The 72089-nt window shown below is 41.9% G+C and overlaps 6 protein-coding genes and 1 pseudogene across 7 annotated transcripts; 3 read left to right on the top strand and 4 right to left on the bottom strand.

The window, feature by feature from the left end:
- Positions 1 to 3312: 3312 nt before the first annotated feature.
- On the bottom strand, positions 3313 to 4257 carry LOC309401247 (olfactory receptor 6E1-like; the record flags this gene model as incomplete). The annotated part of the gene is made up of 1 exon (XM_081970315.1): positions 3313 to 4257. One exon carries the CDS (start codon positions 4255 to 4257, stop codon positions 3313 to 3315), a length of 945 nt encoding a protein of 314 aa, XP_081826441.1.
- Positions 4258 to 14102: 9845 nt separating this feature from the next.
- Positions 14103 to 15047, bottom strand: LOC309401246 (olfactory receptor 6E1-like; the record flags this gene model as incomplete). Its single annotated transcript, XM_081970314.1, has 1 exon — positions 14103 to 15047. The coding sequence occupies one exon, from the start codon at positions 15045 to 15047 to the stop codon at positions 14103 to 14105; it is 945 nt and encodes a 314-aa protein (XP_081826440.1).
- Positions 15048 to 27772: 12725 nt separating this feature from the next.
- LOC309401245 (olfactory receptor 6M1-like) lies at positions 27773 to 28720 on the bottom strand (the record flags this gene model as incomplete). The annotated part of the gene is made up of 1 exon (XM_081970313.1): positions 27773 to 28720. One exon carries the CDS (start codon positions 28718 to 28720, stop codon positions 27773 to 27775), a length of 948 nt encoding a protein of 315 aa, XP_081826439.1.
- A 5580-nt stretch (positions 28721 to 34300) lies between these two features.
- Positions 34301 to 35257, top strand: LOC309401244 (olfactory receptor 6M1-like; the record flags this gene model as incomplete). Its single annotated transcript, XM_081970312.1, has 1 exon — positions 34301 to 35257. The coding sequence occupies one exon, from the start codon at positions 34301 to 34303 to the stop codon at positions 35255 to 35257; it is 957 nt and encodes a 318-aa protein (XP_081826438.1).
- Positions 35258 to 47546: 12289 nt separating this feature from the next.
- LOC309401243 (olfactory receptor 6E1-like) lies at positions 47547 to 48493 on the top strand (annotated as a pseudogene). Its single transcript has one exon. The product of its transcript is annotated as an olfactory receptor 6E1-like (transcript).
- Positions 48494 to 54079: 5586 nt separating this feature from the next.
- Positions 54080 to 55275, top strand: LOC309401242 (olfactory receptor 6J1-like; the record flags this gene model as incomplete). Its single annotated transcript, XM_081970311.1, has 2 exons — positions 54080 to 54967; positions 55249 to 55275. 2 exons carry the CDS (start codon positions 54080 to 54082, stop codon positions 55273 to 55275), a joined length of 915 nt encoding a protein of 304 aa, XP_081826437.1.
- Positions 55276 to 62125: 6850 nt separating this feature from the next.
- On the bottom strand, positions 62126 to 63058 carry LOC309401241 (olfactory receptor 6E1-like; the record flags this gene model as incomplete). The annotated part of the gene is made up of 1 exon (XM_081970310.1): positions 62126 to 63058. One exon carries the CDS (start codon positions 63056 to 63058, stop codon positions 62126 to 62128), a length of 933 nt encoding a protein of 310 aa, XP_081826436.1.
- Between the last annotated feature and the right edge of the window lie 9031 nt (positions 63059 to 72089).

Genomic DNA, 72089 nt, shown 5'->3' with positions numbered 1-72089 from the left:
GCAATTCCTCAGGGACTTAGGGAAAAAAAAGTATTATACTAATTTGTCAATACTAATGTCAGATGGTTTTAAATTATTATTATCCTTTGTATTTATTTGAGAGCTATGTTTCCTGGGATTTCCTTATCACACAGTTTAATGCAACCCATCAAAATCCTAATCCACCCAAGGCATTTTGCAGTTATTTCCAAGGGATGTGCAAATCTGTCTCCACTTCAGATGAAGATTGTTTTGATTATCCGTTCGATTCAGATCAAATAATACAAATCAGTCCACTCTCAATCATTTTGGGGTAGAAAAGTAGAAATACAATTTTTGCAAAACCATGGAAAATGGTGGAAATCAGGTGGAGTGGCCAGTGTCTACTTCCACTGGCCAATGTTAATAAAACCAAACCTCTCAGTGGGACAGCGGATTCCGACAGAAGATGCCTGGGGAAGAATTGCAGAGCATCAGAGAACCTAATCAGAACTTGGAAGGCGATGTCCATTTTTGCTCTGGACTCATATTTCTTTTATCTAAGTTTAGTTTGGCTTGAATTCTGAGTCATTCAAGAACATGGTCACTGGCCAATGTTAATAAAACCAAACCTCCCAGTGAGACAGCGGATTCCAACAGAAGATACCTGAGAAAGAATTGCAGAGCATCAGAGAACCTAATCAGAACTTGGAAGGGGATGTCCATTTTTGCTCTGGACTCATATTTCTTTTATCTAAGTGTAGTTTGGCTTGAATTCTGAGTCATTGAAGAACATTCCCCCTTCTTTCAATCCCTCCTTGAGATTTTGATACCAAAAGGGGGATAAAAATGAGGACTATAAGTCACAGTGAGCAAGGGAATGAGAGGGAGGTCTTCTGAGGTGGGCTGCACAGATTTTAAAAGCCAGTTCGCGGAAATTGTAAGCGTGTGTGCCTTTCACATTTGAGTGCAACAACTCAAACAAGGCTTTTCTGATGGGGGGGAGGCTTCTTGCACACCTGCTAGGTCTGTGATGGTGAACCTATGGCATCCGTGGTGGCCATAGGTGGCACGTGGGGCCATATTTGCTCACACACCAGCCGTCAGCTATAGTGTGCATGTGTTCGCAGGCCAGCTGATTTCTCACCTTTCTGGAGGGCTGAGGGAGCCCGTTTTTGCCCTCCGCAGGCTTCAGGAAAACCTCCGGAGGCTGGGGAGGGTGAAAAATAGTCCCCATAGATCGACCGGATGTTTGGGAATGCACCTTTGGAACAATATAAGAAAAAGATTCTCTATTACTGTGCTAGTAGGTTCAAAGGACCTACTAATAAAACATACTTGGACACAATTAGCAGAGGGTAGCTGGTAGAAGATGGTGAAAGCTTTGAGGAAGCCTTAGGCGAAGCTTTCACGTCTCCTATGTCAAACAATGTCCAACCAGATGTGATTTGTAAATTCCCAACCAAGAGAGTGAATGTGAGCAAAACCGATGTAAATAGATAACGATGATTGTGTGTGTGCTTGTGTGTGATTCTAGCCGGCCATAGATGGCACATGGAGCCATATTTGCCAGCATGCAAGCTGTCAGCTCTGGCATGCTTGGACAAGCATGCCAGCTGATTTTTCAACCTTTCTAAGGGTTGAGGGAGTCTGTTTCAGCCCTCACTATGCTTCAGGAAAGCCTCTGGAAGCTGGGAAGGTGGAAGAACGGTCCCAACAGGCCAACCGGAAGTTCAGGAACACAATTTCTTGCACGGTGTAAGAAAAAGGTTCGCCATTGCTATGCTAGGTCAACCACAATTAGCAGAATGGGTGAGGTGCACTAACCACCTGGACAGTGGTGCAGGACGAGTAAGCCGGAAAGTTAGATATCTAGGACTGGATAATATTGGAGTGGGTGGGTGTGGCTAGCTGGTGCTCAGAACTATCAGTCCAGGGAAACTAGTCCGAACCAGCAGCATACCACCACTGGAGGTCTAGCCTACCAGCTTCCCACAACATGCCAAAGCAACTTTGCCTGAATTTTTGGTAGGTTTTGAGAAATGAGATGCTATAACTATGAACCTGTATGTTGGTTTCAATTAATAAGCAAAATCGCTACGTTAGGAACTTCTTTGACTCATTTTATTTATGAAGCCTGTTTGCAATCCACCTCATATTGAGGTTAATGTGGGCAGCTTACAAACATGAATTTCTACATTCTCTAGCCCCAGATCTCACGTTTCATGCCTTCCCTATGCATTTTCTGTTATGTTCCGGTTTATTCAGGATTATGGGATTATGATATTCCACAATCACAGACCAATATTCCCCACTTCTGTTTTTCCGGTTGGGATAAAACTTCAGGATAAATAGTCACATTCACTAATATTGACTCCATACATGAACCAAGACTGAATCTTTTATTGTATTGCATACGATCCCCGCAAAAGGTGTATTAGTAAAATACATTTAGACACAATAAACAATTAGCAGAGGGTAGCGGTATGTCATGGAACTAAAAATTATTGTGAGCAAGAGAAAGGAAGGGAGATCTTTCCTTCCATCTTCCCACAATATGCCTAAGCAACTTTGGGTCATTTCCTGGTAGGTCTTGAGAAATGAGATGCTGTAATTTCAAAAGTTCATAAGCTTGTGGGTTGGTTTGAATTAACCAACAAATACTACTTTCTTAGAAATTTGTTTTATTCATTTTATTTATTAAACCAATTCGTTGCCTACCTCATATTGAAGTCACTATAGGAAGCTTACGAACAAAAATTTCTACGTTCTCTATCACCGGAAGACATGTTTCATGCCTTCCCTGTGGATTTTCTGTTCTATTCAGATTTATTCCGAATCATTGGTGATATTCCATAATCACACACCTCCATTCCCCACTTCCGTTTTTCTCTTTGGGATATTAACTTCAAGAGGAATCGCCACATTCAGCAATATTGACTCCATACATCAACCAAGACTGAATCTTTTATTGTAATTCCACCCAAGTGACCTACTAATAAAACATACTTGGACACAGTTAGCAGAGGGTAGCTGTATGTTCTGCTTCAGAAGATGGTGAGAGCTTTGGGGAAGACTTAGGCGATGTGTTTTGTAAATTCACAACTAGGAGAGGATGGCAGTTGTCTTTTTCCATTGTTCTTCCCTAGCAACCAACTGTTCAGGGATTCTGCCTTTGATGTCAATCAGATGTTTCCATCCCTGATTACCTCATCCTCTATGCATTCTCAAGTCCCCTTGTAAGAGCAACTCAGTGGGTAATTACTACATCTGAAGGCCACATATATTATAGCTTAACAATGCATTCTAAGACATTAAATCTGAAAATCTACTTAGAGCCAAAGCAATAGCAAATCATCTCAATTTCTTGAAAAACCCAACCCATTGTCTTAATTCAGCCTTCAAAGCATCTTGCACTTGTCTGTTCCTCAAACAGTATATGATTGGGATGAGAAGAGGATCCATAACAGTATTAAAAAGAGCCACCATTTTGTTGTAATTCAACCCAATGGTGCCTTTCGGTTTGATGTACATGAAAATGCAACTGCTGTAAGCAATGGTGACCACGGTCATGTGGGAAGCACAAGTGGAGAAGGTCTTCTTCCTCCCTGTGGTGGATGGGATGTGCAGAACCGTGGAAACGATTTTGACGTAAGAGACAACGTTGACACTTAGGGTCCCAAGGAGAGAGAATACGGCAATCAGAAAGTTAATCATTTCTAGGAAACTGGTGTCAACACATACCAGTTTCATTAAGGGTCCACTGTCACAAAAGAAATGATCCATGATGTTAGGACCACAAAACGACATCAGAAATAAATGAATGGATGGAGGTAGAATTAGTGATATTCCCCCAGCCAAGCAACAAATGACCAACAACGAGCACATTCGGGTATTCATGATGGTTGGGTAGTGAAGTGGGTTACAGATGGCTATGTATCGATCAACAGACATTGTGGCCCCTAAAAGGAACGCAGCAGTACCAAAGGCCAAATACAGAAATGTCTGTATGAAGCAACCAGCTAAAGAGATGCTCTTACTCCCTGTAGCTATGTTGACCAGTGCTTTGGGAATTACAGTACTCACATACCCAATATCTACCCATGCCAAATATCGGAGGAAGAAATACATTGGGCTACGGAGCTGAACATTCACCTGTGTGATAATAATAATCAACATGTTTCCTATTAAAGTCAAAAGATAAATTGCAGACAGCAGGAAAAAAAGGCTAACCTCAAGCAGAAAGTTGTCAGTCAGCCCCAACAATATGAATTCCCTAACTGTGGTCCTATTTGTCATCAGTCCATTCCTAAGAACAGTGTGAAATTTTTAATTTTCCAATCTGCCTTCTTCTTTTCATTGCATGTTTCAAATGAGCATTAGCTTCTCCGTTTCCATCCTTTGCATTACAAACAAAGAGAAGTTAAAACCTGATGCTTGCAATCAAAGCCATATTCTTCTAAAATGTTATTCTAAGAACTCCATATCCTTATGATCTAATTCCAGGTGTGGTTAACCCAAGGTGGAGTTAGGTGGGATCCCTCCATGTTTAAATCTGTCAAAAACAATCCATCCTTGTGGACATGCAAAGATCTGTCTCGGGATATTGATTTTTATTTTTGTGATTTCACCTTTGTTCGGTTTCCTCCGGTCTGTTTTTCTGAGATGCGTCCAAATTATCTTTTGAGTCCTTTACCTAAAACCAATGTGAATAGATGAATGTGAGCAAAACTGATGTGAATAGACAAAGATGTGTGTGTGTGTGTGTGTGTGTGTGTGTGTGTGTGTGTGATATCCTGGCCGGCGCAAGGTTGACTCAGCCTTCCATCCTTCCAAGGTCAGCAAAATAAGGACCAGATTGTTGGGGGCATTATCCTGACTCTCTAAACTGCTTAAAGAGGTCTGCAAAAATTACTATGAAACCCTTTGTAAATCGAAGTGGCATGGCTGTTGAGATTCCCCTAACTTTGATGACCTAATTCTCCACTTCTGAATTTTCGCTAGTTATCAAGCAGGAAAAGAATTTTGATGTTTTCATTGACACAATGTCAGCTCCTTAAAGTCATCTAGCAAAAAATGTTTCCTATGGGGAAAATCCTGATCATTCCAATTAATGGAATGAAAGGACTGGAAACGATTGGGAGGCCTTCTAGTGCAACCTCCTGCTCAAGCAGAAAAATCTATATCATTTCAGACAAGTGGTTGTCCAATCTCCTCTGAAAAACCTCCGATGTTGGAGCGCTCACAACTTCTGGAGGCCAGCTGTTCCACTGATTAATTGTTCTAACTGTCAGGAAATTTCTCCTTAGTTGATTCTCCCCTTGATCAGTTTCCACCCATTGCCTCTTGTCCTGTGTCGCTGCAAGGTTCGCGACATACTTGAGTCCGGATTCGCCTGTCTGGGCCTTCAGGGTTCTCCCTTGGGTGGGAGAACGAGCCCCGGTCCTCACCGGGAATTTGGAGGGTCCACACGTGGACGAAGGCCGCAAATTAAGACACCACACAAAGAGTTAGTTCGAGGTAGGCAAGCACAGTGCTTGGAGGATGTATGGCTACATTCCTCCTGACATGTTCTGTACAGACCCTTTTATTAAGCAGTTTCCTTAGGGCGGGGGAGTGGACACATACAAAGAAGTACATTCAGCAATTTTCCACAAGAAAATAATTAATAGGTATGTAGCAGTTAAGGGGTTTTCAAAAACATCCCTAATAATGCATCGTATACACAGTTAGATATTTGCAGTTAACCAACAACCTATACAAACGCTATGCTAAGCTAGATAAACGGTTAGTTAAATATTGTGGTCAGCAAACATCCTATACACAGTTAGATATTTGCAGTTAACCATCAACCTATGCAAGCACTATGTATGTTAAAGGTCACATTCTCATGGCCTACTTTCGTTTCAGCTTCAACAAGGCCTGAACCAAACTACTGTCATGCATTCACATCTCCTCTGTTTTTGTTTTAAAAGGAGGTCAATATCCCTCCAAGGCTATGCGTTCCTCTAACAGCCCACCCTCCGGCAGGCAGTGAGAAGAACCATTCACCTTATCCGGGAATTGAAACTCACTTTCTGTATCGGAGTCTGAATCCGAAAATGTTAACAATGGTTGTTTGCAGGTGTCATGCGAGGAGGGTAACAAGTGTTGCAGTAGGTTTAAATCTTTGCGAGTAGCATCAACTTCTTTATCTATGTCACCCAGGCGAGTACGCAAAAACCTGAGCAGTTTTCCCATAACACAAGGACCAATGATACAAGCAATCAAAATCAAAATCAAAGGACCTATAAGGACTGAAAGCAAAGTTGTAAGCCATGGAGAAAAGTTAAACATTCCTTGATACCATGTGTGAAACTTGGAGCGTTCTGACTCTCTATCTTTCAATCGGGTATTTAATTCTGCCATAGAATCAAGCACAATGCCTGAACTATCAGTATAAAAACAGCATTCTTCTTTTAAAGCTACACATAAGCCGCCCTGTTTCAAAAATAACAAATCCAATCCTCTTCTATTCTGTAAAACAACTTCAGATAGTGAGGTAAGAGAATTCTGGAGAGCAACCATAGATTGAAAAGGTACGGCAGAACCTATGGCCTCATAAAATGGTGGTTGGAAAAAAAAGGAAAGGCACATCCAACACTCCGGATCAGCATTAGGAAAGGCATGACTGTTATTAAGAGCAAAATAGGAGGAAGAAATAAGAGACAATAAGGCTTATTACTTAAAAATATACAGTTAACTACTTTAACACATGTTACATTTTTAGGAACTGCTACTATCAATATATACAAAGCAATTGCATCAGAGGGAGGATCATAAGCAATTAATCCTCAATGAAAGATAGTCTTATAATTCGAACCAATGAAGTGTTGAATTACTGCAGGCAAAATTCAAACAGGATCCAAGCATATAAAAAGCAAATGTTTCATGTACAGTTCAAGTCACTGTGTGTAATGTTAGTTGCACCCATAGATGTTTATTGCAGTCACTGTTCAAATGAGTTTTTTGGTGAGATGACAAAACAAGTAAACATAAACAAATGATGACTAATGATGACTAAAAACTTGGCAAAAATGGCAGCACATAAGTTGTCGTGTCGTTGTTTCAGCACTGCTTTGGTAGTTTTTTCATATCACTGGACAGCTGTTTTGGCAAGATCGTATTGGCCACTGCTGTCTGTAAAGTCATCTTGGTCATCTCTGGAACTGGATTTGGGAACTGGTACGACAATATTCTTGTCTAGACAAACATCACGTACTAGAATCCATAAAATTCTGTAAAAACAAGCACAGCATATCCTCGTCCCCCTTGCGGGGGAGGCAAACAAACTTTTTAAATCTATTGTGTTACCTATGCCAAATTAGCCAAATTGGGGTACACCAAATTACTAGGTACCCAAAATCCCTCCTTTTTTATATGTTTGAAAAAACAGTCCCTGAAGGACCAATTAACACGTTCCACAATGGCTTAACCTGTGGAATTATAAGGAAAAAACCCCAAAAATTAAAACTGGTGCAATTAGTACAAAATTACAAAAAGGCCAATGAAAAATAGGCCAGGCCATTGTCAGTTTTGTTTAAAAAAGTTTGCCCAAGGCAATAAAGGCTGGAAAAAAAAATGTGGCCAAAAATGAAAAATAGATAATACAATAATAATACAATAGTAGAGTTGGAAAAAACGTTGGAGGTCTTCTAGTCCAACCCCCTAACTAAATAAATGAATTTATTTCTAAGGAGCCAAAAAAAAGAAAACATAGGTGACATCCATTTGCCATAGTGATTAGAGGCCAAATCATAAAAATTAACTTCTTTGTCCCCAGCGGGGGATGCCCCAAAACACTGGGAACAAAATAAAACAATTTGCTTGGCCTGGTTGAGTGGCATATGGCAAAATTGTGCCAGTCCCCAGGCATTGTGATGAGAAAAAAAATAATCAAAAATAAATCTAAAGAAAAAAAAAAACATAGTTTCTAAAAAATTAAAAATAAATTGACACACATAATAAAAGTCAGAAATATAGTTAAAAAGCTTATTAAAAAAAGATGTGAAAAAATAAAATAGCAAAAAAACAATTTGTAGTGTTACAAAAACAACAATATTGCAAGGTAGGAAACTTTCATAAGAGTCCTTATAAACAATTTCATCTTCCATCCAAAAAAAAAAACAGTCTTATGAAAGCAAAGAATTGAGAACAATAGGCAAGCAAAAAAGTCATACAGACCACATAGTCAATTAAAAGACACTGAAAAAAAATTATTTTGAAAAAAAATAATAATCAAATTTTGGAATAGAAAAAATAATGTTAATAAAATCAGTCCAATTTCTACAAAAAACCCAAGGTTATTAATTTAACTGCCTAAAAAAATGGCAAAACATTTTAAAACGGAGTCTGTTGTCTTTAAAAAAAAAAAAAACATCAAAAGAATTAGCTGACAAGTTACGCAAACCACAAATGGAATGCTCAAAATCTCATTAATCTTTTGAACTGTGGCAAGGGCACAAAAAAAAAAGAAAAAATAAATCAAATAAAAAACTTTAGATAGCGGCAGACAAAAATGGACAAATCCAAACAAAGATTCCCCAATAGCTGCCATAAATTAATTAGCAAAATAACTCCTTTCAAACAAAAAAGGTTGGAACAAAAAAGACTATAACATTTTATGCAGTCATGCTTTATTAAAACTATCTACAATTCATACAATACAATACAATAACAGAGTTGGAAGGGACCCTAGAGGTCCTTCAATCCAACCCCCTGCCTAGGCAGGAAACCTATACCATCTCAAACAAATAACCATTCAACATCCTCTCAAAGACCTCCAGTGTTGGGCCATTCACAACCCCTGGAGGCAAGCCGTTCCATTGACCAACTGCTCTTAGAGGCATTCACAGGTATCACTGGGGCGTTTCATACACACACTCATGGTAAAAATGAGCAAACACTCATTCTCCCTGCTCCTCCTGCTTCCTTCCAAAGAATGACCCAGAAGGAAGAGTGGGTGGGGCGAGAGGGAAATTCACACAGGCAATCACGTGGACTTCTGAAGCCATTAACTTATCACTCCCTGGGACATGGGAGACACATATTCACATTCATACTGCAATCAAACCTTCATGCTTGCTCATGCCAAACAATTTGGAAATGATAACACACATGCATACACACACATACCATTCTTTATATAAAAGGGAATCAAACTACATTCATACCAACTTTTACCATTAACCTACTCACATTTGCACTACAATCATTAATTTCACATATAAAAATCCCATTTCATTCTTTCTTCATGCAAGGCAGTTATTACAATTACTTCAAGGAGCTGTACATAAGCCAATGAGCTCCATTTTCTATTATTAAAGGATCTCAACTTCCCTCCATGTCTGGAGATGATCACACACTAGATTGTTAATGCCTGTCTCTGCCCTGGGGTGTTCATTTCTTAATTTGGATCTGCCAGCGGACGCTGGCTAAGTTTTAAAGATCCAAATTCTATCTTGATATCCCAGCACGCGCTGGCATTTTTAAATATCAAGATGTATAAAAACAATGTACAGAGATGTTTGTCCACACATTGTTTGCATTCAGCCAGGGTTCTAGGTTGGCTCATGCTGGCATATTTTCAAAGATCCAAGATGTATGGAGACTTTCATTAACACATCATTTGCATCTGGGTGGGGCCCTTGATTCATCTGATGGTGGCCAAAAAATCAGCAAATTTGTTGACAAAATCTAAATCAAAACTGCCTTCTGGAGGCCAGGTTTTTACTTTAGGACTAATAGAGTAGGTTGGTCAGAAAAATGTGCAGAGGGTTTTTACTCAGGTTGAAGGCAAACCTTTAGTAGGAACTTCCTTCATTTCATACATACATACAAGGCAACAAAGGCAGAAAAGGAGCCAGCCCCTGGATCTACGTCAGGAAAGTCAGTAGGAGTTTCAGTAGGAAAAGAAGCAGAAGTCTCCGCCAGGGGAGCGGAGGAAGCGACTGAGACTTTGGGGGCCTCATAAGGAGGTGGTGAAACCTTCGGGGTTTCGTCCGAAGGAGAAAGATTAGGAACAAAAGAAACGGAAGAATCGTCTGAAGGAGAATTAGGATAGAGAGTAAGCGATAGATTTTCGAGAAAGCGGATAGACAGTGATGCTGTTAATCTTTTGGAGAGAATTAATACGCTTCACGAGAGCGAAAAGTTCCTCTCGGTGATGAGCAGAAACCTTTTAGCCCGAGGAGCCCATGACTTACGTGTGCACAGTGGCGCGTCCGGCCGGGTAAGTTCACAGGAGTGAAGGAGAGCACACCGCTAGACAACGATCGTGCCCATGAAGACGCCAATACAGGACTGGACGAGCCCCCAGATGTCGCTGCAAGGTTCGCGACATACTTGAGTCCGGATTCGCCTGTCTGGGCCTTCAGGGTTCTCCCTTGGGTGGGAGAACGAGCCCCGGTCCTCACCGGGAATTTGGAGGGTCCACACGTGGACGAAGGCCGCAAATTAAGACACCACACAAAGAGTTAGTTCGAGGTAGGCAAGCACAGTGCTTGGAGGATGTATGGCTACATTCCTCCTGACATGTTCTGTACAGACCCTTTTATTAAGCAGTTTCCTTAGGGCGGGGGAGTGGACACATACAAAGAAGTACATTCAGCAATTTTCCACAAGAAAATAATTAATAGGTATGTAGCAGTTAAGGGGTTTTCAAAAACATCCCTAATAATGCATCGTATACACAGTTAGATATTTGCAGTTAACCAACAACCTATACAAACGCTATGCTAAGCTAGATAAACGGTTAGTTAAATATTGTGGTCAGCAAACATCCTATACACAGTTAGATATTTGCAGTTAACCATCAACCTATGCAAGCACTATGTATGTTAAAGGTCACATTCTCATGGCCTACTTTCGTTTCAGCTTCAACAAGGCCTGAACCAAACTACTGTCATGCATTCACAGTCCTGCCTTCAGGTGATTTGGAGAATAAGTTTACCTCCCCCCCCACTTGTTTGCAACAGCCCCTGAGATATTGGAACACTGCTATCATGTCTCCCCCAGTCCTTCTTTTCATTTAACTAGAAGCAGTGAGTTGCATTGCACCCAGTTGTTGTGTGGCTTATGTGTAGCATGAAGTAGTCATTTATGGTTTGCAAACCATGGTTTGTGACTAGTATAATGTCCAACTTTCACCACTCGTGTCATCATTTAAGAACAATAAAGCCGTTTGCAATTGGGTCCACTAAGTTATCTTGTATATTCTTATGTAAATATTGGAAGCAGATATAATTTATATTTGCTTCCCAACCAGCCCCAAGCATTATGAATCAGAAATCACCCGACTTAATCTTCTTTTGAACTCTGATATCTGTTCCTTAGTTTCACAAAGTAATATTTCAGCTCACCACTCTTGAAAATCAGAAACATTAAAACATCCAAAAAACACTCACGCCTTGCAAACTACACTAAAAAAATGTATTCACATATTTTCAAGATCCTTGCTATATTTGTCATCTCAATCACCCTGATAAAATCAATATTCTAGATTGTCATTTTTAATACGGTTACAAACCAGAAGCAAAGCAAAAATATCCAACTTTCAATCGCTACTATATTTTTGGTTAGACATTGTATATTCACCACTTGGAATCATATCAATCATAGTAGTATCTGCATAATTTTTGTACTCCCTACGCCTTTTTTAATCTAGTAAAAACATTTTCTAGATTACTAAACTATGTTAATTTTGCTTATAAACGAGAAGCAAAGGAAATATATTCTTAAAATATTACCCCTGAATTCATTGTTTTTTGGGGAAAAGTACAGCTTGCTCCATTTTCAGTGCTGTTGAGAAGGTGCCTTGTCTTCTTGGTTCACAGCTGTGTAATTTGTTTCTCTTTTTCTTCTGTATCTTTTTATGGCAATGAAGATAGACGCCACCTCTCAATAAGTACTAAATATGATCATTGTTTTGAAGCCCATGGTGCATGAGGTATTCAAGATTGGCTCATGCAATTCCTCAGGGGCTCAGGGAAAAAAAGTATTATACTAATTAGTCAATACTAATAATGTTAGATGGTTTTAAATTAGTATTATCCTTAGTATTTATTTGAGAGCTATGTTTCCTGGGATTTCCTTATCACACAGTTTAATGCAACCCATCAAAATCCTAATCCACCCAAGGCATTTTGCAATTATTTCCAAGGGATGTGCAAATCTGTCCCCGCTTCAGTTGAAGATTGATTTGATTATCCGTTCGATTCAGATCAAATAATACAAATCAGTCCACTCTCAATCAATTTGGAGTAGAAAAGTAGAAATACAATTTTTGCAAAACTCATGGAAAATGGTGGAAATCAGGTGGAGTGGCATGTGTCTCCTTCCACTGGCCAATATTAATAAAACAAAACCTCCCAGTGAGACAGCGGATTCCGACAGAAGATACCTGAGGAAGAATTGCAGAGCATCAGAGAACCTAATCAGAACTTGGAAGGCGGTGTCCATTTTTGCTCTGGACTCATTTTTCTTTTATCTAAGTTGAGTTTGGCTTGAATTCTGAGTCATTCAAGAACATTCCCCCTTCTTTCAATCCCTCCTTGACATTTGGATACCAAAAGGGGGATAAAAATGAGGACTATAAGTCACAGTGAGCAAGGGAATGGGAGGAAGGTCTTCAGAGGTGGGCTGCACACACTTTAAAAGCCAGTTCGCCGAAAATGTAAGCATGTGTGCCTTCCACATTAGAGTGCCACAACTCAAACAAGGCTTTTCTGATGGGGGAGGCTTCTTGCACCCCTGCTAGGTCCCTGATGGTGAAGCCATGGCATGCGTGGTGGCCATAGGTGGCACATGGAGCCATATTTGCCAACATGCAAGCTGTCAGCTCTGGTATGCATGCACAAGCAAGCCAGCTGATTTTTCAACCTTCCTAAGGGTTGAGGGAGACTGTTTCAGCCCTCACTATGCTTCAGGAAAGGCTCTGGAAGCTGGGAAGGCTGATTTTGGTCCCAACAGGCCAACCTGAAGTTCAGGAACACAATTTCTTGCACAGTGTATGAAAAAGGTTCGCCATTTTCTATTGCTATGCTAGGTCAACCACAGTTAGCAGAATGGGCAAGGTGCACTAATCAGCTGGACAGCAGTGCAGGGCGAGCAAGCCGGAAAGTGAGATATCTAGGACTGGATAATATTGGAGTGGGTGGGTGGGGCTACCTGGTGCTCAGAACTACCAGTCCAGGGAAACTAGTCTGAACATGCAGATACCACCACTGGAGGTCTTGCCTTCCAGCTTCCCACAACATGCCAAAGCAACTTTGCCTGAATTTTTGGTAGGTTTTGAGAAATGAGATGCTGTAACTATGAACTTGTATGTTGGTTTCAATTAATAAATAAAATCACTACGTTAGGAACTTCTTTGATTTATTTTATATATGAAGCCTGTTTGTAATCCACCTCATATTGAGGTGACCGTGGGCAGCTTACCAAAATGAATTTCTACATTCTCTAGCCCCAGATCTCACGTTTCATGCCTTCCCTATGCATTTTCTGTTATATTCCGGTTTATTCAGGATTATGGGATTATGATATTCCATAATCACAGACCTCCGTATCCCACTTCTGTTATTCTTGTTGGGATAAAACTTCAAGAGAAATAATCACATTCACTAATATTGATTCCATACATTAACCAAGACTGAATCTTTTATTGTATTGCATATGATCCACACAAAGGGTGTATTAGTAACATACATTTAGACACAAGAAACAATTAGCTGAGGGTAGCTGTACATCATGGAACTATAAGTTATTGTGAGCAAGAGAAAGGAAGGGAGGTCTTTCCTACCATCTTCCCCCAATATGCCAAAGCAACTTTGTGTGAATTCTTGGTAGGTCTTGAGAAATGAGATGCTACAATTTCAAAAGTTCATCAGCTTGTGGGTTGGTTTGAATTAACCAACAAATACCACTTTCTTAGAAGTTTGTTTTATTCATTTTATTTATTAAACCAATTTGTTGCCTACCTCATATTGTAGTCACTATAGGAAGCTTACGGACATAAATTTCTACATTCTCTATCCCTGGAACACACGTTTCATTCCTTCCCTGTGGATTTTCTGTTCTATTCAGGTTCATTCTGAATCAATAGCAAATCATCTCAATTTCTTGCAAAACCCAACCCATTGTCTCAATTCAGCCTTCAAAGCATCTTGCACTTGTCTGTTCCTCAAACAGTATATGATTGGGATGAGAAAAGGAACCATAACAGTATTCAAAAGAGCCACCATTTTGTTGTAATCCAATCCAATGGTGCCTTTCGGCTTGATGTACATGAAAATGCAACTGCTGTAAGCGATGGTGACCACGGTCAAGTGGGAAGCACAAGTGGAGAAGGTCTTCTTCCTCCCTGTGGTGGATGGGATGCGCAGAACGGTGGAAACGATTTTGACGTAAGAGACAATGTTGACACTTAAGGTCCCAAGGAGAGAGAATGTGGCAATCACAAAACTAATCATTTCTAGAAAACTGGTGTCAACACATACCAGTTTCATTAAGGGTCCACTGTCACAAAAGAAATGATCCATGATGTTAGGACCACAAAACGACATCAGAAATAAATGAATGGATGGAGGTAGAATTAGAGATATTCCCCCAGCCAAGCAACAAATGACCAACAACGAGCAAATTCGGGTATTCATGATGGTTGGGTAGTGAAGTGGGTTACAGATGGCTATGTATCGATCAACCGACATTGTGGCCAGTAAGAGAAACTCAGCGGTACCAAGGGCCAAATACAGAAATGTCTGTATGAAGCAACCAGCTAAAGAGATGCTCTTACTCCCTGTAGCTATGTTGACCAGTGCTTTGGGAATTACAGTACTCATATACCCAATATCTACCCATGCCAAATATCGGAGGAAGAAATACATTGGGCTACGGAGCTGAACATTCACCTGTGTGATAATAATAATCAACATGTTTCCTATTAAAGTCGAAAGATAAATTGCAGACAGCAGGAGAAAAAGGCTAACCTCAAGGAGAAAGTTGTCAGTCAGCCCCAGCAATATGAATTCCCTTACTGTGGTCCTATTTGTCATCAGTCCATTCCTAAAAACAGTGTGAAATTTTTAATTTTCCAATCTCCCTTCTTCTTTTCATTGCAGGTTTCAAATGAGCCTCAGCTTCTCCGTTTCCATCCTTTGCATTACAAACAAAGAGAAGTTAAAACATGATGGTTGTAATTAAAGCCAGACTCTTCTAAAATGTTATTCTAAGAACTCCATATCCTTATCATCTAATTCCAGGTCTGGTTAACCCAAGGTGGAGTTAGGTGGGATCCCTCCCTGTTTCAATCTGTCAAAAACAATTCATCCTTGTGGACATGCAAAGATCTGTCTCGGGGTGATGATTTTTATTTTTCTGATTTCACCTTTGTTCGGTTTCCTCCAGTCTGTTTTCCTGAGATGGGTCCAAATTTTCTTTTGAGTCCTTTACCTAAAACCAACGTGAATAGATGAATGTGATCAAAACCGATGTGAATAGACAACGATGATTGTGTGTGTGTGTGTGTGTGTGATCCTGGCCAGCGTAAGGTTGACTCATCCTTCCATCCTTCCAAGGTCAGCAAAATAAGGACCAGATTGTTGGGGGCGTTTTCCTGACTCTGTAAACTGCCTAAATAGGTCTGCAAAAATACTGTGAAACACTTTGTAAACTGAAGTGCTATGGCTGTTGAGATTCCACTAACTTGGATGATCTCATTCTCCACAAACGATGATTTTGTGTCTGTGTGTGTGTGTGTGTGTGTGTGTGTGTGTGTGTGTGTGTGAGAGAGAGAGAGAGAGAGAGAGAGAGAGAGAGAGAGAGAGAGAGAGAGAGAGAGAGAGAGAGAGAGAGAGAGAAAGCTAAAATATATGAAGAACAGTTGCAGGAATTGGGTATATCTGGTATAATGAAAAGGAGTTCTAGGTGGAACATTCTACCATACGTGGTGGACATGCTCCATCACAAGGAAATATTGGTGTAAAATTCAGAAATGGCTGGAAGAAATTACAGCGCAAAAGATAGAATTGAAACCGGAATCCTTCTTATTAGGAATGTTAGACCTGAAAACGGACAAAAAAATTCAATACATAATACTACACATACTCACTGCAGCTAAAACAACCTTCGCACAAAACTGGAAACAAATCAATATACCCGCAGATGAAACAATAATTAGAAAAGTACTCGAATGTGCAGAGATGGACAAAATGACCATGGAACTAAAAGAAAGAGATGAATCGGGTTTCTATAAAATATGGAATAGAATTTATAAGTGGCTAGAAAACGGAAGCCAAAACAGGAAATAGAAGTCTTTGTCTTTTTTTTTCTAAATTAGTATTGAATAAAAATTAACCAAAGTTACTAATTACTATTAAAATATTGAGCACAATGCAAGTATAATGGTGATATGAACAATTAATATTATTACAAGGATTAGTACAATTGTTATTACACTATTACAGAAGTTAAAATCAAATACAATACAATAGCAGCGTTGGAAGAGACCTTGGAGGTCTTCTAGTCCAACCCCCTGCCTAGGCAGGAAACCCTATACCGTTTCAGACAAATGTCTATCCAACATCTTCTTAAAGACTTCCAGTGTTGGGGCATTCACAACTTCTGGAGGCAAGCTGTTCCACTGATTAATTGTTCTAACTGTCAGGAAGTTTCTCCTCAGTTCTAAGTTGCTTCTCTCCTGATTTAGTTTCCACCCATTGCTTCTTGTTCTACCCTCAGGTACCTTGGAGAATAGCTTGACTCCCTCTTCTTTGTGGCAACCCTTGAGATATTGGAACACTGCTATCATGTCTCCCCTAGTCCTTCTTTTCAATAAACTAGACATACCCAGTTCCTGCAACCGTTCTTCATATGTTTTAGTCTCAATGGGAAGGCAACGGAGAATGGAGAACTATAAAGGCTAAACATGAATGCTGATATAGAAGACTGTATAACTATTTTATATTGTTGTGTTTGTCTTGTTTTTTTCTTTTGTGTATCTGTGTGTGTGTTTTCTGTTTTTAAAGGTAAAAATATGTAATAAAAGCTATTTAAAAAGAAAAGAAAAAGAGGACTAGAGGTGACATGAGAGCAGTATTCCAGTATTTCAGGGGCTCCTAGTCCAAACCCCTGTCAAGCAGGAGACCCTATACCATTTTAAAGAAGTGGTTGTCCAGACCCTTCTTAAAAGCCTCTTGTGGTTGAAGCAACCACATTTCTGAAGACAAGCTGTTCCATTGCTTTATTGTTCTTATGAATCACAGAATTCCATTCCCCACTTTTCTTATTCTAACTGGGATAAAACTTCAAGAGGAATAGCCACATGCACCAATATTAACACTAAACATAAACCAAGGCCAAATCTTTTATTGTATTGTACTATTTATGATTGTGGTGACATGGTAGCAGTGTTCTAATATTTGATAGGCGGCCACAAAGAAGAGGGAGTTAAACTATTCTCCAAAGCACCTGAAGGGAGGACAAGAAGCAATGGGTGGAAATTTATCAAGGAGAGAACCAAGCTAGAACTAAGAAGGAATTTCCTGACCATAAGAACAATTAATCAGTGGAATGATTTACCTTCAGAAGTGGTGAGTCCTTCAACACTGGAGGTTTTGAAGAAGAAATTGCACAACCACTTGTCTGAAATGGTATAGGATTTTCCTACTTGAGCAAAGGGTTGGACTTGAAGACCTGCAAGTTCCCTTCCAACTCTGTTATTCGGAATGTAAGGACCTTCCCAGATTTTTCACTTCTCTGCGGAAACTCTATAGAACAGAGCAAATTTAGAGTAAGAAGAGGTGTTGGAAAAGTTGTAATACAAGCCACATGCTCTGTTTAGGCAGGATACAGTGGTAGCAATTTTGCTTTTCCATTTATCTGAAGTTTTCCCATTTTGCTAAGAGAAATGCATGATGTTTCTTAAAATATGTCATTAGAACTACATTTAAGTATCGACTTCAAGATAACTGGTGAGGAGTATTCACTGGCTTTCTTTCTTTGCAGCTGTGAAACACGGAAAACTTCTGTTTTCAGCCTCACAATGCAACTCCTGCCTAAGCAGGGGGTTGGACTAGAAGACCTCCAAGGTCCCTTCCAACTCTGTTATTCTGTTAAAACTGATGATTGTTTTGAATAATAACAACGATATATTGTACCTAACCCTTATGTGGTTTATATGTGGCATGCAGTGGGCATTGAAGGCTTGTAATTCCTGGATTATGGCACCCGTACTTCCACCAATCCTGGCTTAATTTAAAGCAATGATTAAAGCTAACATGTAGACCAAGTGCTACTAAGTTCTGTACTGTATTCCCATATGAAACATTGGCACCAGATTCAATTTATGTTTGGTTATAAAACAGCGCCCAACATTGTACATTAGAAACCCACATGCCTTAATCTATCGCTTTTGTACTCTACTAAACATTTCTTAATTTTACGAAGTAATATCACGGGTCAAGAACCATCGGCATGAAAAAGTTGTAAAAATACTCACCCTTTGCAAACAATACTTAAAAAAAAAATCTCTATTGGTTTTCATCCTCAGGTTTTTGCAAATAAAAGCAGATGTTTAGAAATGAAAAAAAAATCAGCTATCAACTTTTGCTTCCAAACATATTTTTAGGACGCAAAATATTTTTAACCCTTGCGATCTACATAAAAGTATTTCATGTCGTTTGCATGGTTCTATGATATTCTAAGATAAGGGACAAGGTGCTGAGCTTGTTGATCAGTTCAAATTCCTAGTGCCGTTTAATGGAGTGAGTTCCTGTTACTTGTCCCAGCTTCTGACAATGTAGCAGTTTCAAGGGCATGTAGAAATGCAAGTAGAAAAATAGGAGAAGGTAACAGTGTTCCGTGCGCCTTCGGCGTTTAGTCATGCCAGCCCCATGACCACGGAGACATCTTTGGACAGTGCTGGCTCTTCAACTTTGAAAGGAAGATGAGCTCCATCCCCTACAATTGGGAACGACTAGCACATATATGTCAGGGAAACCTTTACCTTAATGATATTGTCTTATTTAATTTCTGCCAGTAGAAGCCCATTCACTAGTTGGTTAATCTATCTTTCATTACGCCTACAAATCAAAGCAAAAAACATCTATTAAGACATTACCCCTTAATTCAATGTTTGGGGAACGTAGCATTCTCCATTCGCAGTGCTTTTGAGAAGGTGCCTTGTCTTCTTGGAATATGGATGCACCTCCCTGTGCAATATCTCCGACTTTTGTCTTCAATATCTTCCCATAGCAATGAACACAGAAGTAGCCTCAACAGAGCTAGTGACTGTTATGAAACATGAGGTATAGGAAGAATTCAATTCTCATGGGTGAAGATCCCTTAGGGACATCTTAAGGAACAAAGTAATGCATTGCCAGCCATCTGCATCAAGTATCCTGTATCTCCTTCTAATATAGATGACAAACTCAAAGACAGAGAAAATCATTATGGGCACGTTACCCATGTTTTGTGGCTTATTTTTGCATCTCTCATGCAACACACCAAGTTTTGTTGTGGCTTGTTTTTGATTTCACATCTATGAACTCAACCTCTGTGATTTTTAAACCACGATCTAGGGGTTTGTTATTTATTTATTTTTGAAGCATAAACATGCAAAAAATGTTAGGTCATTTCACTAGAGTGATAGGTAAATAATAATGTGCCCACCGGGTTTCCGGGCATTTCATCAGCCCCGGGCCCTGGGTAAGGGTGGTGGGGTGGCGGTAGTTATTTGGGAATGTTTGGAGCCGAGAGAGTTCACTGTTCCTCAGATACCCGGGTGTGAGTCCCTTGGTGTGAACTGGGGCCCAGGGAGGCAGTGGGGCTTGCTGATTGTATACTTGGCTCCTCGCTATGTATCAGCAGCCCTGCCCGATCTCCTCGAGCTGATCTCGGAAACGGCAGTTGAGACCCCCAAGCTTCTGGTTATGGGGGACTTCAAGTTGCCGTCGACGGGAGAGGCTTCTGAGGTGGCTCGGGAGTTCATGGCTTCCATGACGGCCATGGACCTGACCCAATTAATTCAGGGCCCCACTCACGAAGGTGGTCACACACTGGACCTTGTTTTCGTATCTGAACAGTGGACGAGTGATCTGGGAATGGGGGATTTAGTCATCACGCCCCTGTCATGGTCTGATCACTCATCTCTCTGGCTGAACTTCCCTGGCGCTACCTCCCACCGCGAGGAGGCGGAACCAGACTGTCTAAGCTGGTACCTCCCCAGGCACCTGATGGAACCGGATAGATTCCAGACGGAGCTTGGGCCAATACCTATAGCCCTGACCCGCTCCCGGTCGGAGGACCTAGCGGCCGCCTGGAATAGGGCGGCGGCTGGGGCCTTGGACCGGGTTGCGCCTTTGCGACGTCTCCTGCGGTAGCGATCCACCCGGGCTCCTTGGTTTACCGAGGAGCTGAGGGTGATGAAACGCCACAGGAGACGTCTAGAGAGCAGGTGGAGGTCCTCACGCTCCGAATCTGATCGAGCACAGGTAAGAGCCTACTTGCGGACTTACCTTGTGGCATTAAGGGCGGCCAAACGTAGACATTGTGCCGCCCTTATTGCGTCCGCCGATAACCGCCCTGCCGCCCTGTTTCGGGTGACCCGCTCCCTCCTATCACAGAGGACGCGGGGGGCACCCCTGCAGGGAAGAGCAGAGGAGTTTGGGGAATATCTGCAGGACAAAGTCGCTCAGATCTGGAGCGGATGGGCCCCCTTCAGTGGACCGGACGAGCCGTCAACAGCGAGTCTTGTGAGACCACTCTGGGAGGAGTTTGACTCTGTTGCCCCCGAGGATTTGGACAGGTTACGTGGACGGCTGCGACCCACCACATGTTCAATGGACCCGTGTCCCTCCTGGCTGGTACTGGCATCCTGGGAGACGACACGAGGCTGGCTTCTGGGCCTGGTGAACGCTTCGTTGGGTGAGGGATCCTTGCCAACCGCCTTGAAAGAGGCGGTGGTGAGGCCCCTGCTCAAGAAGCCTTCACTGGACCCAACGGAACTAGCTAATTACCGTCCAGTCTCCAACCTTCCCTTTTTGGTGAAGGTTGTTGAGAATGTGGTGGCGCAGCAATTTCCGCGACACCTCGACGAATCCGAATATCTATACTCACGCCAGTCCGGTTTCCGACCCGGGCACAGCACGGAGACAGCCTTGGTCGCGTTGGTTGATGATCTCTGGAGGGCCAGAGATAGAGGTTGTTCCTCTATCCTGGTCCTATTAGACCTCTCAGCGGCTTTTGATACCATCGACCATGGTATCCTATTGCGCCGGCTGGGGGGGATGGGAGTCGGAGGCACCGTTCTACGGTGGTTCGGCTCCTACCTCTCTGACCGGACGCAATGTGTGTTGACAGGGGGGCAGAGGTCGACCCTGAGGCCACTCTCTTGTGGGGTGCCACAGGGGTCGGTCCTCTCGCCCCTCCTGTTCAACGCATATGTGAAGCCACTGGGGGAGATCATCCGTGGTTTTGGGGTTGAATACCATCTGTACGCTGATGATACGCAGCTGTACATCTCAACCCCAAACCACCCCAACGAGGCTGTCGAACTGATGTCCCGGTGCTTGGAAGCCGTCGGGGTCTGGATGGGGGACAACAGACTCAAACTCAACCCCTCCAAGACTGAGTGGCTGTGGCTACCGGCACCCCGGTTCAGCCAGCTAATTCCATCGCTGGCCATAGGGGGTGAACAACTCCCCCCTGTGGAGCGGGCGTGCAATTTGGGCGTCCTCCTAGATGCCCGGCTGTCTATGGATGACCATGTGGCAGCCGTGGCAAGGCGGGCGTTCCACCAGGTTCACCTGGTGCGTCAATTGCGCCCCCTACTGGACCGGGATGCCCTACGCACGGTCACTCATGCGCTGGTGACGTCTCGCCTGGACTTCTGCAATGCCCTCTACATGGGGCTTCCCTTGGGACGCATCCGAAGACTACAGCTAGTTCAGAACGCAGCCGCGCGGGTGATTATGGGGAGCTCAAGATACTCCCATGTGACACCTCTCCTGCGTGAGCTGCACCGGCTACCTGTGGTTTTTCGGGTGCGTTTCAAGGTATTGATTACCATCTTTAAAGCGCTCCATGGCACAGGACCCAGTTACCTGCGGGATCGTATCCTCCCGCACACATCCCTACGACCAATCCGCTCTCACAGGGAGGGACTACTACTGGTGCCGTCCACTAGGCAGTGCCAGGGGCGACGCCTAGGGGTAGGACCTTCTCTGTGATGGGCCCAACCCTCTGGAATGACCTCCCCCCTGACATTAGAACTACCACTGACTTCCGTTCCTTCCGTCAAAAATTAAAGACTCACCTGTTTCAATTAGCTGGCCTGGCACATTCTTAGTTTTTACCTCCCGATGGATATATTTTAATGGGTAATTTTGGGTAATATTTTAACTCTTGGGTTATTAGAGTTTTTAATGTACTATATTTATTATTCTATATACAGTCTTGTAACCTCCTCCACCTACGTATTTAATTATTTAACTGTTTTATGTATGTATTTTATAACGCATTTTAGTGACTGTACACTGCCCCGAGTCCCTTTCGGGAGAGGGGGCGGTCTATAAATACGAATAATAAATAAATAAATAAATAAATAAATAAACAAATAAATAAATAAATACTTTATTTACAGTCACAGACCAAAACACAACCACTACAAAAGAGACACAGTAGCCAGTCACCAAGAGCCCAACTAAGGGAGGTTACAGCTCTCTCCTCTAATGGTCACAGCTCTCAAGAAAAACCTGGAAACCTGAGAGGTGATGTACGAGGAGACATCCCCAAGGCAATGCACAATCAAGCATGGTAGGGTGATAGGTAAACTCCTCCATGCTTTAGCTTGTGTTGGTTCAATATAAATTCCATTTTCTTAAAGCACCAAAAATCAGGATAAGATAGGATAGGATAGGAAAAGATATTATGGGATGGAATAGAATGGAATAGAGATTAGGGAGTAGGGAATATAATAGAATACAAAAGGGGATAGGATGGTGTTTGTGGCACAGCAGGATCCGGTTGAGCTGCTGCTGGACTCGGATAGCGAGGGATCGTTTCAGCCTGCCCTGGGTGATGTGGAAGACCCTGTGGAGGTTGCAGATTCAGAGCAGGGACCAGAGGGGCTGATTGGCCACCTGTCAGGCCTGTAGTTATGTTTCTTTTAGGATCTTTGGCCTGCCACACTTTCTTATAATTTCCTGTGCTGTTTCATTAGTGTAGTAGTTGGGAGGGGGGAATAGAAAGGAGTAGGATTTGTGGAATGTATTGTTGTCATTCTTTTATAGAAGCTCAAGGTCATCTTTTGTCTCCGCACCTCGACACCTGACCGGAAGCAGAGGGGTGTAGATGCCAGCGTGGAAGATGATGATTGGAACATGTGATGGATTATGGGGTGTGGGGAGAAGATCATGAACTTTCAACTGGGTGGAATTCCAGGAAGAACATTAGAGTTGGAATTCCATAGACGTGCTAACTTGACTGTATGATTAAAAGGGAACTTTAAGGATGATTCTGCCTTGGTTTCTGATTGATTTCATACATGGTATTTAGAACGCTGACCCCACCAGGAGGCGCCTGAGGCATGGAGCAGTGGGGAGGATCAAAGGCAGTCAGCCCCTGATGTTAGAGTGAGAAGGGCTGAGAAACTAAAGCAGCAGCTTCGCAGGCAGGCTCACAGACGATAATTAGCACAGGTGGTTGTAGATTGGCCCCTCCCAAGAGAGCTTATAGGTGAGACGTTGGGAGGGGACATTTGCAGGAAACAACCGTTCGAAATTAGCAGTGGAGAAAGTCAATGTCTTAGAGCCGTGTTTGAATATCTGGTTTGTTGTTCTTGTATTTTGAGTTATCTGAGCCCTTAGCCAAAGGGTTTGTTATCTTGCAATTAAACAGTGGCAAACAGCCAAGGCTGTGTTTTGGCTTGTTCACAGGCGTGGAGAGAGGGGGGTCAGAACAGGATGGGATAAGATGGGATGGGAGAGGAGAGGAGAGGATGGGATGGGAAGGGATGGGATGGGAAGGGATGGACTAGAATGGAATGGAATAGGGAATAGAATAAGAAAGGAAAGAGGATGGGAGAGGAGAGGAGAGGATATGATGGGATGGAATGGAATAAGGAATAGAATAAGATAGGATTGGATAGCGTAGGATAGGGAATAGGGAAAAGGGAATTGAAAAAGCACCTTTGGGACAACCATGACCTGGATGACTGAGAATCTCCATAGTTATTTAGTGAAAAGCAGTGCTGTGTTGAACCATTGATGGTGTATGATCTACCCGGAATGTCACAACATATGTAGGAAATGTATCACATTTTCTCCACTGGAGGCCCACTACAATGAACTGAAAATTATCGGTCTGTGTCTGGACACAGGATCTTACATGTTTCCTCCCAGCTTCTATATTTGCACACCTCTAAATATCTAAGCTGGCTCAGTGGCTAAGACACTGAGCTTGTCAATCGAGAGGTCAGCTCTTCTGTGGCTCGAATCCCTAGTGCCGCATGATAGGGTGAGCTCCCGTTACTTGTCCCAGCTTCTGCCAACCTAGCCGTTCGAAAGCATGTAAAAAATTCAAGTAGAAAAATAGGGACCACTTTTGGTGGGAAGGCAACAGCGTTCCATGCACCTTTGGCATTTAGTCATGCCAACCACATGACCACAGAGACGTCTTCGGACAGCGCTGGCTCTTCGGCTTTGAAACGAAGATGAGCCCCACCCCCTAGAGTCGGGAATGAGTAGCACAGATGTGCGAGGGGAACCTTTACCTTTACTAAATATCTATAACTATTTTTTACACCTTTTTTGTTCTGTTCTATTCCCCCTTTGCCAATATTGCTCATATATGACTTAAATTATAACTGGGGAACAAATCCATTCATATCAACTTTATTTTTTCTTTTAGGTTTCTTAAAATAAACTCAATTGATACTGCAACACAAAAGGATGATATGGCAGTTTCAGGGGTGAAAATACAACAGTTTGTTTAGGGACCTTTCGAAGATAAAACAGTACTGAAAAAAAGTGACTTATGGCCATTTTTCACACTTATGACCACTGCAGTGTCCCCATGGTCATGTGATCAAAAATCAGATACTTCGCAACTCTCTTGTTTATGACTGTTGTTGGGACCAGTGGTGGGTTGCAGGTGGTACGCCCCGGTACGGGCGTACCGGAGCCTGTCCGGAGCACCGGATACCGTTCCTGTACGGTGCTCCAGAGGGCCCACCCGCCTGCCCGCCCGCACTCCCTTTAAGTCTTCGGAGCTTCCGCACATGCATACGGTGCATACAGCGCCTGTGTGATGATCCGCTGAGTCCATGTGGACACCGCCGGGCCCGCTCCAACCGTACCGGAACCCACCACTGCCTGGGACCATACAATCACATTTTGCGACCTTCTGACAAGCAAAGGCAGCGCTGCATACTTAGACATATATTAGAAATTACCATATTTTGGGGACTATAAGATGCACTGAAGTATAAGACGCACCAAGATTTTGAAGAGGTCAATTTTAAAAAATAAGTTTTGCCCTCCCTGGCCCCCAGGAACACTCTGCAGGCCTCCCAAATGCTCTGCATGCCCCTTTTTGTGGTGAAAAACAGGGCATGCAGGGAGTTTGGGAGGCCTACAAAGAGCTCTAGGGGGCCCGAGAGGGCAAAAATGCAATGCATAGGGGGTCTGGGAAACAAAAAACAGGCCCATTGTTTACAGAGGGTTTGGGTGGCCTGCAGAGTGCTCCTGTGGGCTGGGGAGGGCAAAAAGGAGCAAACAATGGCCCATTCTTCTCAAAAAATGGGGCATGCAGAGAGTTTGGAAGTCCTGCAGAGTGCTCCATGGGGCTTGGGAGGGAAAAAAACAACCCCATGTTTGTGAGAAAAATGCGCCTGTTTTCACTCAGTTTTGCCCTCCCCAGCCACCAGGAGTTCTCTGCAGGCCTCCCAAACCCTCTACGCGTCCATTTTTGTGAAAAACGGGATTCACGGGGCAGGATTTCATGAGGCCAAAAATGCTGTATTCAGTGTATAAGACACACCCAGATTTCCACCCTTTTTTTTGTGGGGGGGAAGGTGCATCTTATACTCTGAAAAACATGGTACGTCACTAGTTACATTCATCTAATAGAAATGTAGAAAGTTTGTTTGTTTGTTTATTGGATTTATATGCCGCCCTTCTCCCAAAGGACTCAGGGCGGCGTACAACATTAAAAAAACCACATATTACAAAAGTTAAAAAGGAAATTAGAGTATTCAAAAACAAACCCAATTAATATTAACACTAACCTTTTAAAAATTAGATTAAAATTAACAATTAAATCAATCAATTATTTTATTTTGTTCAGGACAGGCTGGCTTGCTGGAAAAGCCAACTTTTTAGGGCGCGTCAGAAGGACCGGAGGTCGGGGATTATGCGAAGCTCCGGGGGCAGCTCATTCCAGAGGGAAGGCGCTCCCACAGAGAAGGCTCTCCTCCTGGGGGTCACCAGCCGACACTGTCTGGCCAACGGCACCCTGAGGAGGCCAACTCTGTGGGATCGCAATGGACGGTGGGAGGCTACTGGTGGCAGTAGGTGGTCTCGCAGCTACCCTGGGTCTAAAGTAAGAGCCAGGAAGAGGGAAAAATCAAACAAGAGATGCTGAGATGTAAGAACAGAACAGAACAGAACAGAACAGAACAGAACAGAACAGAATAGAATAGAGCAGAGCAGAAGAGAACAGAGCAGAGCAGAGCAGAAGAGAATAGAATTCTTTATTGGCCAAGTGTGATTAGACACACAAGGAATTGGTCTTTGGTATACATACAATTCAGTCTCTCAATGTACTATAGTGATAGATCAGTATCATAGTCATTGTAAAAATGCATTCACCATAAAACATTAGATGCAAACAGTCAAACGAGAATTCTCATCCCAATAGAGGAGAATTTCTGTGCTAATCCTCAGTCAAGATCAGGATTAGAAGTAGAAAAAAGAAAGGCAACAGTTTCACAATGTCGATTCTTTCCCAACCCTGAACTATCCATCACGACATGAAAAACACACCTTTACAACAATTAACTCTGTTGTAATTGTGGCCCTTGCCCACGTTGTTCCCTTAGGAGGAGCAGAGAAGTCCTTGCTCTTCTGGAATGTATTTTCGAGATTCCAGTCTAGACTAGCGATAGCCAAATCTGGCCTTAGGTTTTGCCTTAGTTTACCTTCCCGATGAGCAACTGAATTGGAAGATCATTTAAAAGCAGTTCATTACTGCACCCTGATAAAATGGGCTCTCCCTATGAAAAGGAGGACCTAGAGACCCATCTTACATCCCTTTTCTATAGTTAACACAACATAGAAAAATGAAAGGGGAAAATTGGTTGGACAAGATAAGAGAAAACCGTTCCTTGCCCAGTACATGAACTACAAAAGCTCGTTTGAAGTTAGATAACCAGATGCCAGTTGACCCCGAGAATCTTTTCCTTATCAGGAGATAAGAATTCCTTCTGTAAATTATATCATTGCAGTTTAGGAATGTTAAAAGCTGTCAAATCAATCCATGCAACCATACGGTAGAGGTTTTCCTACATTCCAATCTGTAATAAGCCTGAACATAGAAAATTAATCAAATTAAAATATGAAATAACTATGTTAAGTAGCAGATTACAAAGTTCATGTCGTGTGCCCCTTGCTACCGCAGTAGATGACAGTTCTCTCATCCATGTATTAATCAAATCCAAGTCTGTTTAAAATGGTTTGAGATCAGCCAAGGTTGGCAAAATCCTTCCAACGATCCTTCCTTCTCACAAAATACGTTTGTGTCCCTGCCAGCAGTCTCGGAAAGCATCTTTGACTTTCTCATTTCTTAGAGTGTAAATAAATGGATTCAGTAATGGGGTAACCACAGCAGTAAGAACGGCCACAGCTTTCTGGGCATCTCGTGACCGACCCTTGCTGGGCAAAGAGTACATGAAGATGGCACTGCCGTAGAAGATGGAAGCAACTGTAAGATGAGAGGCACAGGTTGAAAAAGTCTTCCTACGACTGCCACTGGTCTGCATCCTCAAGACAGTCACAATGATGTAGAGGTAAGAGACCACAGTTACACACAAAGAGCTGAGTAACGCCAGAGCAGAGAGGCCATATTCCAGAGTCAGGAGCGTATCGACATCATTGCAAGAAAGCTTGACCAGTGGAGCATAATCACAGAAGAAATGATCGATAACATTAGAGCTGCAGAAAGACAGTTGGCTCAGGAGAACAATGGGGCCAAAATTATTCAGGAGAGAACCAACCCAGCATGCCAACATCAAATTCACACAGACCCGGCCATTCATGATGATGGTGTAGCGCAACGGATGGCAGATAGCAATGTAGCGGTCAAAGGCCATGACGGCAATCAGGATGATCTCACAGGCACCAAAGAAGAAGTAAGCGTAGCACTGAACGAGGCAGCCCAAGAAGGAGATGGATTTGTTCAGAGAAACTAGATTGGTCAACATCTTCGGTGTGATTGTCAGAATGAAAAATACCTCCAGAAAGGAGAGGTTGCAGAGGAAGAAATACATGGGGGTTTGCAAGCGTACGTCCACGCATACCAGAGTGATGATCATGAGGTTCCCAGCCAAAGTGAAAACACACACAACCAGGAGCAGTGAAAAAAGGAAGAGTTCCATGGGCCTTGGTAGTTGGAAGCCAAGTAAGATGAACTCTGTCACTTCTGTTGTGATGTTTTGAGTCCTAGTCCCCATCGTGAATTTGCTGGTGGAGAAAAATCCAGTGAAGACACAACCCACTGCAGATTGGTGCCATTAAATATGCCTGCATGTATGTATGTCTGTCTGTCTGTCTGTCTGTCTGTCTGTCTGTCTATATATCTACAGTATCTATCTATCCATCCATCCATCCATCCATCCATCCATCCATCCATCCATCCATCCATCCATCCATCTATCTATCTATCTATCTATCTATCTATCTATCTATCCAATATCTGTATCTGTATCTATATTTATATCATCTGTCTGTCTGTCTGTCTGTCTGTCTGTCTGTCTGTCTGTCTGTCTATATATCTACAGTATCTAGCCATCCATCCGTCCGTCCATCCATCCATCCATCCATCCATCCATCTATCCATCCATCCATCCATCTAGCTATCTAGCTATCTAGCTATCTAGCTATCTAGCTATCTAGCTATCTAGCTATCTAGCTATCTAGCTATCTAGCTATCTAGCTATCTAGCTATCTATCTTACCTTCTTCTCTTAAGTCCCAAGTTCAAACCTGGAGACCTCTCATCAAAGAGTGCCAGACAGAGCCTCCTGAATCCAAGCAACTGCGGTCTACCCCACCAGGTTCCTTCTCTTAGAAATGCACCAACATCGAAATGACCTCTACCAAGCAGCAGAAAATTGAGAACCGATAGTCACCTGTCCTTCAGAATGTGAGTCTGCAAAAGAAGACACTTGGGTCGGATCACAGCTTTTCAGTCACTGAATACCTGTATGGGTTGGATTTTTTTTTTCCAGAAAACAAAAATTTGTTTTATTAAGGAAGGTGGCATTGCTGCTGTTATGTGATATTCACTCAAAATATTCCTTTGGGCAGAATTAGCCTGCAATGCTTCACTGTAACTAATGTACACAGGAAGGAAAGAATTAATGAATGAAGGAATGAAGGAAGGAAGGAAATAGCAACAGCACTTACACTTATATACCACTTCACAGTGTTTTACAGCCCTCTCCAAGTGGTTTACAGTGCATTGACCTGTAGGCTTAGAAGCCATTGACGATAAAGCTGAACTAGAACAGTTCCTTTCCCAGTTTAAGGTCCACATATCTTATAGCTCTTCCTATGACTATGGTCACATGAAGTGTTAATACCACTCTATAATGCCTTGGAAAGACCATGTTTGGAATACTGCATCCAGTTTGGTCACCACGATGTAGAAAAGATGTGGAGACTCTAGAAAGAGTGCAGAGAAGAGCAATAAAGAGGATTAGGGGACTGGAGGCTAAAACATATGAAGAACGGCTGCAGGAACTGGGTATATCTAAGGAAAAGAAGGACTAGGAGAGACACGATAGCAGTGTTCCAAATTACTCAGGGGTTGCCACAAAGAAGAGGGAGTCAAGCTATTTTCCAAGGCACCTGAAGGCAGGACTAGAAGCAATGGACAGAAGCTAACCAAGGAGAGAGAAGCAAGCTAGAACTAGGGATAAATTAGAACAATTAATCAGTGGAACAACTTGCCTCCAGAAGTTGTGAATGCTCCAACACTGGGAGTTTTTAAGATATTGGATAACCGTTTGTCTGAAGTGGTGTAGGGTTTTCTGTCTGAGCAGGGAGATGGACTAGAAGGCCTTCAAGGTCCCTTCCAAGTCTGTTATTCTAAGAAATGTGTCCACTTCCAATCCAATCTTCTTTAGACTGGCATTCTGCCTAAACATAGAATATGCTTGCATTTTCCTCCATCCTTTGACACTTTCTCCCAAAATGAACTCAGTAGATGACTAACTCCTAGGCAACAGCACTATCCCTCTTGACAATCAGTTAAATAAATCAACATTTAAAAAGTATAAGTTGAGATACCTCCTTGGAGAGATTTGCTAATGGGTTCCCCAGAGAGTAAAGTTTGGAAATAAATTTATTCATTCTGGTGGCATCAAAACTTTAATGATATTAGGCTGTTTTTTCCTACTTGCAGTGCATATTGTAGAAAGTTAGCAGCCACTTCTCATTCCCAACTCTAGGGGGCGGTGCTCATCTCCATTTCAAAGCCAAAGAGCCAGCGCTGTCTGAAGCCGTCTCCGTGGATATGTGGCCTGCATCACTCAATGCCAAAAGTACACGGAACGCTGTTACCCTCCCTCCAAAGGTGGTCCCTACTTTTCTACTTGCATTTTTATATCCTTTTGAACTGCTAGGTGGGCAGAAGCTGGGACAACTAACAGGAGCTCACTCCTTTAGGTGGCGCTAGAGATTCGAACCACCAAACTACTAACCTCTCTGATGACAAGCTCAGCGTCTTAGCCACTGAGCCACCGTGTCCATTGCCCCTCTCCTAGGCGAATGAAATATTTTCAAGAATATTAAAAGGGCAAAATATTATATTTATCTAAAGGAGAAAGGAGAAACATGTTTTTGGAGACAGAAAGCAAACCCCACTTTCCTTAATAGCCCACAGCAGATGTCAGCACTTAAGAGATGAAGAGACAGATCTATTCATAGGCAAAGCAAATATTGCAGGCATTCAAGACAGGATCTTCTTGTGCAATATGCATCATCGGACGTTGGCCATCATGTTGGCAATCCTATTTTTATCAACAGCCGCATGAAAAAGTGCTGTTGAGTTTTGTCCAAACCAGTCCCTCAGATTTTGAAGCCATGATGTTCTTCCTCTGCCTGGACCTCGTTTGCATTCAATCTTTTCCTGGAGGATTAAGTGAAGCATATGCCATATTTTTCAAGACTTGAAATTCCCTGCAGCCAAGTCTGAACAAAGGCAGAGTGATAGGATTAGCCCATTCACTTAAGATCCAAACCAGGACAAAGCCATTAAAGCCATAATAGGAATTGCCCAACACAAGCCTGTCTGTAGAACACAAGGAAAACCAGTACAAAATGTTCTATAGATGGCATCTATTGCCCACGAGACTAGCAAAAATATCATCAAGCATATCCCCAAAGTGTTGGAAGTGTGAGAAAGCAGATGGAACATACTACCACACATGGTGGACATGCGAGGTGGCCCAAAAATACTGGGTAAAAATTAAAAACTGGCTGGAAACCATTACAGGAAAGCAAATAGATTGGAAACCTGAGACGTTCTTACTAGACACAACGACAACAAAATACAACAAAGAGACCTTATATTTAATCTTACATATGCTCACAGTGGCTAGAATAACATCCGTGCAGAGATGGAAGAATAAAACAATACCAAAGGAGGATGAGATAATACAAAAGATTCTAGAATTTGCTGAGATGGATAAGCTAACCAACGAAATCCAAGGAAAGGAAAGGAAGAGACGGAGTATTATTAGAAAGAAGGACTAGGGGAGACATGATTGCAGTGTTCCAATATCTCAGGGGTTGCCACAAAGAAGAGGGAGTCAAACTATTTTCCAAGGCAACTGAGGGTAGAACAAGAAGGAATGGGTGGAAACTAATCCAGGAGAGAAGAAAGGAAGAAAGAAGGAAAGAAAGAGGGAGGGAGGGAAGGAAGGAGGAAGGAAGGAAAAAGAAAAAAGAAAGGAAGGAAGGAGAAATGATAGAAGAAAAAGGAAAAAAAGTCCCTAATAAGGTTGTAAATTCCAACCTTCATCACACCAAACACCAATTAATATAATAACATTTCACTTTGTTTATATGTATGTATGTATGTACATGTATGTATATATGTATGTGTGTCTGTGTGTGTGTGTGTGTATGTATGTATGTGTGTTACAACCCCTGGTATCACTCCTCCCTCTTTCTGTCTTTCGGCTCATCACAGAAAACCATCCAGGCAGAAACCCATATTTTTATTTTTAATGTTGCCTTTTTATATTATACTAGTCTCCCTTTATTTATTTATCAGCACAAATAGAACACACACACACACACACACACACACACACACACACACACACACACATATATATATATATATATATATATATATCTTCTTTACATAAACTAACTCATATCTGTACCACGTAAGCCAAAAATCTTTTCAGTGCTGAATGAGTTTAACAAAATAACTCATTGGAAACTTCCAGAAATATCAAACATATAATTTATCTCTCATCAAACAGTCAAATGTTATACTTCTTCCTTTTGTGCCTCACTGTCTCGGCCTTTAATTCATTTCAGTAAAGAATGAGACAATCACCAGAATGTTTCTTACAGGATGAACAATTATTTATTTATTTTATTTATTTTTCTTTTATTTCTTTTGTCAAGCATGCATTAGATGACATATATAAGTGTAAACATGATTCTGGATTCATGAAATGGATACGAATAAAAAGGAACATTAGGATAAGGATGGGAGGCACTTTGGTGCGCTTATGCATGGCCCTTACAGACCGCTTAGGAATGGGAAGAGGTCATCAGTAGACAGTTTAAGGTTAAAGTTTTGGGGGTTTGGGGAAGAAACCACAGAGTCAGGTAGTGCATTCCAGGCATTGACCACTCTGTTGCTGAAGTCGAATTTTCTGCAATTGAGTTTGGAGCAGTTTACCTTAAGTTTGTATCTATTGTGTGCTCATGTATTGTTGCGGTTGAATCTGAAGTAGTCATTGACAGGTAAGACATTGTAGCAGATAATTTTGTGTACTACACTTAGGTCAGACTGAAGGCAGCATAGTTCTAAGTTGTGTAGGCCCAAAATTTCAAGTCTGGTGGCATACGGTCTTCTGTTGAGAGCAGAGGAGTGCAGGACTCTTCTCGTGAAATGTCTTTGGACTAGCTCAATTGTATTAATGTCCAATATGCACTGCAGATTCCAGGCAGGTGAGCTGTATTCGAGAAATGGTCTAACACATGTTTTGTATCCTCTAGTTAGCACTACAATATTACCAGAGAAGAAGCTACGCAAGGTTAGGTTTTATTCCTAAAGGATGCAATTAAAGTGACATTCAGACAATCCTTGGTTACATGAATATAAACCAAGCCTCAGCTTTCTTTCTGTAAACACCATTAAGCCAGGATATCCAGCCCAAGGAGTCAACGGAAGCGAAACGAATCTACAAGCAAGAAGGAAAGACGTTGGTCTCATTTTCTTCATGTCCTTGCGATTTAATTACTGAGAAGACCATCAAAATGAAGGTGGCTGCAAATGAGAATGCAAATCATAAATATGAATGAAGTCTATCAACATTTTTGCCTAGGTAAATAACTAAAAAAACCAGTGCATCATTTGAGCAGTGTGTAAAATCTAAAATCGGTATATACTCTGTTGGGATGTTGCATTTCAAACCCAGGATACGTAGGAATCCTTGGGGATGAAAAATAAGGAAGATTACAAAGGAAAAGAAAAGCATTGGCAATGTGGATTTCTTAAGGAAATAGTGTTTTGTGGGGTAAAACACGAGTGGGGATTATACGATGCATTTTGGACTGTTTTTTTAAAACTGTATAATTTACTGAACGTGTGACCCTATGGAAAGTATATCAAGCCATCAGTCAAATGCAGCGGAGAAATAAATGTCCTTCATATTGTAAATGTGGACAATTAGAAGCTTATACATCAAACAATCCGGACTTCTGACAATTTGTTCCGAAGTTTCGGGATGTGTTGAAATGACAGGAATTCATGCTACAAGAATCTTCAGGCTCACGTTGGCGATGGAACTGCGCTCTCCCAACGTCACAGTGGTGACTGAGTTCATCTTAGTTGGCTTCCAACTTTCCAAGACTTTGGAATGCTTCTTGTTTTGGGTGTTCCTGTTAGTTTTTCTGCTCACGTTAACTGGGAACTTCGCCATCATCGCCCTGGTAAGCGTGGACCAACGCCTCCAGACCCCCATGTACTTCTTCCTCTGTAACTTGTCTCTTCTGGAGACCCTCTTTGTCTTGACAATCTGCCCCAAGATGCTCGTAAGCCTGATTTCTCTGAACAAAACTATTTCTTTTGGGGGATGTATTGCCCAATGCTATTTCTACTTCTCCTTGGGTACATGTGAATGTGTTCTTATTGCTGTGATGGCATTCGATCGCTATGTTGCTATCTGCTACCCTCTCCGCTATACCATCATCATGAACAAACACCTTTGTGTCATTTTGGCCCTGGGCTGCTGGACTGGGGGATTTCTTCTCCTTCTCATTCCAGTGCCCTTCCTTCTCCATCTGTCCTTCTGTGCCTCTAATCTTGTTGACCATTTTTTCTGTGACTATGCCCCAATTATAAAGCTCTCTTGCAGCAAGAGTGTGCCTTTCCTCCTGGACTTTGAGACAGCTCTGTCCTTAGTGGTGATGCTCACCTCCTTATCGATCAACGGGGTTTCGCATGTCTATATTATTTCCACCGTCCTACGGATGCACTCCAAACGCCAGAGAAAGACCTTTTCCACCTGTGCTTCCCACATGACAGTAGCTAGCATTTTCTATGGCAGTTCCATCTTCATGTACTCCTTACCCACCAAAGGACATTCGCGGGGGGTGCAAAAATCCACTGCACTTCTCACTGCAGTGGTAACTCCATTATTGAATCCTTTCATTTACACCCTGAGAAACCAGAAGGTCAAAGAAGTCTTAAAAGGCTGTCTGAAGAAGTCATTTCCACACCGAGAAGAAGGACACTAATTTCCCGGATCTGCATCTAGAAAATTGAAAATGAATTTCATGTGCAAATGGTGCTTGAAGTTAGATTTGCATTTTAGGCACGGCCATTTGTCTGCCTTTTTATGGACTTAGACATTGATATGTTTCATTTATATGCCACTCTTATTCTGACATTCAGAATGACCTAACCAAAATTAATGAGTTCATTCAATTGGCATGGATTTCATTTCAAGATGACAGGTATCGGTATTCCATATGAAGGTGTCATCCTAAACACACTTAAGCTACCTAAACGACTTATATCTATTAAGGTCTGATCTTAAATTAAATCTTTAATGAGTTTGGTATTCTTGATAGAATTTACATCTGCTGTCCCTCCTTGTATCAGAAGCGGAAAACCTGGCATTCAACTTAAATGTCTCATTCCACAACTCACATTCAATGTCGTGGGAGACAACTTTGTTACATCCAGGGAGAAAAAAGCTTTTCGACCATTTTGCGATCGTGAATAATTGCAGAGAATATAATAGATACTACAGGAGTTGTCCAGTGCTGGTATTCAGCCAGTTTGGACCAGTTCACCTAAACCAGTAGTGGAAATTGCAGGTGGGTCTGGCTCTATGCCATTCTATTTAGGCATGCTTTCAAGGCAAAGTGGATGCGCAGAAGGCTGAGTGGCGTTCACATTTGCGAACAGATAGGGGAAGTAAGTAGAATACCACTCCTGGAGTTGTCCCAAAAATGCTTTTTCAAGAAGCAAGTGGACTTTTTGGGTTTCCTTTGAAGAGGTTTTGCTTCTCATCCAAGAAGCTTCTTCAGCTCTGACTGGGTGGTGGGGAATGGAAAGGTTTATACTCCTCGCAGACAGCTGGTCCTTTGCATCCTTTTAGCGAGTTGTTAAGGTCACCTGATTTTTTTTCCTGTTTTGTCAGGGTCACCAGAGTGCTTTCAAATGTGTGTGGAGCCTTTTTGGAATTGTTGAAAGGACTGTGTTGTAGACTAAAGATAAATGGTGTCCTATCCCTCCCCCTCTGTTGAGAGAGGGCTGTTCAATGTTAACATAGATGGCCTGTTTAACCCCTGTTTCAAACCAGCGATCCTCTCTGTTCAAAATGTGGACTTTGAATGATATGACATCATCTCTGTCCAATCTACAACACAGTCCTTTCAACAGCTCCAATATATGTCAGTAACATTACTGTACAGACTATAGGTGTCTACAAAGCTGTCAGAATCTCCCAATATCAATCAGGAGCTGCTGATTGAGTTCTACAGAGGAATTTTTGAGTCTGTCATCTGCCCCTCTCGAACTGTCTGGTTTGGCTCTGCAACCAAACAAGACAGACACAGCCTTCAGCAGATAATTAGAAGGGCACAAGTCAAAAAGAGGTCCTAGTATAATTTTTGTTGATTGCTTATTTAGTATCTTATGACTATCACCAAGAGTTGTGTTGTATGATTCATGATGGATGTACTTATGATGACAATTATCATGATTTATCACTTACACATTTATGTACACTGAGATCTTATGCACAGGAGACAAATTCCTTGTGTGTCCAATCACACTTGGCCAATAAATAATTCTATCCTATCCTATCCTATCCTATCCTATCCTATCCTATCCTACCCTACCCTACCCTATCCTATCCTATCCCATCCTATCCTATCCTATTCCATTTCATTCCATTCTACCAGTATTCTATTCTATTCTATTCTATTCTATTCTATTCTATTCCATTCCATTCCATTCCATTCCATTCTACCAGTATTCTCTTCTCTTCTCTTCTCTTCTCTTCTCTTCTCTTCTCTTCTCTTCTCTTCTCTTCTCTTCTCTTTCTTGATTCTAATTCTAATTCTATTCCATTCCATTCCATTATACCGGTATTCTATTCTATTCTATTCCTATTCTATTCTATTCTATTCTATCCTATCCTATTCCATTTCATTCCATTCTACCAGTACTCCATTCTATTCTATTCTATTCTGTTCTGTTCTGTTCTGTTCTGTTCTGTTCCGTTCCATTCCATTCCATTCCATTCTATTCCATTCTATTCCATTCCATTCCATTCTACCGGTATTCTATTCTATTCTATTCTATTCTATTCTATTCTATTCTATTCTATTCTATTCTATTCTATTCTATTCCATCCTATCCTATCCTATCCTATCCTATCCTATCCAATTATGTCAGGATGTCACTCTGTTGAGAGAGGAACTGGTGATTCAGAATTGAGAATACATAGAAATATTACAAAAAAAAGGTAGAACCAAAATACCAGAATCTGAGCAAAACCAAAGTTATTAAGGAGCTATTCAGTTCAGGACAAGGATGTCTTCTTTAGAGATAGGGTTCTGTAAAATACAGGCATTTCACTTGTTACAAGCTGTTGATAAATCATTCACTTTGCATCTGGGTTAACAAAAAGTTTGCATGCAAATATATTAAATCTTCCTCCTTCCTTCCTTCCTTCCTTCCTTCCTTCCTTCCTTCCTTCCTTCCTTCCTTCCTTCCTTCCTTCCTTCCTTCCTTCCCCTCTCTCATTCCTTTTTTCTTTCCCCTCCCCTCCTCTCTCCTTCCTTTCTTTCTTCATCTCCTCTCCTCACATACAATTCATATAAAATCACATATTATCAAATCAAATATATTTATATACATTACTATTATTGTACCTCATTTATTTGACTGTCACCATTATTCTTCATTTTCCACAAGATATATTAAGTATTGGGATCATTTACACCATAGCAGTTCAGTACATCCTCTCAAATATCTCCAGTAGTAAAATATTTTTATGTTATATTCTATATCATTCAATTGTTTTTATATTTGCAACATTCTCTGGTAGCGTTCATTTCCATATTTTTTATCTAACCATGAATAAAATAAATCTCATATCCTATAAAATTGTTTATCTTCTTCTTCTCTAATTTCAAATGTCCATTTACGCATTTCAGCACATTCCATTATTTTATGAATAACTTCCTCCTGCATTGGTATTTTCTCATTTCTCCAATTTTTAGCAAATACAATTCTAGCTGCTGTTAACACATTTACAATCAAATATTTCAGCTCTCTGTTGGATGTTTCCCGGTAAGATTCCCAATAAAAAGATCTCTGGTTTAAAGTTGGGCACTATCTAATAAAATGAAATTCAATGGTGAAAAGAGTAAGGTTCTACATTTAGGCAACAAAAACAGAATACACAGGTACAGTATAGATGGTACCTTGCTCAGTAGTAGTAACTGTGAAAGGGATCTTGGAGTCCTAGTGGACAACCATTTAAATATGAGCCAGCAGTGTGCAGCAGCTGCCAAAAAAGCCAACACAGTTCTAGGCTGCATCAACAGAGGGATAGAATCAAGATCACGTGAAGTGTTAATACCACTTTATAATGCCTTGGTAAGACCACACTTGGAATACGGCATTCAGTTCTGGTCACCACGACGTAGAAAAGATGTGGAGACTCTAGAAAGAGTGCAGAGAAGAGCAACGAAGATGATTAGGGGACTGGAGACTAAAACATATTAAGAACGGTTGCAGGAACTGGGTATGTTTAGCTTAAGAGAAAGAAGGACTAGGGGAGACACGATAGCAGTGTTCCAATATCTCAGGGGTTGCCACAAAGAAGAGGGAGTCAAACTATTCTCCAAAGCACCTGAGGGTAGAACAAGAAGCAATGGGTGGAAACTAATCAAGGAGAGAAGCAACTTAGAACTGAGGAGAAATTTCCTGACAGTGAGAACAATTAATCAGTGGAACAGAAGTTGCCTCCAGAAGTTGTGAATACCCCAACACTGGAAGTCTTCAAGAAGATGTTGGATAGCCATTTGTCTGAAATGGTATAGGGTTTCCTGCCTAGGCAGGGGGTTGGACTAGAAGACCTCCAAGGTCCCTTCTAACTCTACTATTGTATTGTATTATTGTATTGTATTAGTACCTCACTTGATATTGATTGTATCCCTCTGTTAATGCAATTTAGGATTGCAATGACTTTTTTGGCTGTCGCTGCACACTGCTGGCTCATATTTAGCTGGTTGTCCACTTTGCTTGTAGGCATGACATTCCCCAAAGCTCATTAATCCACGCCTGCTGTCTCCCTTGGTCTGTGCTTTCTATACACATACCATCATACCCACCCTGCCTGGGGCTGCCGTTTCCCCCTCCCAAGACTCCATTTCCAAGGAAAGAAGAGCGCTGGGTTGGCACTGGACTTTCCCACACCCAGCCTGGTTCCTGTCAGCCTCAACTTTGCTCCTCCAAGCCTGCGGACATCTAGTTGATGTCAACTTGTACAGCATTTCCACGTGAGGGAGCGCATTCCACACATACCTTTGGCTAGAGTTAGATCTCAGATTACAATAGCAGGCTTGTGAGGCATGGAATTCTACAACCTGCTGGAGCACCTAGTGGGATAATGTGATTTATGACACAGACTGAGGGGAGGGGGGAAAACGGGGGCAAAGTTCAGCCATGACTTACGTGAGATCAGTTCTGACACCGCTCGGGTATTGCCGAAATGTTGTTCCCAATAAATGACTGGATTCCTTTTGAAACTTGGTTCAAGGCTCATGAATTAATTAGGGCCTCTTTTGGAAACCTGACAGTTGATCTCTGCCAGAGCTGAGTTCTGGGAGAGACCCTAGGAGAGCTGATGGGGGGTCTGAGGGCAAAGGGCGAGTGAGGTTGATCGCTTCCCCTTTGCCTTCTCTCCCAAAAGCGTTCCTCGGGTGCAGCCACTTCGGCAGCAGGAGATGTGCCCAAGACCCTCGTGGCTAACGCCAGCCTTCCAAAGGGTACTGTAGCAGCAGCTAACCACATTTTTTTTTACTCTTATTTCGTCTGGACCCAAGTGGCCTAGTATGGTGTTAAAAGTTAACATTTCTTTTTTTTTTAAAAAATATATTTTTATTATTTACATATAAGTATATCGAACACAGTCTGACGTCCTGGCATTTCAGCAGCCATAGAAAAACATATATGCAACTTACACAGTGCTAGTCTTGTACAATTATTTTTGACCAATGTATTCATTCTAATACATATAAAATATCTCATTCCAGGTCCACTTAGCCTAACTTTTTTCATGTTCCAACTCCCACCTTGTATTTCCAGCCATTGATACAATCTGTTCCATGCGTCATCGTATTCTGTCTCTCCTTTGTTTTGTTTTTTAATTCTAACATTAGTCTATTCATTTCTGCACAAGTCAGTAACTTCCTTATCATCTCCTTTTCTGAAGAGGTATTTTCACTTTTCCATTGCTGTGCATACACTATTCTCGCTGCTGTCAGGATGTGAAATATTAGGTATATTAACCCTTTCCTATAGCCTTCTGTTATAATAGCTAACAGAAATAATTCTGGCTGGAATTTTATATGCTGGCCATTTCTTTTTTTAAAAAAATATTTTTATTACTTGCATATAAGTATATCGAACACAGTCTGACGTCCTGGCATTTCATCAGCCATAGAAAAACATATATGCTACTTACACAGTGCTAGTCTTGTACAATTATTTGTGACCAATATATTCATTCACATACATATAAAATATCTCATTCTAGGCCCACTTAGTCTAATTTTTTCGTGTTCCAACTCCCACCTTGTATTTCCAGCCATTGATACAATCTGTTCCATGTGTCATAATATTCTGTCTCTCCTTTGTTTTTTTTTTAATTCTAACATTAGTCTATTCATACAATACAATACAATAGTAGAGTTGGAAGGGACCTTGGAGGTCTTCTAGTCCAACCCCCTGCCTAGGCAGGAAACCCTATACCATTTCAGACAAATGGCTACCCAACATCATCTTAAAGATTTCCAGTGTTGGGGCATTCACAACTTCTGGAGGCAACTTCTGTTCCACTGATTAATTGTTCTAACTGTCAGGAAGTTTCTCCTCCGTTCTAAGTTGCTTCTCTCCTTGATTAGTTTCCACCCATTGCTTCTTGTTCTGCCCTCAGGTGCCTTGGAGAATAGTTTGACTCCCTCTTCTTTGTGGCAACCCCTGAGACATTGGAAGACTGCTATCATGTCTCCCCTAGTCCTTCTTTTCATCAGACTAGACATACACAGTTCCCGCAACCGTTCTTCATATGTTTTAGTCTCCAGTCCCCTAATCCTCTTTGTTGCTCTTCTCTGCACTCTTTGTAGAGTCTCCACATCTTTTTTACATCGTGGTGACCATCGTGGTGACCAGAACTGAATGCAGTATTCCAAGTGTGGCCTTACCAATACAATTGTATTGTATTGTATTGTATTGTATTGTATTGTATTGTATTGTATAGTATAGTATAGTATAGTATAGTATAGTATAGTATAGTATAGTATAGTATAGTATAGTATAGTATTGCATTGCATTGCATTGCATTGCATTGCATTGCATTGCATTGCATTGCATTGTATTGTATTGTATTGTATTGTATTATAACCTATGGACAAAATAAAGCACAATTCAGGAGGGACATGTACACAGTCATTCTGCCTGCCTTTGGGTTTGACATCCATAAAGGAAACAGACATAAAACACCTATTACAGATTACCCTGCAATGCATTTCTTCGCTGCTTCCGGAGTCCTGGAGGGATCTCCTCAAGCCAATCTTGAATACCTCTTACACCATCTATTTCAAAATAATAACTAGCTCCGTGGCTTATAAGAAGTTACTTCTATACTCGGTGCCGTGAAAAGAGATGGAAGTTATGGATGCATATATCAACTCTTATTGGTTTTTTAGCAGGCAGAAAAATTTGAATGTGGAAGTTATGCATGGAGAAAAATTGTCCTGTATCCATCTGTGAACCAAAGAAAATCTTCCCAGAGGCACTCTGAATGGTGAATATTATCTTTTGTTTAATGTGAATGAGGGAGTAACATTCTGATGGATAATTTCTTCTTCTTTTTGGTTTGTCAGGACATTCAATCAACTCTAACAAACCGGAAGAAGGCTTTACTGGCAGAAATAAGATCCTTGAGAATATTTTAAAATACGTGGGAAATTGGGGAGGATTTTGGAAATGTTTCAATTCTTGGGTTAAGAATATTTTTAATACTGTTTGGAAGATCAAGAGACTGATTGAAAAGTTTCAGATTGTTACATTATTGATTGATTGATTAAGAATAAAATAACAGAGTTAGAAGAGACCTTGGAGGTCTTCTAGTCCAATCCTCTGCCTAGGCAGGAAACCCTACACCACTTCAGACAAATGGTGATCCAAAATCTTCTTAAAATCTTCCAGTGTTGGGGCATTCACAACTTCTGGAGGCAAGCTGTTCCACTGATTAATTGTTCTAACTGTCAGGACATTTCTTCTCAGTTCTAAGTTGCTTCTCTTCTTGATCAGTTTCCACCCATTGCTTCTTATCCTACCCTCAGGTGGAGCATATAATGGAACAGAGAAATCATGAACATTTTCTAAATATGTTGTATTTATGGCGATTCTCAGTCATAGAATAGAATAGAATGGAATGGAATGGAATGGAATGGAATGGAATGGAATAGAATAGAATAGAATAGAATAACAGAGTTGGAAGGGACCTTGGAGGTCTTCTAGTCCAACCCCCTGCTTAGACAGGAAACCCTACACCACTTCAGACAAATGGTGATCCAACATCTTCTTAAAAACTTCCAGTGTTGGAGCGTTCACAACTTCTGGAGGCAAGCTGTTCCACTGATTAATTGTTCTAACTGTTGGGAAATTTCTCCTCAGTTCTTAGTTGCTTCTCTCCTTGATTAGTTTCCACCCATTGCTTCTTGTTCTACCCTCAGGTGCCTTGGAAAATAGTTTGACGCCCTCTTCTTTGTGGCAACCCCTGAGATATTGGAACACTGCTATCATGTCTCCCCTAGTCCTTCTTTCTCTTAAGCTAAGCATACCCAGTTCCTGCAACCGTTCTTCATATGTTTTAGTCTCCAGTCCCCTAATCATCTTTGTTGCTCTTCTCTGCACTCTTTCTAGAGTCTCCACATCTTTTTTACATTGTGGCGACCAGAACTGAATGCTTGACTCTCTCTTCTTTGTGGCAGCCCCTGAGATATTGGAAGACTGCTATCATGTCTCCCCTAGTCCTTCTTTTCCTTAAACTAGATATACCCAATTCCTGCAACCGTTCTACATATGTTTTAGTCTCCAGCCCCCTAATCATCTTTGTTGCTCTTCTCTGCACTCTTTCTAGACACTGCACATCTTTTTTACATTGTGGCAACCAAAGCCAAATGCAGTATTCCAAGTGTGGCTTTACCAAGGCATTTATTTATTTATTTTTATTTATTTAGTTTGTCAAACAAGTACAAGATAACAGGTATAAGTATGAACATGGACATGAACAAAGGAAATGAGTACAAATAAATGGGGACAGTAGGACAGGGACAGTGGGCACACTAGTATGCTTATGCATGCCCCCCCCTTTACGGACTTCTTAGGAATGGGCTGAGGTCCACTGCGGACAATTTAAGGTTGAAGCTGTGGGGGTTTGAGGATGTAACAACAGAGTCGGGTAGAGCATTCCAGGCGTTGACCACTCTGTTGCTGAAGTCGTATTTTCTGCAGTCGAGTTTGGAGCATAAAGGATAACGGCAAAGGATGTTCAGGACTGCTTTTGAAACAAAACTGAAGCCTAATTCGGTTTACTCATACAATTCCTCATAGGGGATGTGCCCCCTGAACTAAGTCTCTTTTGATCTTCATTTATAAGCCTACCGATTGTATTTACATGACTGACAAATCTGGTTGACGAGTATTTGGTCCGAGAGTTAATTAATCCAAAATTTCCCTAGATGAGTTTTATGTTGAATTCATCTCTCCCTACCCCTTTTGTTCTCAGGGCACAAATGAGCTGAATTAACCAGCACAAATGTGTTGTCAACTTGCAAAAAAAAAAAAAGGGGGGGGGGCATTCTAGAAACATTTAACAAGGAACCAGCGGAATGGCTTCCCTTCAGATGTTAATGGGGGATCCATCACTGGAGGCTTTTTAGAAGAGACTGGACTGCCAATTGTGTGAACTGGTGTAGGGTTTCCTGGCTAAGCAGGGGGTTGGAGTAGAAGACCTCCAAGGTTCCTTCCAACTCTATTATTCTGTATTTTTGTATTATCTCTGTTTCTTTGAATCCTCTTGCAGAAACGATAACCAATGATTATTCAAGAGTTGTGGGGGGTCCATCCAGTGTTCCTCCAGTGCACCATCAATGGAGGCTTTTAAGAAGAGGCTGAACAGTCACTTTTCTGGAATGGTATGGTGTCTCCTGGAACAGGGGCAGTGGTGGGTTTTAGCCGGTACAGCCCGGTTACGGCCATACCGGTAGTAACCAGGAGCAGCAGCCACTGTATAGGTATGGCGGGAGGGTGGGCTCATTTGGCCCACCAGCCTGCCATGTTCCATACCTGTTTTTAAAGTAACTGGCCAATTACGCATGCAATGCCTGCACGACCTCCGACAAGCAGCTGGGTGTCGCAGGAGTGGTGGAGTACCAGTAGCGACAGGGAGAGGAACCCACCACTGAACAGGGGAATTGGACTAGAAGACCTCCAAGGTCCACCCAAGTCTGTTATTCTCTTCTGTCAACCTTAGAATGGAGGACCATAGGGAAGAAAGAGAAATAAAGGGGTTAGAACTTTTCTCGTGTGTCCACAATGGAGAGTCACATTATGTAGAAGAGCTCAGTCTCCGGAGACAGATCTAATGCTCAGAATGGTGGAAAGGATCAAAATAATGGTATGACCTTTTAAGTTCTGAGATAATAAGACGAGGAGGCTACTGAACGGTTAACTGTTTATTGAACACTAAGGTAAGAACAGAACAACAACAGACCGGCTGACAGCTATTTATACTGACAGCTGTCAGACCGGTAACCAATAGGAGAACAGGAGTTGTCCCGCCAAGAATTTGGCTCAGTTGGACCAATCAGGGGTGATCGGGTCAGCGCCACCTGCTGGTGGATGCGCTTAGTACATAACATGACCAGAAGCAAGGTGGACAGGCTCAGTTATAGCAATGATGAATGCATCGCTGGAAGAGTTGGGGGACAAGTTAGCGATAGATCATCATGGGGGGAAATCTAGGTGGTCACTAGGAGTGAAAAATGAGTTGATGGCACCGAATGAATTAGTCTCTAGTGGAGATCATTCCATATAATTTTTTCTTATATTTTCTTCATATTTTTCCTTGTTCAACAATTACCAAATATAGTGGCCACAGGGGTCGGTTTGTTCAAGGAAGCTCTCAAAAATTATTTTGGTTCTGGAAGATAATTTTTAATCCCGGAGTAACTGATCCTTCCAGCTATTTTGTGTGAATGTAGCTCCATTGAGAAGAATGGAACGTTATCAATTCGAAGCACCAGTTTAGTAAATGGAATAATTAAAAAAATAAATAAAAACTACTTAGCATAGTATAGGCAAAAGGCTGTTCAATATTTGCTGAACATTATAGAAGATGCAAAATTACTTTTCCTCAGAAATGCTACACTTGGGTCACATCAAATAATCACACATTGAAAAAGTAGATGGAATATATGGATCTGAAATTGCCTTCCTATTCAACAGTAAAGGCAAAGGTTCCCCTCACACATATGAGCTACTCACTCCCAACTCTAGGGGGCGTTTCTCATCTCTGTTTCAAAGCAGAAAAGCCAGTGCTGTCCGAAGAGGTCTCAGTGGTCATGTGGCCTGCATGACTAAATGTCGAAGGTGCACGGAACACTTTTACCTTCCCTATGGTCCCTATTTTTCTACTTGCATTTTTTATGTGCTTTCGAACTGCTAGGTTGGCAGAAGCTGGGGCAAGTAATGGGAGCTCACTCCGTTACCTGGCACTAGGGATTCGAACCACTGAACTGCTGACCTTTCTGATTAACATGCTATGTGTCTTAGCCACTGAGCTACTATTCAACAGTAGTTGAACTAATAACTGCAGTAAGAAAAGTTGAAAGATCTGTGTGAATTGTCCTCTGTCTGAAAGAGAAAAATGACTATTTCAGGTGAGATGGGAAGAAAGGATTGAGCAAATATAAAATAGTTAAGTGTTCTGACCCCCTCCTCTTGTATAACTAGTCACTCCGACACAAAGTCTCTTCCAGATGTTTATTGACATACAGGTTCAACCTTGGCAGCAATCCAGCCTGCCAAGGTCAAGATAGCACTCTGGGCAGCAATCCAGCTACAGCAACACCCCTTGGCAGCAATCCAGCTACCAAGCTCCAGATAACCACCTTAGCAGCACTCCTGCCTGCCAAGGTCCAGGGAACAGAGTGGCAGCAATCCAGGTAAACCCTTGGCAGCAATCCAGCCTGCCAAAGTACGACACAGATCTGAGCTTCTCCAACTCCAATGATCAGTTGATTCCTGCAAAGGGTGTGTCCACAAGCAGTCCCTTTATAGTCTGGAGAGGAGTGTAATGATCAGCAGCTGAGAGCAATTACCTCCTGTAATTGCTCAATTGCTCCTTTTGCCGGGTAGCACGCCGGTAACGAGCATCTAATAGCTCACTGCTGATGTCTGACTCACTGTCCTGTGACTCCTCCCCACTGCTCCAAGGCATGACATCAGGAGCCCCCTTCCTTTGGCTTTCACCACTGCTCCATGCCTCAGGCGCCTCCTGGTGGCCAACCAGCCTCTCTGCGCCCTGCTCAGAGTCGGAACCCTGTCCAGGGTCCTCCACATCCTCCTGAGCTGACTCAGAGGGACCCTCGCCGTCGGAGTCTGGTGGCAACTCCAACGGCTCCTGCTGGGCCACAACAGTTAAGTATTTCACCTGTGAAAAGTAGATTTTTCCATGACTTGAAGTATACGTAATCTTGAACAGGTGAGAATATTCTGTGCCTTCTTAGAATCTCTAACGACTAGAAGTAACTTGATCTGATTCAAACCATAATTTCTTATTAGAGATTAACAGAATAGCAGAGTTGGAAGGGACCCCGAAGGTCTTCTAGTCCAACCCCCTGCTTAGACAGGAAACCCTAAACTACTTCAGACAAATGGTTGTCCAATCTCTTCTTAAAAACTTCCAGTGTTGGAGCATTCACAACTTCTGGAGGCAAGTCGCTCCACTGATTAATTGTTCTCACTGTTAGGAAATTTCTCCTTATTTCTAAGTTGCTTCTCTCCTTTCATCCGTTGAATCTTCTCTGGCCTTCGGGTGCTTTGGAGACTAGGTTGACCCCCTCGTTTTTGTCTTTGTCCATAAGGCTAACCATTTGATGAGCATCAAAGCTGGTGAGGCTGTGTTTATTTGAAACGTGTGATTGAAATGAAAATGAAGTTGGAGCCATCTCTTATCATTTCATTCTATTTTTTTTAGGGATGAACTAAATGGCAAACAGGACCATAGTGAGAGAGTTCATATTATTAGGGCTGACCAACAACTGTCAACTTGCTATTGGCCTTTTTCTCATCCTACTTGGGATTTACATTTTAACATTAATAGGAAACATGTTGATCATTATCATCACACTGGTAAACGCCCAACTGTATAGCCCAATGTATTTTTTCCTCCGACATGTGGCATGGGTAGAGATTGGGTATATGAGTACCATCATTCCTAAAACGCTGGCCAACATGGCCACGGGCAGCAAGAGCATCTCCTTAGCTGGTTGCTTCACACAGATGTTCCTCCACTTCGTACTTGGCACCACTGAGTTCCTTCTACTGGCCACAATGTCTGTTGTCGATACATAGCCATCTGCAACCCTCTTCACTACCCAACTATCATGAATGAAGATACCTGCTCATTATTGGTACTTTGTTGTTGGATTGGGGGTTTGTCACTCATTCTAGTTCCAGCCATTCTTTTCTTTCAAATGCCATTTTGTGGTCCTAACAACATCATCAATCATTTTTTTTGTGACAATGGACCACTGATCAAACTATCGTGTGTTGACACTGGCCTCCTAGAACTGATCAATTTTGTGATTGCCACATTTTCTTTGCTTGGGACCTTAACGACCAATGTTGTGTCTTACATCAAAATCGTTTCTACAGTTCTGAGAATCCCATCAACTACGGGGAGGAAGAAGACCTTCTCCACTTGTGCCTCACACCTGACTGTGATCTCCATCACCTACAGCAGTTGTATTTTCATGTACATAAGACCCAAAGGCAGCAACAAATTAGACTTCAACAAAATAGCGGCGCTTTTGAATACTGTCATGGCTCCCCTTTTGATCCCCTTCGTATATTGTTTGAGGAACAAGCAAGTAGAGGATGCTTTGAGGACTGAACTGAGACAATGGGTTGTGTTTTGCAAGAAATGGAGATGATTTGTCATTGATGTGACCTTGAAGTAGATATTCAGGTTTCACTTCCACTTTGTTAAGCTGTGGCATGTGATGCTTTCAGATGTAATGAATGCACACTGATATGGTTTTCTAAGGGGACTTGAGAATACATAGAGGTCATGGTAATCAGGAACCAAGAGTGATGCAGTGGCCTAGAGATTGAGCTCTTGCCTCACAATCAGGAGGCTGTGAGTTTGATCCTAGGTAGAGGCAGCTACTTCTCTCTCTGGGCACAATGAGAATATATCTGCTGAATATAACTAATATAACAGGAAGGGCATCCAGACAGTAATCACTCAGCTCTGTTCAATTGTCCAGACTCCACCCTCCACTCCAAGGACTATGGGGTCATTAAAAGATGATGATGACACATATTTTCCTTGTGGGCTACTGCCGTTGTCAATTTATAATGTTCATTCCAAATTTTATCTATAAAATGTTCTATAGATGACATCTCCCATCAGCGAGACTGGCTAAAATGTACCTGAATTTATCACTGGATTGTTGGAAATGTAGGCAAATCCAAGAAAAATATGACCCCATGTGGTGGTTATGCCCAAATTGGAATAGAATGAGAAAATGGTTCGAAGAAATTACTAAACAGCAAATAGATAGGAAAACAGAATTATTTCTATCGGGAATACCTACAAAGAAATATGACAAAACCCACAATATTTAATTATACACATCATAATGGCAGCGAGAATAATGTATGCACAAAATTGGAAGAATAGTAATATATCATCAGAGGGAAATGTTATAAGGAAAGCGTTAGAGTGCGTAGAGATGGACAAACTCACAAAAGAAATAAAAGAAAAGGAGGAAACAGAATATTACATGGTATGGAACGAGTGGTACAAATGGCTAGAGGACAGGTGGAAAGCTTAAGGAAAGACTAAATGAAGAAGACACAGGAGATAGAAATTAGCAACGTATAGGTGGAGATTAAACATGTATAAATGGAAACCATACATAATGAAGGATTGTAAATTAAGGGATGGGTATAATAGTATCATACATCTAGACAAAGAGAAACGGAAATAAGGGGGGTGGGGGGAGTGTATTTACAGTGGATTTATACCGAGGTGGAGATGTTGAACAGAAGGAAATTGCAAAAAAAAAACTTTTTGTTTTTTTTTTTGAAAAAAAAAACTGTTTAATAAAAATTAAATTCGACTTCTCGCTACTGTTTTAAATGAAAAAAAATTGTGTGTGTGTGTGTGTGTGTGTGTGTGTGTGTGTATTGGTCACAACCCCTGGTATGCCCAACTATGGGAGGGAGCATACGGCTTCCCTTTTCTTTCTTTCGGCTCCCCCTAGGGACCATACAGGCAAAAGCCTTTTTTTTTTTTATGTTGCCTTTGCTACATTTGTGTTGCATTTGTGCTGATAAATAAATAAAGGGAGACTAGTATAGATCTATTTCAAGCTATTTAGCTCTCATCAGCTAGCCATATTCAATTCCCAGTAAGGGTATGGCTAGCTGATGAAAGCTAAATAGCTTGAAATAGATCTATACTAGTCTCCCTTTATTTATTTATCAGCACAAATGCAACACACACACAAACACACACACAATTATTTTTAAAGAAGATGATGATGATGATTAAGAAACAAAACATCTGATAATCCCCAACAAAATAAATCACAATCCATGAGAAATACACACACAATGGTTTACTCTGATTTTGGGTTTGACATCTACAGAGGAAGCAGACAGAGAAGGCATGATATCTATTTCTGGCAACTCACAATAGATTTCTTTGCTTCTTGAGAGATCCCTGTGGGATCCTTACCGTTAGTTCCGAATATGTGCTACACCTTATTATGCTTCCAAACAGTAACTAGGTTCATTTTCTATATGAGATAGCTTCCATGTTCATTGCCCGGAATAAATATAGAAGAAGGCAGCAAAACTGCACAGGGGACACATTCATGACCCAAGAAGACAAGGCATCTCCCACAAAGCACTAGAACAGAGAAAGTTATGCTTCTCAAACACTGAATCAATGGGTAATGTTTTAACAGATGCATTTGCTCTGCTTCTGATTTATAAGCAAAATCAGCACAGTTTCACAATCTAGAAATGGCTATTAGTAACCAAAAAATGTGAGATAATGGAACAGAGAAATCATGAACATTTTCTAAATATGTTTATGGCAATTCTCAGTCATAGAATAGAATGGAATGGAATGGAATAGAATAGAATAGAATAGAATAGAATAGAATAGAATAGAATAACAGAGTTGGAAGGGACCTTGGAGGTCTTCTAGTCCAACCCCCTGCTTAGACAGGAAACCCTACACCACTTCAGACAAATGGTTATCCAACATCTTCTTAAAGACTTCCAGTGTTGGGGCGTTCACAACTTCTGGAGGCAACTTCTGTTCCACTGATTAATTGTTCTAACTGTCGGGAAATTTCTCCTCAGTTCTAAGTTGCTTCTCTTCTGGATTAGTTTCCACCCATTGCTTCTTATTCTATCCTCAGGTGCTTTGGAGAATAGCTTGACTCCCTGTTCTTTGTGACAGCCCCTGAGATACTGGAACACTGCTATCATGTCCCCCCTAGTCCTTCTTTTCATTCATTCCTTGTTTTCATTTCTTCCTGGTGAACATTTTGAAGATGCGTTAGACCTTTTTAAACAGAATTAAAAAAAATAAGTAAATGGAAAGGAGAAAAATTGATCAGGAGGAAAATATCTTGAATGCCTTTTATATATAGATTGTTAATTGGTAAAAATACTTCCTGGCAAAAATAAACTAGTGAATACAAATTTGATAGATATTGTTGTTTAGCCTCTGATTTGTATTGATCATTGTCCTAATAATCTAGAATATTGAATTTCCCACTGTGAATCTGATGATCTTGAAAAAAAATTGTGAATCATTCTTAGGGCACTTTGCAAGGGGTGAGTATTTTTGCAATTAAAAAAAAATTGTTCAGTTCCCAAGAGTGGTTAGCTGTAATATTTACTCTATGAAAGTGGAAACTAATCAAGGACAGAAGCAACTTAGAACCAAGGAGAAACTTCCTGACAGTTAGAACAATCAATCAGTGGAACAGCTTGCCTCCAGAAGTTGTGAATGCCCCAACACTGGAAGTCTTTAAGAAGATGTTGGATAGCTATTTGTCTGAAACGGTATAGGGTTTCCTGCCTAGGCAGGGGGTTGGACTAGAAGACCTCCAAGGTCCCTTCCAACTCTGCTATTGTATTGTATTGTATTGTATTGTATTGTATTGTATTGTATTGTATTGCATTGTATTGTATTGTATTGTATTGTATTGTATAAAGTAAGAAATGGTTTGCACAGTTCAAAAGGAATAGATTCAGTCAGATAATTTCTAATGTACAAGGTTTGGGGCTGGTTTAGAAGCAAACATACATTAAATCCAGTTCATAGAACATAGAATAATAGAGTTGAAAGGCAACTTGGAGGTCTTGCAGTCCAACCCCCCACTCAAGTAGGAGACCTTGTACCATTTCAGCTAAATGGTTGTTGACTCTTTTTTTGAAAGCCTCCAGTGATAAGAGTATCCACAAATTCTGAAGCCATTCCACTGGTTGATTGTTCTCACTGTCAGGAAATTTCTCTTAGTTTTAGGTTGCTTCTCTCCCTGATTCATTTCCACCCATTGCTTCTCATCTTGCTTATTAGTGCTTTGGAAAATAATTTGACCCCTTTGTCTCTGTAGGAGCCTCACAAATATTGGAACACTGCTATCGTGTCTTCCCTAATCTGTCTTTTCATTAGAATAGACATATCCAATTCCTGTAACTGTTCTTCATAAGCTTTATCCTTCAGCCCCCCTCAATGTTCTTGTTCCAATAATACATATGTAAATTTACTACAAAAACCAATAGCACTCAGTCCGCATAATGTTAGCTTTAAGCACAGTTTTGAAAGTAGCCAGAATTAGCCATGTTCATTTGTCATAATCCATGATTTGTAACTCATAAATACCAACAAATTGCATTATGATTAGTTGCAATGCCTCTTTTTTATTATAGCCTGGAGACCAAAACACGTAGAGAGTGGCTGAAGGATTTGGGTTTGGCTAGTCTAAAGAAAATAAGAATTAGGGGTGACTGTGACGTGATTCCAGAATTTTAAGGGGCTGCCACAAAGAAGAGGGGGTCAAATTATTCGTCAACGCACAGGAGGGCAGGACAAGAATCAATGGTTGAAACTAGTCAAAGAGAGAAGCAACCTAGAATTAAGGAGAAACTTCATAACAGTGAGGAAAATTAACCAGTGGAATAGCTTGCCTTCAGAAATTGTGGGCTCTCCATCAGTGGATGTTTTTAGGAAGAATCTAGACAGTCACTTATTTAAATTGGTACAGGTTCTCCTGATTGAGCAGGGGGTTGGACTAGAAGACCTCCAAGATCCCTTCCAGCATATTCTATTCTGTTCTGTTCTGTTCTATTCTGTTATACTCTACTTTACTCTACTCTACTCTACTCTACTCTTTCATTCTATTAATTCAGATATAACATAAGAGCCTAAAGGTATCTTGGTCCAGCATTTTGGCCAATCAGATACCACTGGGCTGGTTGACATAGAACTTAGAGCCTGCATTTTTTCCTATACCCCTTCCCTGTATGTGTTTCTTGGAAACATGCTGTCACCAACATAGAAAACAACATTTGGGATACAGGAAAATGTCATTGATCAATACAGTAGGGCCTATTCATTGAGCTAAGCATAAAGAATTGGTGTGTTTTTTTTACACACTATTGCAGTGTTCTTTGTTCTTTGTCCATGCGTTTTTTGCTCCTTTTTTGCCTCTGAATCTCATTTTTGCACTGTACTTCATTTTCCCCATTGAGCATTGCAATTCTATGAAGAATGACCAGGAAAGGCTTGATTTCAGTGAAGACTGGTAGGACACACCCCCCCCCCCCTTGCCCTGGTTTTCCTCCTGAAAATCTCTATCTTAAATTGTTTGTTTTTATCTCCATGATTTATGTGGCTAGCAAATGGAAATTGGAGATGAAATTGCAAGGTTTGCATTAGCATAGAATGGAAAGGAAAGGGATGGGATGGGATGGAATAGAATAGAATAGCAGAGCAGAGAAGAGCATAACATAGAATAGGCAACAGAGAATAGAATAGAATAGAATAAAATAAAATAGAATAGAGAAGGGTAGGGTAAGGTCTCCATGATTTACGTGGTTAGCAAATGGAAATTAGAGATGAAATTGCAAGGTTTGCATTAGCATAGAATGGAAAGGAAAGGGATGGGATGGGGTGGGATGGGATGGGATGGGATGGGATGGGGTGGGATGGGATGGAATGGAATAGAAATAGCATAGCATAGCATAGCATAGCATAATATAGAATAGGCAACAGAGAAGAGAAGAGAATAGAATAGAATAGAGTAGGGTAGGGTAGGGTAGGGTAGAGTAGAATAGAATAGAATAGAGTAGAATTCTTTATTGGCCAAGTGTGACCGGACATAATGAGAATTGCAAAATTCAGTGTATGACCAGGTGTAATGAGCACCTGTTGTAAACTTTGTACTTTCAGATGCTATTCTTAAGAACCATAAGACCAAAATCCAATGGAGAACCAAAGCATGTCTGGATTCATCCTCCTGGGTTTCTCCGTTGGGCGCCCATCAGAGCTCCTACTTGCCTTCCTCTTCTTCGCCATTTACGTTGGAGCCTTGGGAGGCAATTCCATCATCCTCTGCATTGTATCGTCAGATCGCCGCCTGCGTACTCCAATGTACTTCTTCCTTGGCAATTTCTCCATCCTGGACATCTTCTTCACCTCTGTCACCAGCCCACAATTGATCTGGAGCCTCCTCTCTGGGGACAAGTCTATCTCTTTCGCTGGTTGCATGACACCAACGTATTTCTATTTCTTCCTAGGGACAGTAGAGTTTCTTCTGCTGACCTCCATGTCTTATGACCGTTATGCTGCCATATGCAACCCATTGCAATATCATGCCATCATGAGCAGCCAGGTCTGCATCCAAATGGTATTGGGTTGCTGGTTGGGTGGGTTCTTCTCCATTCTTATTCCCATCATCATGATTAGCAGACTGTCCTACTGCAAGTCCAACATCATCAACCATTTCTTTTGTGATAGTGGCCCCCTGCTAAATCTTTCCTGTAGTGACACCCATCTCATAGAGTTGATGGACTTTCTGCTGTCGTCTGTTGTGATCCTCTGCTCCTCAGTCTTAACGCTGGTTTCTTACACATGCATCATCTCAGCTATAATGCGTATCTCCACTACTACAGGTCGGGCAAAAGTCTTCAATACCTGTGCTACCTACCTGACCATGATCTCCCTCTCCTCTGGTGTCAGCATCTTTATGTATGTCACACCATCCCAAATGAAGATTCTTGATGTCCGTAAGATCCCTGCCCTTCTCACCACAATTGTCTGTCCATTCCTGAACCCTTTCGTCTTCACCTTGAAAAATGATCTGGTCAAACAAGTAATAAGAGACATGGTGAAAAATGCACAAAACTCACAGCTGATACCTTTTGGGGAGTGTGTGAAAAGAAGGGCCAAAATAAATAGGGAGATCATAAAGAAATGTAAAAACAGAGCCCAGAGGGAAAAAATGTGATTCTTATGGGTGAGAATATCAATATCAAAAGGAGAGGAACTCTGTCAGATATTAATCCAATACTAATATGCTTTATCTGCTTGGCAGATAGAAAGTGATAGGTTGATATAACACAATGCCCATTTTTCCTTATATCCTCGTCTTAGGACCTCCTAAATTATCGCATCATCTGAATCCAAAACAGTTGTTTAGACTTCATGTGTCTTGAGTTTGAGGTTTTTGAAGTCAAGGAAGCTATCTCTATGCATTTGATTTCATCTCCTGTATACACAAAGGAATGCATGGGCACACATATAAGACTTTTTTGCACCAAATTGTGTGAACTGCATGACAAAAGTGCTTTGGGCTCATTGAAAGTAGGCTTTCCCATGGAATATTTCTATGCAGTTGTAAAACAATATGGCCAATAAAGAAAAAATAGAGTAGAACAGAATAGAACGTGATGGCATGTAATCTATTAATTATTTAAGACAATTTTTCTCAACGTTGGCAACTGTCATATGTGTTGACTTCAGCTCTCAGAATTCCTCAGCCAGCATGCTTTCTGGGAGTTGAAGCCCATATAGTTCAGCGATGGCGAACCTTTTTGGGCTCGCGTGCCATAAGTGGGAGGGAGCGCAGAGAGGTCGTGTGCAGGTGTGCTGCGCCCATAATGCAATGCGCGACCTCCCCAGTGCACATGTGTGCACTACAGGCGCAACCCCCCATTTGTGCATGCTTCTTTTGCCCTCCCCAGGCTCCAGAGGCTTTATAGGAGCATGGGGAGGATGAAAATAACCTCCACCGCCCCCCAGAAGCCCTCCGGAGGCTTCAGGGACCTTCAGGAGGTTTCCCTGAAGCCTCCGAAGCACCCAAAATGACTCTGTGACTTCCTGTTTGCTCGGAGGGTTGTTATAAGTGCTCCGAAGGCTTCAGGGACCTTCAGGAGGCTTCCCTGAAGCCTCGGGAGCAGTCAAAACAACCCTCTGAGCAAACAGGAAGTCACTTCCAGTTTGCTCAGAAGGTCATTTTAAGCGCTCTGAAGGCTCCAGGGACCTTCAGGAGGCTTCCCTGAAGCCTCGGGAGCAGTCAAAACAACCCTCCGAGCAAACAGGAAGTCCATTCCTGAACTTCCGGTTTGCCCATAGGACTGTTTTTTGAGCTCCGGAGGCTTCAGGGAAGCTAATGAAGCCTCCAGAGGGCCTCCTGGAGGGCAGGGAGGCTCTTTTTGCCCTCCCCAGGCTCCTATAAAGCCGCTGGAGTCTGGGGAGGGCAAAAAATGGCTTTAAAAAAGGGTGAACTCAGCTGGCCAGCGCGCGCATGTGCGCTGGCCAGCTAACAGGGCAGCGCCTCGCGTGCCCTGACAAATGGCTCCGTGTGCCATCTGTGGCATGCGTGCCATAGGTTTGCCATCACTGGTTTAGATTGCCCCCCCCCCCAGCCCCCAGGAGCACTCTATGTCTCCTAAAGACTATTCATGCCCTTTTAAGAAAAAAAAAAAAAAAACAAATGGGCCCATTTTGGTGAAAAGTGGCCCATTTTGGGGAGGTCTGCAGAGTGCAAAAACTTTTTTTTTTAAAAAAAATTGCCTCTTCAAAACCTTGGTGCGTCTTATACTCCAAAAAATATGGTATGTCTTATTGTTTCCCTTTGGGAAATGTACAGGGCTTTTGTTGTTATTGCTGTTACTGTATTTCACCACTTTAACATTAAAAAAATATAATTACATTTTTAGAAACCATTGCACTCTGGCTATTTTACCATAAACAGAATATCCTCTCTATGTAAGAGAGAATGATAGAAGGGAAGTCTTGGAAGAAATAGGGTATAGGGTATAGGGTTTCCTGCCTAGGCAGGGGGTTGGACTAGAAGACCTCCAAGGTCCCTTCCAACTCTACTATTGTATTGTAGTGTATTGTAAATATCCTGCTGGGGTCAGTTCCTAGTGGGGAGAAAGACACTGGAAACTTGGTGGCTGCTTGGAAAGATGGTTTATGGTGGACAGGATCACTTGGCTTGAGATGCTGGTCAAAAAAGGGAAGAGATGCTGAGAGTCCCTGGGTTTTATGCCCTCTCTGGGCTTTTGAATTTGAGCTTGTATTCTGATTGGTTGTCGGACTCTGATGAGGCCACGCAGGGGCAACTCTGTAGTCCCAAGCTTGGTTGAGCCTTCCTGGGTGATGATGTAATGAAAGGGCTTTGAGCAATTCCTACTATGGCTATGCCTGAAGGAGGTAGAGCTTTGTTATGTCTATTCTACATAGATATGTAGAATAGTCTACATGTCCAATGTAGACCTGGTCTACATTGGTCCATTGACAAAGTTGAGGGTGTGTGTGTGACTTTTTGGCTCCCTTTTAGGGAAAATATTCTGCTCTTTTAATATTTCCTAAAATATATCAGTTTCCCAGGAGAGGGATGGGTGCCAACTTCCCACAGAAGAGGGTGAAGAAAATGAAATGGAAAAGAGGACTTTCGGAGTGCCCATGCTAAGATCAGCTTTACAACTCCGTGATTGTCCTTCCCTCAAGGTCACAGTCTATAGTGGTGCAGATAACCAAGGGCGTTGACACTAACGTTAAAATACTGTCTAGTATTTGACATGCTACTGTAATGTTTATTGGTGATATTTTAGTACTGGTCTTGTATGAAGCCTTGGCATAATGAGGGCAGAACAAGAAGCAATGGGTGGAAACTAATCAAGGAGAGAAGCAACTTAGAACTGAGGAGAAATTTCCCGACAGTTAGAACAATTAATCAGTGGAACAGAAGTTGCCTCCAGAAGTTGTGAATGCCCCAACACTGGAAGTCTTTAAGAAGATGTTGGATAGCCATTTGTCTGAAATGGTATAGGGTTTCCTGCCTAGGCAGGGGGTTGGACTAGAAGACCTCCAAAGTCCTTTCCAACTCTACTATAGTATTGTAATTATTGTAATAATAATATATAATATACCCTTCCAACGCTGCTATTGTATTTGTATTTGATTTTAACTTCTGTAATAGTGTAATAACAATTGTACTAATCCTTGTAATAATATTAATTGTTTATATCACCATTATATTTGCATTGTGCTCAATATTTTAATAGTAATGAGTAACTTTGGTTAATTTTTATTCAATACTAATTTAGAAAAAAACACAAACAAAGACTTCTATTTCCTGTTTTGGCTTCCGTTTCCTAGCCTCTTATAAATTCTATTCCATATTTTATAGAAACCCGATTCTTCTCTTTCTTTTAGTTTCATGGTCATTTTGTCCATCTCTGCCATGCAGAGCAGAGGGTTGGACTAGAAGACCTCCAAGGTCCCTTCCAACTCTACTATAGTATTGTAATTATTGTAATAATAATATACTTCCTCCATAAATGGAGGCATCATATTTTAATTACTGGTGCAAAATTTTAATTACTGGTGCAAAACTCCGGAAGTTGTGAATGCCCCAACACTGGAAGTCTTTAAGAAGATGTTGGATAGCCATCTGTCTGAAACGGTATAGGGTTTCCTGCCTAGGCAGGGGGTTGGACTAGAAGACCTCCAAGGCCCTTTCCAACTCTACTATAGTATTGTAATTATTGTAATAATAATATACTTCCTCCATAAATGGAGGCATCATATTTTAATTACTGGTGCAAAATTCGGAAATGGTTGGAAGAAATTACGGAGCAAAAAATGGAACTAAAACCAGAAGCATTCTTACTAGGACCCTTAGATCAAAAAATGGATGAACACTTTCAATACATAATAATACATATTCTCACTGCAGCTAGGATTGCTTTCGCACAAAGCTGGGGAAAAAATCAATACACCCGCAGAGGAAACAACAATTAGAAAAGTACTCGAATGTGCAGAGATGGACAAAATGACCATGGAACTAAAAGAAAGAGAAGAATAGGATTTCTATAAAATTTGGAATAGAATTTATAAGTGGCTAGAAAACAGAAGCCGAAACAGAAAACAGAGAATGCAAATATAAAGGTGATATAAATAATTAATGTCATTATAAGTGTTGCTACTACGGTTGTTATCTTATAGGACAAATTAAAAGCAATAGGAAGGCAATGCAAAATGGAGAACCAGAAAGGCTAAATGTGAAAGCCGACACAGAAGGCTGTATAATTGCTTTACATCGTTATGTACGTTTTGCGTATTGTGTTTTTTTCTTCTTGTGTTTTTCGTTCTGTTTTTAAAGATTAAATTGTTGAATAAAAACTTTTTTAAAAAAAAAAGTATTTCAATTACTGAATAGAATGGAGAAAGTATACATGTACACCACTGGAGGACATCGCCAGATCTCGCTGCTTTAGCAGAGTAAGGAAGATACTCAGAGATGATTCAAACCCTGGTCAGTGTCTCTTTGCACTTCTACCACCGGGCAGAAGACATCAAAGAATAGGCAGCCGAACAAAGAGGTTTAAATATAGTTTCTATCCTTGGGCTGTGAGACTTTTAAATACAACCACAATCACTCCATGCACACGCTAGTTTTTTCTTCTTCTTTCTTTTTTCGTTTCTGTTATAATTTTGCACCAGTGAGGTTAAAACCAATTTCGTTGTATTTAAGTGCAATGCCAATAAAGATTATACTTATACTTGTGTAGCTTTGAGGATACATTTGCTTATTCTGGGGGTAGGGGGAGGGAAGTTGAAGAAATATTCATCCTTAACCACAGATATACTATTTCGTCCTATTACAGACATGAGGTCATAATGAGGTCACAGATATACTATTTCGTAGTATTACAGACATGAGGTCATAATGACCTCTGTAGCAAAATGATGTTTTTATGGTTGGATCTAAAAAATTGATTCATAGAGCAAAAAAAGTGTATTGATCTCTATCAAATGCACATCGCTCAGGCCACGTTTTGTTTCTCTGTGCTTGAACTTCAATCTTCTCAAATTTCCTCTAATTCGTCCACTGAACGAGGGCACTAATCAATTCTTTAGAAAATAATATTTTCCAAATCCCTAGGGGAGAAGGTGAATTTTCGAGATTTCTAGCTGCTTGCCGTAACGCAGGTAACTGCACACCAATATTGTGACTAACGGTTCTGGATCTATTGCTTCCAAAAGTTGCAGAAGACCATTTGAATTTGTTCTTGCCATAAAAATTATTGCACGACGTAGATTGTACCTGGTCTTCGATTTCTTTGGGAGCTTCCTCAAGACTGTTGTCAAAATTGGTGGCGGAAGTCAGTTCCTCACCTTCCGTTACAATTTTTTTGTCACAATCTGCTTCCACTCCACTCAGATCACTCTCTTCGTCCCCATACCTCTTTTGGACAGTTTAGTTGAAGTTTGGATCACCAAATTGCACTCTTTTTGGCCCCGACATTACATTAAAAAAATACATTAACAAAGATCTGTGGTCAAAATGACCAAAACATGAATTCAAATGCTGCTACAGAAAACACCAAATAACCGACCCAAGCGCGAAGTTTGCATTTTAATTCTCTGAATAGAATTTTTTAAAAAAACACTTGTGTATAAAATATTCCCATCCCCAGCTGAACATGTCTGAGTAAACTTGTTTGTATGATGTAACTTCTCGTTCGTTGCATATTTGTTAAAATTATTTGCCATCTATCTCACTGTACATTCACTCTGGGCAGCTTACAACCGTACAAAGAGAGAAATGAAAAGAATGCATGTAAGAATAAGCAAACTCAACGAGCACCAAAGTTTCCTCATCTCTTTCCCCCCTCTCTCTCCCCCTCTCTCTGTCTCTCTCTCTCTCAAAAGAAAGATAACAGAGCAATAGAAAACTTTGGTGCTTTCTGAGTTCTCTCTCTCTCTCTCTCACACACACACACACACAGACACACACACAAACACACACACAAAAATGTATGTAAGAATAAGCAAACTGAATGAACACCAAAGTTTCCTCATCTCTTTCCCCCCCTCTTTCTCCCCCTCTCTCCCCCTCCCTCCCTCCCTCCCTCTCTCTCTGTCTCTCTCTGTCTCTCTCAGAAGAAAGATAACAGAGCAATAGAAAACTTTGGTGGTTTCTGAGCTTGTTCTCTCTCTCTCTGTCTCTCTCTGTCTCTCTCTCTCTCTCTCACACACACACACACACAAATGTATGTAAGAATAAGCAAACACAACGAGCACCAAAGTTTCCTCATCTCTTTCCCACCCTCTCTCCCCCTCTGTCCCCCTCCCTCCATCCCTCTCTCTCTCAGTCTCTCTCTCTCTCTCTCTCACACACACACACACACACACACAAAATGTATGTAAAAATAAGCAAACTCAACGAGCACCAAAGATTCCTCATCTCTCCCCCCCTCTTTCCCCCTCTCTCCTCCCCCCTCTCTCTCAGAAGCAAGATAACAGAGCAATAGAAAACTTTGGTGCTTTCTGAGCTTGTTCTCTCTCTCTCTCTCTCTCTCTCTCTCTCTCTCTCTCTCTCACACACACACACACACACACACACACACACACACACCAAAGTTTCTTCATCTCATTCCCCCCTCTCTCCCCCTTTCTCTCCCTCCCTCCCTCTCTCTCTCTCTCTCTCTCTCAGAAGCAAGAGTATAGAGCAATAAAATAAACAATGAAAAGGAATGCAATGAGAAATGCAGCTATATGATTATCAAAAAAGAAAGAGGGGCAGGTAGAGAGCAAAGAACAAGAGGAAGGAGGGAGGGGGAGTCTGCCAGCTACCTCGAGTGTGGAACTCCCTCTTTAGAACCCAGGCCAACTGGCAGAGCCAAATCTTTCGGTCTTTTATTAATTGAGCAGCATCTACAAGGATAACAAAAGATGAGAGATGTTCTTCCAAGTCCTTCTTTTCTTCCTCTCAGTCTCTCTTGCCTTTTCTCTTTAGTCCATCAACTTTATCACCTGAAGGATTGAAGTATGGGCTCTAACACGGGGTAGTCAGTCTGATGTTGTACACATTGCTCCATTCATTCTCACGTGTCCCCCAGAGTTCCGGAACTGAAGGAGATCACTTCCCCGATTAGTAGATGCTCGTCTCCATCCCCAACCACCCTCCAAAGCTGTTTCCCTCTCCATCCGCGACCATCCTCCGAAGCTGCTCTCATTTCCACCCACAAGCCTCCTTCAAAGCTGTTTTCACCTGCCTGTTTCTCAGGCTGTAAATGAAAGGGTTGAGCAAAGGAGAGACGACGTTGTTCAAGACACCTACCGTCTTGCTGAGGTCCAGCCCGCCACTTTGCGTGGGCTTGACGTACATGAAAATGCAGCTCCCGTAGGTGATGAAAACCACCACAATGTGAGAAGCGCAGGTGGAGAAAGCCTTCTGCCTGCCTGTCCTGGAAGGAATGTGCATGACGGCAGCAATGATTTTAACGTAGGAAACGATTGTGACGGCCAAAGTCCCCAGCACAGTCAAGGTGGCCATGAGAAAATCCATCAGTTCCAGAAGCTCAGTGCTGGCGCAGGCAAGCTTGATCAGTGGCATGTTGTCACAGAAGAAGTGATTGATGACATTTGGACCACAGAAGGGAAGACGAAACAACAGAACAAGGGGCATGATGACGTAAAGGAAACTGATCAACCAAGAACCTACCACTAACTGAGTGCACAATTTGTTGTTCATGATGACTGTGTAGCGCAGAGGGTTGCAGATGGCTACGTAGCGGTCGAAGGACATGGTGGCCAAAATGAAGAACTCAGTGGTGCCCAGAATAAAGTAGAAAAAGGTCTGTGTGAAACAGCCCGCCAGAGAAATGGTAGTGTTGCCCGAGGCCAAGTTCAGCAAGGCCTTTGGGATGGCCGAAGAGATAAATCCTATTTCCAAGACGGAAAAGTTCCGGAGGAAAAAATACATGGGGTTATGAAGGCGATGGTCAACCAGAGTGATGTAGATGATGAGAAGATTTCCCATGACGGTCAGAAGGTAAGTGAGAAGGATGACCCAAAAGAGGAGGATCTGCAGCCATCGGATACGGGTGAAGCCTACAAGAATGAACTCCGTTACCATAGCTGTCCTGTTCAATATTTCTGCCATTCCATTATGAGTTCTTTCTGGGACCAAATCTTTAGAAAAAAGAGGAAAAAGGTGTGATGCGTCCAACCTTTTCCTCAGAACATTAGAAAAAACAAACAAACCACAACTTAATTCCTCTTAAAGCTGTCGTGACCGATAAGGGGAAAAAAACAGAATAATAATGGGGAGAACTGTTAAATTTACATGATAGAAAATGCTAGTAAGAAAGTCTACAGCTATCAGTAGAGGAAAGTATTATTGGAGAAACAAAGTAAATAGCACTGCAGATCAAAGTGGGAAGGAGAGATGACCTTCCATCTTTTTTCTAGGAAACCACCCGTTTTTATAAATTGAAAAAAAAATATGCACCCAGGTTTTAAGGTTTACTTGAATGTTCCTTCTGATGCAATTCCCATCTTAATTAAAGAGGTTGACATGTTAATTTGTTTACGAGGAACACTGGTTCTTCGGGGAATTCACTCGGTGGACAAAAAGTTCATTCGATTCTTCTAAAACATGAGTCAATCTTCTCAAACAATTAGCCCTTCAAGGTGGACCAAACCTGGGAACCAAAAATATCAAGCTGATTGACCAACCCAAAGCTAAGAATGGTCATGCTTTGTAGTTGAGTTCTTTATTGTTTCACATCTAGAAGACAAAATCTTGCCAGAAGTCTACTATATGCACGTACAATGTACTTACCACGGAGGGGCTGTTTACAACCTCTTTCACTCATAATTCCTGGACTGAGTTGTCTCCTGCTGTTCTGGAATGCCACTCCTCCCTCCTGAGAATCTACCTCCTTACTGCTATTCCATCACACTGATAGTCTTTTGATTATAAGATGTCAGTAACAGAACCTTGCAAGTCTGAATGCGTGTTGCAGTCACAGCTTTGTTCCAGATAGTTTCCCGCTAGGCATTCAAAATGGATTAATACATAGATGAAAGGGTGCATAGTTTGTATAGATAGATGATAGACAGACAGATAGATAGATAGGTCAGTCCTGCCAGTCAGGATTCAGGCCTGGATATAGGACAGAAATGGCATTGAGCCCACTTTTGGATGGTCTCTGGCAGGAGCGGGATGGCGGTAGTGCATCTATCTATTGCTGTGCTTGATCTCTTTCGATACCATCGACCACGGTATTCTCCTCGAGCGGCTTTGAGGGATGGGAGCGGGAGGCCCATTTGCTAGCCTGGTTCACTTCCTTCCTCTGCGGCTGTTCTCAGTCAGTGTTGATAGGAGGGGTGAGATCCAGCCCTTGGCCACTGCTTTGCGGGTTCCGCAGTACTCTCTCCGCTCTATTCAACATTTATATGAAGTCACTGGTGAGATCATCTGTCACCATGGACTGAGGTATCCTCAATATGTCGATGGTACTCAGCTGTATGTCTCAGCCCACAGTGAGTTAACGACACTGCGTCCTCCCTCTTGCCTTGCCTGGAGGCTGTTAGGGCTGGATGGGGTTGAAACTAAACCCTGGCAAGACTGAGTGGTTCTATGTTTGGGGTTCTTTGGCCCAGGGTGAATTGCCCCCTTTGGTCTTGGATGGGGTGGCACTACCCCAAACAGAGTCTGCATAATCTGGGGGTTCTCCTGGATTCGTGACTCAAAGAACAGGTGGCGGTCGTGGCCAGGAGGGCCTTTGCACAACTGCGGGTTATACTCCAGTTACGCCCTTTCCTGGACCAACAATCCCTACTCATGGTCAATCATAGTCATTTCCCGTCTTAACTATTGCAACATGCTCTACATGGGGCTGCCCTTGAAGAGCACCTGGAAGTTCCAGTTGGTGCAAAACACAGTGGCCGGCATAGTTTTGTGCAGACCCCGGTGTGCGCATGTATCACCTCTCCTGTGGGAGCTGCATTGGTTGCCGGTACAATTCAAGGTGCTGGTTATCACCTTTAAAGCCCTTCATAGCGTGGGACCAGCTTATCTGAGGGACTATCTCTTGCTAGTTACATCTACCTGATCCACCAGAGTGGGGAGGCAAGGAATGTCGTGGGCCCTATCCCCTAGGTCAGGGGTGTCCAAACTTGGGAACTTTAAGACTTGTGGACTTCAACTCCCAGAATTCCCCAGCCAACCATGCTTCTTTTCGGCTGTTTTTCGGCCTTCTTTTCGGCTGTTTTTCGCCCTCTGGAGGCTTCACCTAAATGGTTTGCATGTTGGGCCATTTTTCATGCATTAGGGAAGCCTCCTGAAGGCTCCGGAGGGCTAAAAATGGCACTATGGACAAACCTGAGTCATTTCTGGGGGCATTTTTTGCCCACTGGAGGCTTCAGGGAAGCCTCCTGAAGGCTCCGGAAGGCAAAAAATGGCACTACGGGCAAACTGGAGTCACTTCTGGGGGTGTTTGTTGCCCTCTGGAGGCTTCAGGGAAGCCTCTTGAAGGCTCCGGAGGGCAAAAACCGGCCCTACGGACAAACCGGAAGTCACTGTTTCTGAACTTCCAGGTTTATTTATTTATTTATTTATTTATTTATTTATTTATTTATTTATTTATTTATTTATTTATTTATTTATTTATTTATTTATTTATTTATTTATTTATTTATATTTGGTGCTTCTAGACCGCCCCCTCTCCCAGAAGGGACTCGGGGCGGTGTACAGTCCATAGAGAATATCACAAAATACAATAAAAAATTAAATATGTACAGTTTGGAGGAGGTTAAAATGCAATTAAAAGAACTGTACAAAGCTAAATAAATATAATTTTTTAAAAATCCCTAAAACAGACACAACAGATTAAAAAAACCCTAAGATAACCAGATAATAATACATTTGCCAGGAGGGACAGTTGTAATTATGCCAGGCCTGCTAATCGGAACAGGTGAGTCTTCAATTTTTGCCGGAAGGAGCGGAGGTCAGAAGTGGTTCTAATGTCGGGGGGGAGGTCATTCCAGAGGGTTGGGCCCATCACAGAGAAGGCCCTACTCCTTGGCGCCGCCCGCTGGCATTGCCTAGTGGACGGCACCTGGAGAAGCCCCTCCCTGTGAGAGCGAATTGGCCGCAGGGATGTATGTGGGAGGATGCGATCCCGCAAGTAACTAGGTCCCGTGCCATGGAGCGCTTTGAAGATGGTAATCATCACCTTGAAACGCACCCGAAAAACCACAGGTAGCCAGTGCAGCTCGCGCAGGAGAGGTGTTACGTGGGAGTACCTCGTACTCCCCATCACAGCCCGCGCGGCTGCGTTCTGAACCAACTGCAGTCTCCGGGCGCGTCCCAAGGGCAGCCCCATGTAGAGAGCGTTGCAGTAATCCAGGTTGCTCGTAGGGCCATTTTTCACCCTCCGGAGCCTCCAGAGGCAAAAAAACAGCCCTATGAGCAACCCAGAAGTGACTTCCAGTTTGTCTGTAGTGCCGTTTTTTGCCCTCTGGAGCCACCTAGAAAGCCTCCGCAGCCTGGGGAGGGCAAATAAAGTGTGTGTTTATATGCGTGTATGTTGTGCTGATCACGTGCGCATTTGCGCTAGGGTTGTGTGCATAGCATTATTTGGTTGTGGGCACACCCTCGCATGCCACCCCTGCACTTCCCACCCCCGTTTTTGGCATGCGATCCAAAAAAGATTAGCCATCACTGGACTATATAAAAAGATTGCAGTAAGATTTGGACTTCTAATGATATATAAAATGCAGCTTATTAAGCCATTGCAAGTCCTTCTATCTAATTCTCCCTTTCTTTATTAACTATAATAAAACGAAGTAAATCGAAGGGCCTCTATGGACCCAAAGTTTTTGCCATTATAAATTCTTAACCTCTTAATTAATTTTCTGGGGAATAAGAGAAAGAAACAAAGTTATTCAACTTCTTGCTTGACCTCCAGTAACCTTAATTGAGAACAAGAGGTTAGAAACCCAGGTTTAATTCTCATACACTGTGGAATTAACCAATTTCTTTTTTTAAAAAAATCCTTTGAATATAAAATACACCCAGTTCTTTCTTTTATTTAATTTTATTTTTAAAAAGTTAAAATACAAAATTCCCCAAAAATTTAACAGGAACAAACCAACAACAACAACAACAACACACACACAGAGACACACAACAAACAAGACATTAATAGGGTGCATTGAAAAAACATTAACACATACACATATTATTCCCCCTAATTAAATGACAATATTAATTTCCCACTCATTGTAGAACAGGCGTAACAAAATTTAAACTACTAATACTATTTACAGATAGGTTACCATATTAACCTGTCTCCCTATCCACTATACCAGTGATGGCGAACCTTTTTTGACTCGCGTGCCACAAGTGGGGGGAGCGCAGGGGGGTCGAGTGTGGGTGTGCCGCACCCATAATGCAACGCGTGAACCCCCCCAGTGCGCATGCGCGCACAATGCCCCCCCCATTTCTACATGTTTTTGTTTTTGCCCTCCCCAGGCTCCAGGGACTTTATAGGAGCCTGAGGAGGGCGAAAAGAGCCTCCCCCGACCCCCCGGAGGCTTCAGGGACGCTTAAAACCACCCTCCGAGCAAACCGGAAGTGACTTCCGGTTTGCTCGGAGGGTCGTTTTAAGCGCTCCGAAGGCTTCAGGGACGGTCCCTGAAGCCTCCGGGGGGGGGGAAGGCTCTTTTCACCCTCCCCAGGCTCCTATAAAGCCCCTGGAGCCTGGGGAAGGCAAAAAATAGCTTTTAAAAAGGTGAACTCAGCTGGCCAGCGCGCGCATGCGCGCTGGCCAGCTCACAGGGCAGCGCCTCGCGTGCCCTGACAAATGGCTCCACGTGCCACTTGTGGCACACGTGCCATAGGTTCGCCATCACGGCACTATATTAATAACAAAATAGTTAACAGGTAAAACCATAATTTAAAAAAAAAACAAGATGAAAGTTTCAAAGAACTCCATTAGCAAACTTCTTGTAATCAACTGATAGAAAGTTTACCACAGCTTCTTATCTAGAAAATACAGTTTTGTATGGACATCTTCAGACTTAACAAGTTGCCCTTGACGTATAATTGTAATTGAGCCTAGAATCATGGTTGCAAGTCATATCAGTTATTAACCACACCACCCTGTCTTATTTTGCGACCTGTTTATGGTTATCGTACATTGAATCAGCCCAGTTTTTAAGCAAACCAGAGCAGCTGTTAAATTAATCCATGACGGATTCTGGGAAATACCGTCCTAAAGTGTGATCATGTGACTGTAGGAAGCTAAAAATACCCATAATTGTAGGCCAATCGCCAAGCACTCAAAATGCAATCATGGAGGTTGTCAATTCTGAAGCCATTTTTGGACTGCTTCAGTGTTGCCACATTGCAGCTGAGCGATAGGGAGTCGTGATTTGAGATAGAGAGGATTTTGTAGCCAAAACAAAATATTTTTCTTGGGAACCAAGGACATTCTCACACCTGGTCAGAGGCAGGCGGAGTGATGCTACCCTGTTGCCAGACCGCAACGTGATTGGACTATATGACTGATTGTTTTGAGAAAGTAGAAAATCATTTACTTTTAATTAGGGGAAAACTGTGGGAGCTTTCAGAGTCGGCTTTCACCAGATGAGTGCCAATATGATATTTCCAATAAAGCTATTCTTTTGTGGGAATCTACTGTCCTTGGAGTTTTGCTTGATATGGACTTGTTACTTGGAACCCTGAAAGAGGTGTTGTAACTTTGAATCTGGGTTGTAAGTAGTCCTGAGGAGGTCCATTGTAATTCTGGTTAATCAATAAATGATTGGTTGCTGGTTGAGAACTATTTATACTGGGGTATTATTTCTGGGGAGCAACAAAACTTTGTTGGTTTGGTTATGACAGGATGTGCGTAGTGTTGGCAAAGTTTCTATGTCCCACCACAGTTATCTGAAGTTAACAAGGACATGTATTACTCCATCCAGCAGCCTCATTCTCTGCCGTCCCCTTCTTCTTTTGCCCTCAATCTTTCCCAGCATTAGGCTCTTCTCCAGTGAGGCCTTCCTTCTCATTTGGTGGCCAAAATATTTGAGTTTCATCTTCAGGATCTGGCCTTCTAAAGGGCAGTCAGGATTGATCTCCTCTAGGATTGACCGGTTGGATCGCCTTGCAGTCCAAGGGACTCACTGAAGTCTTCTCCAGCATCATAGTTCAACGGCCTCAATTCTTTGCCACCCAGCCTTTCTTATGGTCCAACTTTCACAGCCATCCATTGCAACTGGGAAAACCATAGCCTTAACTATACACACTTTTGTTGGCAGGGTGATGTCTCTGCTTTTTAATGTGCTGTCTACATTTGATGTAGCTTTCCTCCCCAGGAGCAAGCCTCTTTTCATTTCTTGGCTGCAGTCCCCATTTGCAGTGATCTTGGAGCCCAGAGAAATAAAATCTGTCACTATCTCCATTTCGTCCCCATCTATTTGCAGGAATTGAGAGGCCCGGATCCCATGATCTTAGTTGTCTTAATTCCTTAATTCTTAGTTCCCTGGAGAAGGAAATGGCAAGCCACTCCGGTATCTTTGCAACAAAAACCCCATGGATAGCACCAACAAGTTGTTACACTACACAGCTTCTTTGCTATTACGTACAGTGGAAATAACGTAAGATGCAATCAAATTAGCAGAGATTAATCATACCACATGGGGGCTCTCTAATGAACGACCAATATCAACACACACTGTAGTAGATATTGATTTATATAGAGAGAGGTTGCCCAAAAGGATATCCAAGAGAGAGAGAAAACATCTTCAGAACTATATCTTTCGTTTGTCTGGCATTGACACATTTATCATGTTGAAGTAACTACATAACTTTCAAGGTACATTTTGGGAAGGTGACCTGATTCAAAGATCATTAGTAGAATATATCTTGGGCCAACGATCCCTCAAAATGTATTTTGGATTAAAGGGGTTATCTCAGGGGGTGCCACGAAGAAGAGGGAGTCAAACTATTCTCCAAAGCACCTGAGGGTAGAACAAGAAGCAATGGGTGGAAACTAATCAAGGAGAGAAGCAACTTAGAACTGAGGAGAAATTTCCTGACAGTTAGAACAATTAATCAGTGGAACTGAGTGAATGCCCCAACACTGGAAGTCTTTAAGAAGATGTTGGATAGCTATTTGTCTGAAACGGTATAGGGTTTCCTGCCTAGGCAGGGGGTTGGACTAGAAGACCTCCAAGGTCCCTTCCAACTCTACTATTGTATTATAATTCTGCGAAGGAGTCAGAGGATTTCTATCTTTGTATCACCACATCCTCACATTCATTATTTAATCTTCACTTCTGAACCACAGAACAACCTACTATTTAAAGGCAATTTTCCAAGATGCTTCAATTTGGATTTTGTTAAGGGAAACAGGACCCAGATCTTGTGGTAGATTAGTCCTAGATTTAGTCCTAGATTTCAGACTATGATCATCCTTGTCCCATCTTTTCATGGGCCACAAAAATGCTCCCACGTTGGTTGCATGATACAGTCTTTCATGTATTTTCATCTGGCTACCACAGAGTTCTTCCTCCTGGCTGTCATGTCCTACGGAGGCTTTCCTTGAGCCTTTGGGAGGGTGAAAACTGTCTCCCATGGGCCCCGGAGACCCTCGAGAGGCTGGAATTGGGCCCATTTCCAGCCTCCCAGAACTTCCAGGAGGCCCGTCTTGCCCCCTCCCTGAGCTTCCGCGCAGGCATTGCACTTACCTCACATCCAAAATGGATTGCGTGAGATTCCTGGGAGGGGCAGAGTGCGGTGGGCGGGGCAGGGTGGGCGGGGCCAGCCAGGGGTGGGCTTTGGAGGTTCTCCAACCCAGCCATAAAATCAGCTACGGGTGATCCCAAACCTGGGTGGACCTGTAGCAGTCCACACCTGGTCTTTAGTAGAACTAAGGCAGAGCCTATGTTGTTTGATTTCAGGCTATTCCCCAATTTTGAAATTGTTCAATGAAGAAGGATTACCACTCAAGAAGGGATGTTAGGATTTGCTCATTATCTACAGGAGGAAGTTCTCAAAAAGTTTCTCTCTGGATTCTATAGCCTTGAGGTGATTATAGTAGTGGAGAAGTAACTCAAGAGACTGCTTCCCCCTTCCCTAAGAATGCCTAACAGAATCCATTAGGGACCTCAATGTAGCATTCTCTCCATTGCTTAAAGCAAATGCATCTTTTTCTCAGCTTCTCCTGGATGCCTTCTGCAGGTCTCAAGAAGAAAGCATTTCTTTGATGGAATCACACCTGCTGCCTTCATATCACCACACACATTCACCTTTTCTTTTGTGCAGGTCAACTGAACAACACTAGCATTTTGCAGTTGTTGTTTTTTTAAATAAAGGTTTCAACTGATGTTTGGTGAAGAAAATCCCATGGACACCAGGATTCTAAAACCCCCATCATTTCATATCTCTCTATTTTAGTACTCCAAGACTGAAGAGATATAAAATGTGAGTATGTCTTCCAATTTCCTAGAAGGGCAAAGATGTCTTAGCTTAGGAGGCCAATCAATTGCGTGAACTCTTTTAGAAATAGGAATAGGAAAGTTCTTTATTGGCCAGGGGTAATTGGACACATAAGGAATTTGTCTCCGATGTGTAAGCTCTCGGTGTACATACCAGCAACGAAGTGGGAAGTCACAGGTCATAAATCATAAGATATAAACAACAAGTGATAAAGGATGAGATACCAATGCTAGAAGGTAGGAGGAAAGATGAAGAGATGAGAAAAAGAGGAAGATGATTAAACAGTCAGTTGTCTGAAATGGTGTAGGATCTCCTGCTTAAGCCTAGAGTTGGACGGAAGGATCTTGAAAACAATGCAGCTCTACTACATAAGTGATAAAAATATGACTACAAGTGTAAATTTAAAAAAAAAACATATGTGTAATCTAGAAGTAAAAGTTCTAGATTCTCTTTAAAATATATAAAGTATTCCATAAGATTTTACTATAAGATTTGAAATATAACCATGCCCTTTCAGTAGTGCAGGATAAAAATTACATTTTGAAGGTGTTGGAAGCTGAAGTAGAAATAATTCCAATTAACATTTTTTTTCTGGTGGATTTGTTTAATTTGGTTCATATAACTCCATTTGAAATGTTGCCATTCATTATTGGCATTCCTTTTCTGAATTTTGTAAAGC

The sequence above is a fragment of the Natrix helvetica genome (assembly GCF_964273705.1).
Source record: "Natrix helvetica genome assembly, chromosome: Z".
Classification (NCBI taxonomy): domain Eukaryota; kingdom Metazoa; phylum Chordata; class Lepidosauria; order Squamata; family Natricidae; genus Natrix; species Natrix helvetica.
The sequence above is the reverse complement of the archived record's forward strand: the minus strand, read 5'-3'. Positions and strand labels throughout refer to the sequence as shown.